Here is a 72089-nt window from a genome sequence, read left to right as displayed (position 1 = left end):
CTAAATTTATATTACATCCCCTAACGAAAATAAATCAGAATTCTTATTCACACAAATGACTAAACTCATATTTTTTTGCGGGGGTAGGATGGGTTTGCCACAAAATGTTGAATGTCTATGGAAATTCTCAGTCATCTAGGTCAGGATTTATATTCCTTGCAGATTCTTCCATTCCTCACCATCTAGTCAAAGTGAAAAAGCTTCTTGGATGAGAAGTGAAACGTCTTCAAAGAAAAACCAGAAAGTCCGGTTGCCTCTTGAAAAAGTACCGTTGGGATACAAAAAGTTGAGAATCTGGAAAGAGTTAAGAGAAGAGCAACAAAGATAATTAGGGGCCTGGAGACTAAAACATATGAAGAATGGTTGCAGAAACTGGGTATGTCTAGTTTAATGAGAAGAAGGACCAGGGGTGACATGATAGCAGTCTTCCAGTATCTACTATAAAGGGTTGTCACAAGGAAAGGGTCAACCTATTTTCTTAACCTTTCTCCTGGCTGAGCATGGGCTCTCCTTTAGAGTAGTTTCTTAACCCCAGCAACTCTTAAGATGTGTGGACTTCAACTCCCAGATTTTCCCAGCCAGCAAAATGCTGCCTGGGGAATTCTGGGAGTTGAAGTCCATACATAAAATGCTGCCCAGGGGATTCTGGGAGTTGAAGTCCACACATAAAATGTTGCCTGGGGAATTCTGGGAGTTGAAGTCCATACATAAAATGCTACCTAGGGGACTCTGGGAGTTGAAGTCCATACATAAAATGCTACCCAGGGGACTCTGGGAGTTGAAGTCCATACATAAAATGCTGCCTGGGGGATTCTGGGAGTTGAAGTCCACACATAAAATGCTGCCTGGGGGTTTCTGGGAGTTGAAGTCCATACATAAAATGCTGCCTGGGGAATTCTGGGAGTTGAGATCCATACATAAAATGTTGTCTGGGGAATTCTGGGAGTTGAAGTCCACACATAAAATGCTGCCTGGGGAATTCTGGGAGTTGAAGTCCACACATAAAATGCTACCCAGGGGACTCTGGGAGTTGAACTCCACACATAAAATGCTGCCCAGGGGATTCTGGGAGTTGAAGTCCACACATAAAATGCTGCCTGTGGAATTCTGGGAGTTGAAGTCCATACATAAAATGCTGCCTGGGGAATTCTGGGAGTTGAACTCCACACATAAAATGCTGCCCAGGGGATTCTGGGAATTGAAGTCCACACATAAAATGCTGTCTGTGGAATTCTGGGAGTTGAAGTCCACACATAAAATGCTGCCCAGGGGATTCTGGGAGTTGAAGTCCACACATATTAAAGTTGCTGGGGTGGAGAAACCCTGTCTCGAAGCCCATTACCTTCTCCTGGGTGGTACCCCTTTGCACAGCCAGACAGATGCTCCTGTATCTGGAGAACATCATTCTGCCTTCCCGGGTCTTGCTGTTTCTCAGGCCATCATGAGATTTGATACCTCCATACATAAATCACTGAGCTGGGATTAAGGGATTTTAGACAGAAGATCTGAAGCAGACAAAGTGCCTGCTGGACTTGGACAGAAGCACAAGTCTCTTCTGCCTGGCAGGGGACCAATTTATCTTGGCAAAAGTTATCATAAGTGAACAGTTGGCTGGGTTTTTTTGCCCAGTCCCAGCGTAGACTTTGTAGGCCAACAGTGCTGGGAAATAAGGAAAAGAAGAAACTCAAACTGTCTAAAACGTTAGTAAAATATTACCAGGGACTAATACTTGGGAGGAACAGGGAAGCCTCACGCCGTCCCAGTGGAAGACAAAGGCAAGCCACATCTGCATTGTCATCAAGAAAAAAACGGCCTAGATGTGTCCGTGAAATCACTAGGAGTTCAGCTCGGCTCCCAAGAGATTCTCGTTTTATTTTGAAGGGGAATAAAGATGATAATGGGGTTTTGTGACTTACTTGCACTTCTGTGCAGCTGCAGAAAAGCAGCTAAGTGTTCTCTCCAGTCTGGGGTCCCCGATCAACTCACTTTAAGCAAAACAAATTGAGATCTCTTGGTTGCATTCACCACAATATGTGAAACCTGGTTGAACCGTAACTGAACTTTCATGATCGTTGTTAAGCAGGTCAACCCAGGACGGGGCCAAATTTAACAATGATTTTTGTGCCGCCAGGAAACAAACACGATCGTCATCAACCCAACGTGGCGGTCGTAAACCAAAGACCACTGCCCTTAAGCGGACCCATCAGTGGTGGGATTCAAATTTTTTTTACTACCGGTTCTGTGGCTTGGTGGGCGTGGTGTGGTGTGGCTTGGTGGGCGTGGCAGGGGAAGGATACTGCAAAATCTCCATTCTCTCTCCACCCCACTAACCTGCTTTTCAGTTCTGTTCTCTTGTGCGGGGCAACCAAAGAAGACCCAGCTGATCAGCTGGTACTCGGGAGGCAGAGAATAGATGGGGGCAGGGCCAGTCAGAGGTGGGATTTGCCAGTTCTCCGAACTACTCAAATTTCTGCTACCAGTTCTCCAGAACCGGTCAGAACCTGCTGAAGACCACCTCTGGGACTCATGGTCTGCTTTTTGCCGGAAACTGGTAGCGAACAGCAGTTTCTGGCAAAACCATCAAAATTGCAGTGATGTAACTGCGATGGTGGAACGTTGCAAGCTTTTTTTGTGTTTGCAGGGAAAGGATAGGAGAAGAAAGCAGGGAGAGTTAGAAATCTAGGAGAGTACGCAATTTAATGGAGCCTAAGGGCGGATGAAGAGAACCCTCTCTCCATTTCTAGGGGGTGCCCCATTTCTACATGGTAGCTGGGATCATTCTGTTGGAAGAAATATCCATCTGTGTTCAGTTCCAAGTGGGGAGAAGGACACTGGAAACATGGAGGGCGATTGGAAAGATGGTTTATTGATGGACAGGACCACATGTGTTTGAGGTCCTGGGCAGCTAAACACATGGGGTTGAGAGAGAGAGAGAGAGAGCGGTATTTATACCCTCTCTTGGGCCTTGAGCTTCCTGTTCCTGTGCAAGAAATGTATTCTATTAGTTGTCAGACTCCCAGGGGTCATAGCTAACTTTTTGGTTGTCTGAATTAAGTTTGGTTGAACCTTGCTGGATGATGCAATGTGTCCCCAGGTGATTTCACAATGCAGTGAGCCCTGCTGTTGGATGGATAAAGGGCTAATCCTATTATGTCCTAAGGGTCATGTCCAATCCATAAATAATTACCCCATCAACAAGCTGAGCTTGGCTACAAATTCAAGCATCTTCTGGGACAGTGATTTTCAAACCTGACAATTTTAAGAGATGCACAGTTACCCCTTGATTTATCACCATTCATTTAGTGACTGTCCAAAAGTTACAACAGCATTGAAGAAAATAACTTATGGCCAGTTTTTACATGCTGGACTGCTGCAGCATCCCCCTGGTCACATAATCAAAATTCAGATGCTTGACAAAGGGTTTGTATTTATGACGGTTGCAGTGTCCCAGGATCCCTTTTTGTGACCGTCTGACAAGCGGAATCAACAGGGAAGTCAGAGTCATTTAACAACTGTGTTACTAACTTAACTGCTACAGTGATTCACTTAACAACTGGGGCAAGAAAGGACATAAAATGGGGGGAAATTTACACCTGTATTGCTTAGGAACAGAAATTCTGGGCTCACTTGTGATTGTAAGTCAAGGACTACCTATAGCACTTATATACCAGTTCACAGTGCTTTATAGCCCTCTCTAGGCGGTTTACAGAGTCAGCCTATTTCCCCCCAACAATCTGGGTCCTCATTTTACTGATCTCGGAAGGATGGAAGGCTGAGTCAACCTTGAGCCAGTCAGGATCGAACTGCTGGCAGTTGGCAGAATTAGCCTGCAATACTGCATTCTAACCACTGCGCTACCGTAGCTCAGTGGTTATAGTCTTGAACTCCCAGAATTCCCCAGCCAGAAATCCAGCAATTCCCAGCTCAGCCTGAAGTTGAACCCATACCACTTAAAGTTACCAAGCTTGAAAAACATTGACGTACTGTATACAATAGGGAGAACGATAAACTAACTCTGATTGGGTTTAGAAACCAAATTAAGCTACAAAAAAATACCCTGAGAAAGGTTGGTGCCAGTAAGATTTGGAAATTATTTTTTTTTTAAATAAACAAATTTTATTAAATGTACAATTAAAAACAAATCAACAACACATACACAAATAGAAAAAATAGAAAAGAGCAAAGGAACAAGAAAGAGACGCGAAAGGAAAAGCGAAAGAAAGAAAGAGAAAGAAAGAAGAAAAAGTGAACACTTAAAAACATTCTTTTGGAAATTTTTTGGAATACAACTGTAGGCTGTTACTGGGCCTAATTAAGTGTTGGCTATGGCCAGTGGATGAATTTGGAGTTCAATTTCTATTTCTCAGCTGAAGTTCAGTGCGTGGCCTCTTAGAACAAATAATCCATAAATAATTACTGCATCAATTTGGTAGCATAAGCATGACACCAGGAGTCTGATTGTGACCAAACTCAATCCCGAGCAACTGCAAACACAGTTTTCTATTAATTATTAAATGTAGAGATGGAATATGGGATATCAGTGCCTTTTCGTACTCTAACCTCACAATTGCAATTTTCAGGAGGCAACCTATTTAAGAACAACTGTGGCGCTGGTCACAACCTATACTCCATTTTTATTATTTACAATCATTACTTTGATTTTATTTTCAAAAGAGAGACCCTTTAAAGTCCCTTGCAAGCAAGTGTTCCTTCCCAGCTGGTTGTGTCAGTGGGTGATATTAGCCCAAATACTTGGCCTTTGCAAAAAATAGAAAGAAACCCTTTGCAAAATGTGCGTGAACTTTTTCAGGCCAAAGGCCTTTGAGCAGTAGGCGCACGGCAAGAAAGATGCCAGACTCAGCACAAAAACTAAATTTGTTTACATGTAATTGGCATCTAGAGAGCCAGTTTGGTGTTTTAGTTAAGGCAACAGGCTAGAAACTGAGAGAATGGTGAGCCAAAAGTGCTTTTCCAAGAGGCAACTGGACTTTCTGGTTTTTCCTTGAAGACGTTTCGCTTCACATCCAAGAAGCTTCTTCAGCTCTGACTGAATGGTGGGGAATGGAATCCTGTCAGAGCTGAAGAAGCTTCTTGGATGTGAAGCGAAACTTCTTCAAAGAATAACCAGAAAGTTCAGCGGCCTCTTGAAAAAGCACCTTTGGGGCAACCATGACCTGGATGACTGAGAATCTCCATAGACATTAGAAGATGGTGAGTTTTAGACTTGCCTTAAGCCCAAAGCCAAATGTGCATCCTTAGGCCAGTCACTGTCTTTCAATTCTAAGAAAAAGAGCAGGGCAAACCACTTATAAAAATATCTTGCCAAGAAAATGGCAGGTTCTTGTCCAGGCAGTCATCAGGAATCAACAACCCTCCCCCGGTCAATCAGCATCTAATTTAATGTCAAGATAATAAAAATTCAAAGATTTTCAACCATCTTGTTCTTGTCTTTTAAAATGACAACGAATGAAGGCAGTGGTGGGATTCAAAATATTTTACTGCAGGTTCTGTGTGCATGGGTGATGAGCTTGGCTTGGTTTGGTGGGCGTGGCTTGGTGGGCGTGGCAGGGGAAGGATACTGCAAAATCCCCATTCCCTCCCCACCCCAATAACCTGCTTTCCAGCTCTGTTCTCCTGTGCAGGGCAACCAAAGAAGACCCAGCCAATCAGCTGGGACTCAATGGGAGGCAGAGAAGAAATGGGGGCGGGGGCAATCAGAGGTGGGATTCAGCCGGTTCTCCGAACTTTACCCAAAATTTCCACTACCGGTTCTCCAGAACTGGTCAGAACTCACTGAATGCCACCTCTGAATGAAGGTGAATATAAGTGTCCCAGGATAATGTTACAGGATGCAATCCGGATCGGTCACCAGTGCCAGAGTTTTTGGTCTTCTGAGCTTTTGGATTCATACTTCAAAATTATAATTTTGCAATAGTGGCAAATTATAATTTGGAGGTGTACCTAAAGCTTCAGAGTGGTATCTACCACTCTTCCAACCTCAAGGGCCCTTGTTTATTAGGGACAGATCTCTCCAAATAGCTTTACAAACTTGAGGTTTTTAAGAAGAGACTGGACAGCCATGTGTCCGAAATAATATAGGGTCTCCCGCTGGAGCAAGGGGCTGGAAGGCCTCCAAGATCCTTTCCAACTCTCTTATTCTGTTATTCTTTTCTGTTTTCCGGCTGAATGATCTTGTTCTTCCCAGCATCAGATAACCAACTGAAAATGCAATTTAGAACTCGCAAACAATGGATTTCATGTCATTGTTCCCCACGAATGCCTTCAAGTATCTTGAGTTGGCCCAGAGGGCTCCATAAATGACTTTCCTCCCTTAGTTGTCCACAAGTTGTGTGTCACTACAGGTGGTTCTCAACTCACAATCACAACGGAGCATCAAATCTGTGTTGCTAAGCGAGACGATGATTACATGTGTGTGCTGTCCAGACAGTATATATTTAATTGGGAATTGGGATAGTTAGTTAGGAATTGGGAGCTGTCCCCTTAAGGGAATGCCTCATGGTAAATGTAGTTAAAGCATCATGGGAAATGTAGTTCATGTCATGTGGCCACATCTGTAATCCTGATTGGTCACTGAATTGACTCTTGGTTGGGTTGGGGGAGTTTCCTTTACTCTTGCTTGGACCCCAGAACCGTGCTGGTGTATCACCCTTGGCTCCACCGTTATGGGATGAAGATCACTAGAATTTTACACTATGAAGTCAGCTATGCAAAGAATTGGACATTAGATGAATCTCAACATAACTGTGAGTTACACCTTGAGAATGCCTTGGATCCAATAAAGAAACTTTGTATGGAAGCCTTTGTAGAGTTTGCCTGTCTGTCTTTATAAGTAATATAAATTATAAGTAATATAAATTATTTGCCAGTCATTAAAAGACAGAACAGTGTGTTTTGCCCCATTTTACAACCTTTCTTGACACAGAAAGGTTCAACCCTGGAAGCTTTCAAGAAGAGACTAGGCTGCCATCTTGTCAAAAAATGGTGTAGGGTCTGCTTGGGTGGGGGGTTGGACTAGATGATCGACAAGGTCCCTCCCTACGCTGTTAATCTGTATAATCTGTACTATTGTTAAGCAAATCACCTCTGTTTTTAAGTCAGGAACATGTTTGTTAAGTGAATCTGGCTTCCCCGTTGGCTTAGATCATCAGAAGGTCGCAAACCACAGGATGCCAGGACACTGTAACTGTCATAACTATGGATCAGTTGCCAAGCATCTGAATTTTGATCACGTGACCATTTTGATCACGTGACCATTTTGATCACGTGACCATGAGGATGCTGCAATGATTGTAAGTATGAAAAACGGTCATAAGTCACTTTTTTTTTTTTATTGCCGTAGTAATTTCGAACGGTCCCTAAACGAATGGTGGTAAGTCAGGGACTATCTGAATCTAGACACATTTTGCTTTCTGCAGTTGCAAAGTCCTGGCAGTGCTTTTTCCTTCTCCCATGGAGAGAGGCCTGGGCCTGTCTTGTAATTCTCCAGCTTGTTTGCAAAAGGCTTTGCTCCTTTCCAAATCAAACAGGTCTCCTGGCTGCGAGTCACCCTCCACGCAAGCCAGCTTGATTTACGGGGAGTGAGTCCTTCTGTCTTACGGCTCTGGTGTGGGGAGCTTGGCAAGTAAGAAGGAGAGAGAAAGAGGAGGGGGGGGGAGAGAGGGAGGAAGGAGAAAGAGATAAAGAGAGACAGAGAGAGACACACACGGAGAGAGAGACAGAGATAGAGAGACAGAGGGAGAGACAGAGAGAGAGACAAAGGGAGAGACAGAGGGAGAGACAGAGACAGACAGACAGACATACACACACAGAGACAGGGAGAGAGAGAGAGAAAACACACACACAGAGAGCCAGAGGCACAGAGAGAGAGACACACACACAGAGAGAATGAGAGCCAGAGAGAGAGAGACAGAGACACACACAGAGAGTGAGAGCCTGAGAGAGAGCCAGAGAGAGAGAGAGAGAGAGAGAGAGACTGAGAGACAGAGAGAGAGAGAGACAGAGAGACAGAAGGAGACAGAGAGACAAGACAGAGAGACAGAGAGAGAGACAGACAGAGGGAGACAGAGAGAGAGACAGAGACAGAGACAGAGAGACAGAGACAGAGAGACAGAAGGAGACAGAGAGACAGAGGAGACAGAGACAGAGGGAGACAGAGAGACAGAGAGAGACAGAGACAGAGAGACAGAGAGACCGAGAGAGAGACAGACAGACAGAGGGAGACAGAGAGAGACAGAGACAGAGAGACAGAGAGACAGACAGAGGGAGACGGAGAGAGAGACAGAGACAGAGAGACAGAGAGAGACAGAGACAGAGGGAGACAGAGAGACAGAGAGAGACAGAGACAGAGAGACCGAGAGACAGAGGGAGACAGAGAGAGAGAGAGAGAGAGAGAGAGAGAGAGAGAGAGAGATGGGAACTGCCTTCTCATCAGGTGAGGAAGAAAGTCATGGCTAAGCTGGGATCCCTTTTGGTCCTGAGCTAAGAAGAATCTGGAGGCTTCTTCTCCAGAACTGGTCCACATCAGTGAAGGAAAAGGAATCTGAAGGCTGAGGGCAGGCTTGCAATTGGACAAGAGGAACTCAGATGGAAGCTTATCAAGGAGAGATCCAACTTAGAACTAAGGAGAAATTTCCTGATAGTGAGAACAATTAACCAGTGGAACCACTCGCCTCTAGAAGTTGTGGGTGCCCCAACACTGGAGGCCTTTAAGAAGAGATTGGACCACCATTTGTCCGGAATAATATTGGGTCTCCTGTTGGGCAGTGGGTTGGACTAGAAGACCTCCAAGATTCCTTCCAACTCTGTTAACCTATGTTTTATGTTCTCTCTCAGGACAGGTCACTTCTACTAGTCTCTGTTAACAACATGTCACAAATTTACTTTTCCAAGATCGCACAAATTTGGGGCAGGGGGTAGGGATGAAGAGGTATCATATCCAGGCCATTTAAGGAAAAGCACATCCTATCCTGAAATGATCAGAAGGTTCTTCAAGATAATCACATTGAAGTTACATCCACAAGTCCTTTGTCTTGTTTACTATGGGGTGGTTTGTGCCAGAACCCAGAAGTAAACACCTGCAAAAACTATGTAAATTGTGATTGTGTGACCACGGGGAGCTACAAATATAGACTGGTTGTTATATGCCTAAAATGCAGTTACATGATTGCACGAGGAAACTAATATTGCAACTTCAAAACAGCTGTAAGTAGGTTTTTGAAGGTGTATTGTAACTTAGAATTGCCTCTGAGTGAATGGTTGTAAGTCAATGACAACCTGCATTTGTCTAGACTCTAGACATAGCCTACAACAGGTGTCAAATGCCAGGGAAATCAGAAGATTTGGGCAATTCAAATGAGTATGAAGATTTATTGCGAGCTTAAGCTCTCTACAAGAATCTGAACTACTAACTGTCAAGGGAAATGAGCGGGAGATAAGAAAGATATTGAAGGAGGGTTGGACTTAGATCTCTTGTGGGACACAGGAACTCATGACTTATGATATGTTTGACTCCTCCCTCAGGCTCAGCCTGGTCATCTCCTACATCAGGTAGTCCTTGACTTACGACCATTCATTTAGCAATCGTTCAAAGTTATAAAGGCACTGAAAAAAGTGACATGACCATTTTTCAACACCTATGACCATTGCAGCATATCCCCTCCCCATTGTCACGTGATCAAAATTCGTACTCTTGGCAACTGGCATGTATTTATGATGGTTGCAGCATCCTGAGGGTGTTATATGATTGTGACTGGCAAGTATAAAGCGTGTATAGAGAATGAATTACGTGTCTCAGAGTCGGCTACACCCAGGTCATGCCGACATGTTAACTTCCAATAAATCCTTTGAAGTTTTGGGAATTTGGCTCGAGAATAAAGATTTAATTGGGGTAACTGTCGGAATCCTGACAGCCACCTTCTGACAGGCAAAGTCAATGGAAGCCTGATTCACTTAACAACCGTGTTACTAACTTGATTAAGTGATTTCACTTAAAAAAACGTTGGCAGGAATGATCATAATACGAGGCCAAACTCGCTCAACAACTGTCTTGCTGAGCAACAGAATCTTGTTGTGGCTGTAAGTCGAGGACTACCTGTGTTCCTCCAGCTCTCTGTCCTCATTTTGTCTTTGTTTCCCACCCACCTCTTCCGTCGCCAGCTGCAGTTAGTTCGGCTCCCGGTTTTGCCTCATCAATATTATAGCCGTTCATGCTTTCTTCTCTCATTCACGGACACCTTCGTCATGGTGCAAAATTGTCAGGCTGCAGATTACAATCCAATTGCTTACAGTTCTCAGGCTTTGCCGCCCGTGGATTTCAGCCGCTCCAACTCTAGCGAGCCTGAACAATCAATTAACCACTCCTGGCCATGTTTATGGGCTAGATTAGAGATGTGGGGTGGGGGTGAGGGGTGAGGGGGGTGGGGGTTGTCTCGGAGTTGGCATTTTACACCCCGGTGTGTCTGTGGACAGCAGGGGGCCTCCCACAATGAAGAAGGATGAGACTTGCCCTGGCCAACCCTTTCCCTTGTGTAGCCAAGCATAATTATCCAGACACCGTAGGGGCCGCGAGGCTCCGTTTTTCTGATGCCATAAGGGGCGGGGGGGAACGAAATGCTGGAGGCAAACTGCAGCTTGTTGCAAAGATGGGAGCGCTCTTTAGGTGCCGTTTGCAGCTGGGCTGCAGGATGGTCTACTTCATCCACTTTCCTGCAAATTATTTCAAAACTAGCGGCAGGTTTTCCTGGCCCTTCTTCCCTACCTTACATATTTTGTATATTCGGACTGCAGCATCTTCTTATCAGCTGTTCTAGAGCACAGTTTTTATTGCAAAATGTTTGGTTTTAATTCACCTCATTCTGATCCAACATTTTTTTTTTAAAAAAAACCCCTTTCTTTCCAGCTTTCTTTCCCTAAACAAAGATACCGTGTTTTCCCTGAAAATAAGACCCTGTCATTCATCTATCTATCTATCTATCTATCTATCTATCTATCTATCTATCTATCTATCTATCTCTTTGGTTATTCGGGTTTTCTCCCGCGTAAGATTGGCAGTATCTAGGCAACGTTTCGATGAAGTCTCATTCATCATCTTCAGGCTTGTGTCTTTGGCTCTGTGCTTCTCAGAGCGATGTGAGCTTGCAGCTGCTTCTTCCTTTTAACTGCTAGTGGGGGGGTGACTTGATTGGGTGGGGGCTTGGCTGTGTTCTGATTGGGTGTTCTGATTGGACTTCATCGAAACGTTGCCTAGATACTTCGAATCTTACGTGGGAGAAAACCCGAACAACCAAAGATCCACATACAAATACCCATGAGAACCTCAGAAAACATTATTTATATATATATATATATATATATATATATATATATATATATATATATATATATATATATATATATATATATCTCCACCAAAAAAGGTATCAGGTATTATTTTGGGGGGAGGTCATCCACTAACTTCACTTGTGCGTGTTGCTCCTGGATTCATTTTTGCTGTCAGAGGCCTTCAGGAAAGTCTTGCTGACTGCAGAAGAATTGGGCTGGTAAGGCAGGTGTTACGGTGTGCAAGGCATGGTTACAACTGTCCAAAGGTAAGTAGTAGGGCAGCTCTACACCCCCATCCCCACCTTAGCTTAATTTTTACCTGTGTACTCAGAAGTGGGCAGGATCTTAATTAGGGCTTATTTGGGGGGTAGAGCTTATATTGGGCAGGTGTGTAAAAATCAAGCTAGGACTTACTTTCAGAGTAGGTTGTATTTTGGGGGAAACGGTACATAATGCAGGTAATCCTCGACTTATATGACCACAATTGAGCCCAAAATTTCTGTGTTTAAGCGAGACAGTTAAGTGAATTTTGCCCCATTTTACCATCTGTCTTGCCTCGGTTGTTAAGCGAATCCCTGCAGTTGTTAAGTGAATCTGGCTTCCCAATTTGCTTGTCAGAAGGTCACAAAAGGGGATCATGTGACCCCAGGACACGTCATAAATACAGGCCAGTGGCCAAGCCCCTGAATTTTGATCACGTGACCACGAGGAGGCTGTGACAGTCATCCGTGTGAAGAAGAGTCATAAGTCACATTTTTCAATGCCGTTGTAACTTCGAATGAAGTTATGAACTGTTAAATGAACTGTTGTAAATCGAGGACTACCTGTATATATGATTTTGGGTGTATTGGCTACAAATGCATGCTGCGAGGCAAGAGTTATCCTGCATTCTGTTTTTCTTTACATGCAGTCCTTAACTTATGACTTATGGTTGTGAGTCCTTGGGGTCATAAGTCAAGGCATCATGTGACCATTTTTCAATATATTTTTTTGTAGCGACCGTTAAGCAGCTTGGTTTTACCTAATGGATGGGTGTTTTTCAGAGGTGGTATTCAGCTGGTTTTGACCAGTTCTGAAGAACCGGTAGTGGAAATTTTGAGCAGTTTGGAGAACCGGCAAATGCCACCTCTGACTGGCCCCGCCCCCATCTCTTCTCTGCCTCCTGAGTCCCAGTTGATCGGCTGGGTCTTCTTTGGTTGCCCTGCACAGGAGAACAGAGCTGGAAAGCAGGTTAGTGGGGTGGGGCGGGAATGGGGATTTTGCAGTATCCTTCCCCTGCCATGCCCACTAAGCCGTGCCCATCAAGCCATGCCCACAGAACTGGTAGTAAAAAATTTTTTAATCCCACCACTGGTGTAAGGTGTCCTGCTCCAGCAGGGGGTTTGACTAGAAGACCTCTAAGGTACCTTTCCAACTCTATTACTCTATGTTCTGTGTTCGATCACCATGCAATTCCCTTCCTTGGACCATTTTTTGAGATGAGAAATTGTGCATAATCAACGAAGTGTTACCCGAAACAAACCCGCTGCTATTCACACCTTGTACCCCTCTCGGTAATCCAGTAAAGTCAAAAACATCACTGAGGGAAATTGGAATTTTTCAAGTACTTTGTGAGTCAAGTAGAAAAGCAGAAGTTTATTTTTTTAAAAAGAAAATAATAAATTATACAGAGGATTTTTCTTTTTTTTGGCATAGAAGCAATACGTTTTTCTCAAATATATACTTTGGAGCAGATTTTGACTGCAATGTAGGATTTTTTTATTTTTTTTTGAGCCAAAGATGATGTATTTTAGAAGACTCGGTATGTTAGCCTCATTTACGCTGCCACAAAATTTAGATTAATAGCTATGCCATTCTGGATTAAAAGAACTCTATGACTGATTTCTCCTGTGTTCTTCATTTATAGTCGCTATTATAACTTTCGGGATCAAAAGCTGCTTCACATCCATCCATTTCTCCCATTGTGTGTTCCTGAGGTCATCTTGTTAGGATACTAAAAGCTTCTGCAGCAAGCAAAAACAATAAGGTTTTTGTTTGTTTGTTGTCTAATTGGCTTAAGATGGGAGATCACTAAGAAATTCAGAGCTGCAGACTAGACTGGAACGTCAAAAAAAGAAAAAACGGAAAAAGGGAACAATCAAGGCAAAACACCTTTGTAAAAAACAAGTTGGATGCGTCCATCTTATTAACAGGGACAAACTTAATTTGAGGGGAACTTTATTAGATTAAGGTATTTTAGGAAAGGAGGTTACAATGCATTGTAGGGTAGAATTTGACTTATCCCTTAGTCAATTTTGGTGGAAGGGGACAAAGAAGGTGAAAAGGGGAAGCAATTAGTGTTGATGCTTCTAATATTGTTACTAAGACGAGAGCCAGTAATGGTTAAGGTGCTGGCCTAGAAACCAGGAGACTGAGAATTGTAGTCCTGCCTTAGGCATAAAAGCCAGCTGGATGACTTTGGGCCAGCCACCAAGGAGATGGTGAGTTCTAGTTCTAGAAATACTGGGCATGATCCATTGGCATGATCCATTAAAAGATTTTATGTATAGAATAAGAAACACGTTCAAAGAAAAAAAAATATAGTACATGTGTAAAACGGGGGGTGGGGGGGGAAGGAAAGAAAGGAAGAGGCATGAAATTAAAATGGAGGCTGGAAAAATAGAAACAAAGTAAAAGACAAGAAAATATGAATGAATGAATGAATGAATGAATGAATGAGAATGGATGGATGGATGAATAATGAATGAGTGAAAATATGAATGAATGAATGATGGATAAATAATAAATGAGTGAATGAGTGAAAATATGAATGAATGAATGAATGAGTGAATGAATGAGAATGGATGGATGGATGGATGGATGGATGGAAGGATGGTTGAATAATGAATGAGTGAAAATATGAACGAATTAATGAATGAATGAGAATGGATGGATGGATGGATGGATGGATGGATGGATGGATGAATAATGAATAAGTGAGTGAATGAATGTCTCCCAATATTTCTCTCAGTAGTTATACATACAATTCTTATCAAACCTCTTTCTCTAAGGTTACATCATACAGTAATTCTCTTCTTTTTATAGCCTATTCTTTCTGGTAAGACACAAAAACATGTTTTCTTTTTTACACAAAATGTCTGCAAAGAGTTTCTAATCAATGTCAATAATAACCTTTCTCTAATCAAAGAAGACAGATCAATCACATCAGGAAGTTCTGACAATTTCACCATCCGTTCCTCCATGGTGAGCAATGCAGAATATTTCCACCTTTCTGCATATAATCATCTCACTGCAGTAACCATATATTGAAATAATCTTCTAGGGCGATTGTCCAGCTGTGTATCAGAGGTGGCATTCAGCAGGTTTTGACAGGTTCTGGAGAACTGCTAGTGGAAATTTTGAGTAGTTCAGAGAACTGGCCAATCCCACCTCTGACTGGCCCCGCCCCCATCTCTTCTCTGTCTCCCATTGAGTCCCAGCTGATTGGCTGGGTCTTCTTTGGTTGCCTTGCACAGGAGAATGGAGCTGGAAAGCAGGTTAGTGGGGTGGGGAGGGAAGGGAGACTTTGTAGTAACCTTCTCCCTGGAGTGGGGAGGGAATGGGGATTTTGCAGTATCCTTTCCGTGCCATGCCCACCAAGCCACACCCACAGAACCAGCAGTAAAAAAAATTGAATCCCACCACTGCTGTGTATCTGTCAGTCCTGAAAAGAGATTTTCCGCTTCAACTGAATGTTAATCTTCAAAGTCTTCTGTATCAACAATATTCACTGTTGACCATTGTTCATCAATGTACAGAACAGTTGTCTGAGCTGTTCTCCAAAGCACCTGAGTTCAGGATAAGAAGTAACAGGTGGAACTTTATCAAGGTGAGATCCAAACTAGAACTAAGGCCTCTGACAGTGAAAAGAAGTCCGATGTGTGGGACAAGTGAGGTTAGTCAGTGGATGACTTCCCCTAAAAATAAGACCTGATGCCCTTTTTGGTGGCAAAAAAAATAAATAAGACAGGGTCTTATTTTTGGGAACACATAGGTAGTACTTATGATGTTACCTTATTCAGGTAACATCTGCAAGAAAACCAAGCTCAGAGACTACCAAGGACCCTTCTCTGGTCTTCCTCACAGCACCAGTCAAAATAGGCAGGGCATGAAACGCTGACTAGATCCTGTCTCTGATTGTGTCAACAACTGAATTGTCAGTGAAGTGTGCCTGAGAGCATCCATGCCAAAAATTGTGTCTGGAGAAAATGAAAAGACTTAGAAGAAGTTAAGATGGCTTTAAGTTGCCTGAGCTATCCGATGGGAATGAGATGAAGGCAATTTCATGAGGACTTTGCAGACAGAAACAGTTACTGGGGTCCCTTCAGGGTGCTAGAAAGTAAGGACATCGGATAGCGTCCACTTCAGCAGAAGGGGCACGTGTCCTGTCAGTCAGGCAGAAAAGATCAGGTCCATAAGTGAAGGTCCAATTAAATTGATTTATTGCTAAAAGCCTATGCATAGGAATCTTCTCAACTAATAGTCAACTCCTGCTTAGAGTTAGATAAGGGTCAATGGCACTCAAGGGAGTTTGGACATAGTTCACTTGTGGCTATGTAGAGATTCTAGGCTGATTCCCTGTTTTATTCCACCCCCAGATTCTGCCATTCCTTCTGCTACTCCAGCCACCGTTACACCAGAGGTCAGATTGGCCCTGAGTCTATTGACCCTCCAGAAAGGCTTTAATATCTGGTGCTGACATTGGGTTAGGGGCTCCATGGAAATATATGGCTTGCTAAATGGCTGTATTGTTTGTATGTTTGGAATGCACTCTTCTATGTTTTTTGTGTAATCATTGTTTTAATTGCTTTGTTGGGGTGTAATGTTTTTGTTTCTCATGACTTTGATTGTGTGGTTTTGTTAATTAATTGTGAGATGAGTGGCTTCATAAATTCAGTAGAAGGAAGGAAGGGGGAGAGAGGGAGGGAGGGAGGGAGGAAGGAGATAGGGAGGGAGGGAGAAAGAGAGAAAGAAAGAAAGAAAGAGAGAGAGAGAGAAGAAAGAAAGAAAGAAAGAAAGAAAGAAAGAAAGAAAGAAAGAAAGAAAGAAAGAAAGAAAGAAAGAAAGAAAGAAAAAAGAAAGAAAGAAAGAAAGAAAGAAAGAAAAAGTAAAGAGGAAGGGACAGAGAAAGGAGGGAGTGAAGAAAGGAAGGATGGAAGTAGGGAGGGACGGAGGGAGGGAGAGGGGAAGGAAGGAAGAAGATAGGTAGGTGGGTAGGTAGGTAGGTAGGAAGGGAGGGAGGAAGGACTTGTATAGAAATGAAGAATATAATGTAAAATTTTAGTTCAGTTGGGAAATACAGGTAGATCTCGACTTAACCACAATTCTGTCATTAAGCAATTCAGTTGTTAAATGAGTTGCGCTTGAATTTATGACCTTTTATACTGTGGTTGTTATGTGAATTTGGATTCACTCATTGAGTTTCCTTGTCAGAAGTGCCCCATGAGCCTGAGGTGGAACAATCTTTTAAAGTACACGCTGGTTACCAAATGCCTGAGTTTTGATCACAGGCCCACGGGGGGGATGCTGCAACGGTTGTTGGTGCAAGGACTTTTCTCAGCGGTGTTGTATCTTTGAAACAGAATAACAGAGTTGGAAGGGACCTTGGAGATCATCTAGTCTAACCCCCTGCTCAAGAAGGAGATCCTATACCATTTCAGACAGGTAGCTGTCCAATCTCTTTGTAAAAAAAACGTCCATTGTTGGAACACCCACAATTTCTGAAGGCCAGACATTCCACGGATGAATTGTTCCAATTGTCAGGAAATTTCTCCTTAGTTCTAGGTTGCTTCTCTCCTTGATTGCTTTCCATCCATTCCTTCTTGTTCTGCCTTCAGATGCTTTGGACTCCTTCTTCTTTGTGGAGGCCCCTCAAATATTGGAAGACTGCTATCATGTCTCCCCTGGTCCTTTCTTCCTATGTTTTGGTCTCCAGTCCCCTAATCATCTTTGTTGTTCTTCTCTGAGCTCTTTCTAGAGTCTCAACCTCTTCGTTATATCGTGGCGACCAAGACTGGATGCCGTGTTCTAAGTGTGGCCTTACCAATGGTCATTAACCACGGTTTGTAAGCTGAGGACTACCTGCACCACAGGTTGTAAACCTGCTTTTGTTTCTAGGTATCCTGGATAAAGAGGAGCAGCAACCCAAAAATCTGGAAGGAAACCTCTTCCTGACCTTCTGGATGATTCATTTTCAGGAGAAGGGTGTGGAAAGGGTTTTGGAAAACTCAGCTCGACTGATCTAATCCTGGAAGATGCTGAGCTAAGCAGAATGTTTCCTAAGCGCACTCACCTAGCATCCATCGCTCAGCTGAGCTGTTCCTCTGTCAGTGAGAAGAAGAGTTCCAGGATCAACGCAGAAGAAGTTGCTACAGTGGGAAACTGGCTAGGTTTTCTGTCCAAATCCAGATGCCAAATTCCTGGAATGCTTGGGTTGGCAGGCCACGATAAAGAGTCAGCTTGCTATTGGGACTTCTTTAAATAAACCGAGAGGTTTCTCCTTCTTTTTGTCTGCCTTTCTCCCACTTTAACATTCCTTGGAAACTCAGGGTCAAATTGAAATGTGCAAACATTCATGGTGAATTAACAGAAATACGGACAGCCAGTGCCAGGAGAACTGCTTTGTCTTTAGTAAAGATCTTAAATGTGATCACGTGACTGTGTGGAGGCATGGCTTGTGGAACTCCGGAACCGTGTTGTAAGTAGCTCTGGGGAAGTCTGTTCTTGGTCTAGTGCTTAAGAAATGAGGTTAGAAAACCGGAGGCATGAGTTCTAGTCCCACCTTAGGCATGTAAGCTGGCTGGATGACTTTGGGCCAATCACCAGGGGACTGTGAGTTCTAGTCATGCTTTAGGTCAGGGGTGGGATTCTACCAGTTTGCACCTATTCGGTAGAACCGGTTGTTAACATTCTAAGCAGTTCGGAGAACCGGTTGTTTGAAGAAATTACTGGGCTAATCCTGTAAGGAAGGCAGGAAGGAAACATTCTGGTGTTGCTTACAGAAACTGCCTCTCCGTTAACCCTTATTACATTCTTGGCAGGACTAGATTTCCTGCCTCTGGAACTTCTCTGGAGTTTTTTTCCCTCCTTTGCTGGTACTTTGCTTGTGTGGAGTGACCATTCAAAGTTACGATGGCACTGAAAAAAGTGACTTATGACCGTTTTTCACACTTATGACTGTTGCAGCAACCCCACAGTCATGAGAGGCCAGGCGAGGAGATGCGTGCCTAGATGTGAGTGATATTGAGTTGGCCATACCCAGCCAATAACATGACCACCAAGCCATGTCCACCCAGTCACATGACCACCAAGCCATGCCCACCAACTAAGCCACGCCGATAGAACTGGTTGTTAAAAAATTTGAATCCTACCCCTGCTTTAGGTATGTAAACTGGTTGAGTGATGTTGGGCCAATCACCAGGAGTCTGTGAGCTCTAGTCCTTAGGCATGAAAGCCAGCTGGGTGACTTTGGACCAATCACCAAGAGATGGTGAGTTTTAGTCCTGCCTTAAGCATAAAACTGGCTGAGTGACTTTGGGCCAATTACCAAGAAACTGTGAGTTCTAGTCCTGCTTTAGGCCTAAAAGCTGGCTGGGTGACTTTGGACCAAGATGCACTGAACTCTTTTACCTTCCCACCAAAGTGGTACCTATTTATCTACTTGCATCTGCATGCTTTCTAACTGCTAGGTGGGCAGGAGCTTGAGCAAGGAACGGGAGCTCACCCCATTATTTAGTGCTCAGGTCTCAAACCGTGATTGTCAGTTTGCCAGCTGACAAGCTTATCATCTTAACCACTGAGCCACTATGCCCCCATATGGGATATATATTTACCCTATATATTCAAATATAAACCCATCTGAAGATAAGCCAAGCTCAGTTTGGGTAGGGAGGTAAGTGGCAGCTAAAATTCTCAGCTTATCCATGAATATATACGGTAAATTGAAGTGCAACATATTTTTGCCCGCTCTTGCCTATTTTTTTAGAGTGCTACCTGACCTATAATTGTGCTTATTGTCATGTTTTGTATCCCCTGAATCAGATTACTGCCAGTCACCAAGTGTAGCACACTCTACAAACTAATCTCCCTGTATGTATTTTTGCATTCATTTGTGCTAGCTTTTTCTTTGTTTAGGGTACAATGATATCTCTCATCCAAATATCAGGCTTGTGATGCAGCTTTCACAAAAACATGAAAGGTTCGTGCAGTGACACTCCCCCCCTCATAAACAAACCATGTCCACATGTTGACAATACTCTGGTTAAACATTCAAGGCCTGCAGTGTAGTCATTTTTAACTTTTCAACCACATTTATGAGGGTCTTTTCAACATTTTTTTCTTTCCACTCCAACCTTTTTAGGAGGCATTTCAATTCAATTTTTCAGCACATCACAACAAACACTAATTAAAATACTGCTTTTCAGTTTCCACCCAAATAATTTCATCCCTTTCATTTAAAAATACTTTGCTCTATTGGAGTTGTTCAAACTTTCTTATTCACTTCCAGAGCAATTTTGATTTTCCATGAAAATCTCTCCAATTTTCTCATTTTCATGGCTTAAACATTCCTTGTTCTTGTATGTATTCAAATGTATTTGAAGAGAACAAAGGAATTATCTATCTATCTATCTATCTATCTATCTATCTATCTATCTATCTATCTATCTATCTATCTATCTCTATCATCTATCTATCTATCCATCCATCCATCCATCCATCCATCCATCCATCTTCTATTATCTTTCATTATCTATTTATTATCTATCTATCATCCATCTATCATATCATCCATCTATCTATCTATCTATCTATCTATCATCCATCAATTATCTATCTATCTATCTATCTATCTATCTATCTATCTATCTATCTATCTATCTATCTATCTATCTATCTATCTATCTATCTATCTATCTATCTATCTCTATCATCTATCTATCCATCTATCTATCTATCTATCTATCTATCTATCTATCTATCTATCTATCTATCTATCTATCTATCCATCCATCCATCCATCTATCTATCTATTCATCCATCCATCCATCCATCCATCCATCCATCATCTATCTATTATCTTTCTATTATCTATTTATTATCTATCTATCTATCTATCTATCTATCTATCTATCTATCTATCTATCTATCATCTATCTATCTATCTATCTATCTATCTATCTATCTATCTATCTATTTATATCTATCTATCTATCTATCTATCTATCTATCTATCTATCTATCTATCTATCTATCTATCATTTCCCAATGCGCATTACATTGTATTACATATCTTTCCTTTTTTCTAGTAATGATTGACTTTTATGCATATTTCTGTGGAACAAAAATAATTCTTGTCACCTTATTCCAGACATTTTCTATTTCATTGTGTCTATTTTCTATTCATTCCCTTGGGAGATTTATCTACCTTCTAAAACTTTTTCATACCTAATTTCTATTTTCTGTTCCTGCAGCTGTTTTTTTTTATAATTTTTATAATTTTTTAAAAATTAATTTAATTTAAATTTTTAAAAATGTAATTTGATTTTTTACAAATTCCTTGTGTGTCCAATTGCACTTGGCCAGCAAAGAATATTCTATTCTATTCTATTCTATTCTATTCTACTCTACTCTACTCTACTCTACTCTACTCTACTCTACTCTACTCTACATTCCATTCCATTCCATTCCATTCCATTCCATTCCATTCCATTCCATTCCATTCCATTCTATTCTATTCCCTTTTCTCTTTCCCTTTCCCTCCTCTGTCCCAACAAATCTTCCTCAGTTTTTTAAACTCTCATTATCTTTGTATTCTACACTAGTTTCCTCAATTGTTCATCAAAACTACCAGCTCAGTTAAGGGTTTTTATTCATTCCTCTTCAAGTGTATGCAAGGAACACTTGTGTTTAATCTATGCATTTGAAGCCAACGTATGCTCACCATACAGTTTCCAAATGGCTGAATTACCTTTTTGCTATCTCTTTCCCACCTTTCAGTTAGATTATCTCATAAAATAGTTCCATCTTGCTTTCCCCAGATTTTATTGATTCAAAATTTTGCACACTTCCACCCCTCAAACCAGTACCATTTACTGTTCCATAACCAGCATTTACTGGAGCATGATGTACAATTCACCCCAATCTACTGATTTTGATTTTCACAGATGGTCTCAGTAGCTTGCATGCTGCATTCACTTCTTTGCATTTGACTTATGACCACAATTGAGCCCAAGATGGTTGTTAAGTGAATTTTGTCCATTTTTATGACCTTTTTATGATAGTTGTTAAGTGAATCACTTCAGTAGTTACATTAGTAACACGGTTGTTAAGTGAATTGGCTTTGCTTGTCAGAAGATCACAGCAAATATTCACATGAATAAATTCATGCCAGTTGCCTAGTGTCCGAATTCTGTCCACGTGATTGTGGGAATGCTATAACTGTTGTTAAGTATGAAAAAGGTCCATGTCAATTTTTTCAGTGCTGTTGTAAATTTGAATGGTCATTTCAAAAATGGTTGTAATAGAACAATAGAGTTGTAAGGGACCTGGGAGGTCTTCTAGTCCAACCCTTGCTCAGGCAGGAAACCCTATGCCATTTCAAACCAATCGTTGACCTATTTCTTCTTTAAAACCTCCAGTGTTTGAGCACTCACAATTTCTGGAGGCAAGTTGTTCCACTGACTACCTGTATCCATCAACACTTTTCCACAAGAGTGAACAAAATCATATCACCTCCATTCCAAAATTTTTAAATAGCCTTGCTTTCTCCAAATTTCTAAGATGCAATTGGTATATATCACTAACTTCCACTGCATTTCTTAATTCGTGGTTATCATGTCGGAGTCTGAATCCGAGGAGGAAGATGAACAGCTGACAGGGAGTGGGAGCGTGGCTCCGTTGGCTGTGGAGGAAACTGGGGAAGGGCAAAATCCAGTTGGGCAGAGCAGGGAAGAGGTAGAACAAGGGAGAGGTAGAACAAGGGAGAGGGAGTTCAGAGGAAGACCCAGGCCCACCATCCTAGGGCATGCAGGGAGAAACAGAGAAGAGAGCAACATGGGTTGCGTGGATTACAGGGGAGGAAAGGGCCCCGATTCCCTTCATTAACCACACCTGGAATGAGAATTTAAAAGAAATGCATCAGCGGTGGGATTCAAACATTTTTACTACCGGTTCTGTGGGCGTGGCTTGTGGGTATGGCACGGCTGGGTGGGCGTGGTGTGGTGGGTTTGGCAGGGGAAGGATACTGCAAAATCTCCATTCCCACCCCATCCCACAAACCTGCTTTCCAGCTCTGTTCTCCTGTGCAGGGCAACAAAAGAAGATCTAATCGGTCAGCTGGGACTTGGGAGGCAGAGAATAGATGGGGGTGGGGCCAGTCAGAAGTGGTATTCCAAATTAATCAAAACTTCCACTACCAGTTCTCCAAACTACTCAAAATTTCCGCTTCCGGTTCTCCAGAACAGGTCAGAACTTGCTGAATACCACCTCTGAAATGCATGCTGAGTGCGGCAACTTCTGGGAGCAAACATGTGTTTATCTTGTGTTGATTTTGCCTATCTGTGTTCCTGGCATCTTCCCAATCATGTTGAGTTATTGCCATGCCTTCTCATCTGGAATTCTTGCTCCTGCCTTGCCAAAATAATTACCTCAGTTTGGCTTGTTTGGACTTTAAGCTGCAGTTTTTGTTGACCATGTTTTGGACTTGATTCTCTGCAGCCAAAGGCTGTTCCTGGGAGAGTTTTTCTCCAGCCCAGAAGGTAACCAGGACATTTGGGGCAAAGTTGGAGCTAATAAAGGGACTCCTACTGATTATCTGACTGTGTGCCTTTGTGCCACGCCCTGGGTCATCACAAGTGGTTCTTATTCTTCTCCTACTTCATATCATAATCAGATCATAGTTATAATCAGGGGTGGGCTGCTGGGGGCTCGCAGGGGTTTGGGAGAGCCCCTAGCTGAGATTCTGTGCAGTTCAGAGAACCCCCAAATCCCACTCCTGGCTGGCCCCGCCCACCCCTCCCCTCCCCTCCCAGGACTCCCAAAACGGCCTGTCTTGGATGCGAGGTAAGTGCAGGGCGCATGTGGGGACTCAGGGAGGGCGAAAAACGGGCCTTCCGGAAGTTTGGAAGACCGGAAGCAGGCCCTTTTCCAGCCTCCAGAGAGCCTTCAGAGCCCGGGGAAGCTATTTTCACCCTCCCAGGGGCTTGAGAAAACCCTCTGGAGCATGGGGAGGGCAAAAACGCCCTCCCCCGCCCCGCCGCCATGGGGCAGGAGGCCGACTAGGCCACGCCCATCATAGCCACACCCACCCAGCAACCAGGCAGAAAACGCTTTGCTAAATTTTTTGAAGCCCACCCCTGGTTATAATCAAGGCATAGCCAGTCTGATCTAGCGGCCAAGGCACCAGGCTAAAGAGCGGGAGAGGTCAGTTCAAATCCTGCCTCTTCCTTCCTGATCTGTCATTATGTTGGCTTGTTTCCCCTCTGCTATTTCCCTTCTACTTCACTTGCAGAGTTAAGGGTGCAGAGAAGAGCAACAAAGACGATGAGGGGGCCGGAGGCCAAAACATTACGTACGATGAACAGTTGCAGGAATTGGGCGTTTGTTTATTTATTTTATTTGTCAAGCGATTATAAAATAACAGGTAAAAGTATAAACATAGTTATAAATATATGAAATGGATATATATAAGAAAAATAAAAAGAAACAATAGGACAGGGACGGTAGGGCCGTTGGTGCTCTTATACACGTCCCCTACAGACCTCTTAGGAAAGGGGTGAGGTCAATAGTAGGCAGTCTAAGGTTAAAGTTTTTGGGGTTTGGGGAAAAAAATCCACAGAGTCAGGTAGAATATTCCAGACATTGACCACTCTGTTGCTGAAGTCGTATTTCCTGAAATCAAGTTTGGTGCGGTTTACCTTGAGTTTGTATCTATTGTGTGCTCTTGTATTGTTATGGTTGAAGCTGAAGTATTCATTGACAGGTAGGACATTGCAATGTATGATTTTATGTACTATACTTAGATTGGACCGAAGGCGGCATAGTTCTAGGTTTTCTAGGTCTAGAATTTCAAGTCTGGTGGCATAAGGTATTCTGGGTATGTTTAATCTAACAAAGAGAAGGACTAGGGGGTGACAGGATAGCAGTCTTCCAATATTTGAGGGGATGCCACAAAGAAGAGGGGGGTCAATCTATTCTTCAAAGCAAATCTGAAGGCTGGCAAGAAGCTATGGATGGAAACTAATCAAGGAGAGAAGCAACCTAGAACTAAGGAGAAATTTCCTGACAGTGAGAACAATCAACCAGTGGAACAGAAGTTGCCTCCAGAAGTTGTGGATGCACCATCTCTGGAGGTTTTAAAGAACAGATTGGACAACTCTTTGTCTGAAATGGTGTAGGGTCTCCTGCTTGAGCAGGGGGTTGGACTAGAAGACCTTTAAGGTCCCTTCTGTCATTCTGTCATTGTTCTTCTGCTGTTGCAAGTTCGTTGTGGGCAGGTTCTGCCTTTCCTGGCTCCTTTCTCCCCCCCCCCCACCATGTCTCTCTGTTCAGGGAAGGTAAAACATAAATTTTAATCACCTGCTGCTTGCCTTTATCTCTTTTCTCTGGCGAGCTGAGCATTGACGGTTTTGATCTCAGATGTGCTTTATGACCATCATTTTACTCGCAACTCCACTCTGGGTTATATCAGTGATTAGCCATGGGGTGCCTTGTGAATTCTCATTAGTATGTTTTTTTTTTAAAGGAAGTAAGGGGTTCACATAAGCAGGGGGCTCTTCTCCCCTGCTTTCTGAAATCTTGACCCTTTCCATAAATCAATTGCTTTTTCTCTTCTTTCTTTCTTTCTTTCTTTCTTTCTTTCTTTCTTTCTTTCTTTCTTTCTTTCTTTCTTTCTTTCTTTCTTTCTTTCTTTCTTTCTTTCCTTTCCTCCTCTCTCCCTCCTTCCTTTCTCTCTCTCTTTCTTTCTTTCTTTCTTTCTTTCTTTCTTTCTTTCTTTCTTTCTTTCTTTCTTTCTTTCTTTCTTTCTTTCTTTCTTTCTTTCTTTTCCCTCCCTCCCTTTCTTTCTTTCTTTCTTTTGTCCCCTCCCACTCCTTCTCCTTTCCTCCCCATCTCTCTCTCTTTCTTTCTTTCCTCCCCCCTCCCCCCTCCTGCCCCTCCCTCCCAATCTCTCTCTTACTTTCTTTCATCCCTCCCCCTCCTTCTCTTTCCCCTCCCTCCCCCCTCTCTCTTTCTTTTCTCTCCCTTCTCCTACTCCACTCTCTCCCTCCCTCCCCATCCCTCTCTCTCTTTCTTTCATCCCTCCCCTCCTTCTCCTTCCCTCCCTCCTGTCTCTCTCTCTCTTCCTTTTCTCTCCCTCCTCTCTCTCTTCCCCTCCCTCCCCCTCCCTCCCCATCTCTCTTCTCTTTCATCTTCCTCCTGCCTCCCCTACTCCTCCTCCATCCCCAATCTCTCTCTCTCTTTCTTTCTTTCCTCCTCCCTCCCTCCTCCCCCTCCCTCCCTTCCTTCCCTCCTTCCTTCCTTCCTTCCTTCCTTCCTTCCTTCCTTCCTTCCTTCCTCCCTCCTCTCTCTCTCTCTCTCTTTACTGCTCCTGGAAGAGGGGAAACATCACTCACTCACACGCCCGCCCGCCTCCTTTCCCACCAATCCCCATTTCCCCCTCAGTCCTGGGAGGGGTGGGTCGGCAGGGACAAATCGGAGGTACTTCAGAGCTGAGCAGCGAGCGAAGGATCTAAGGCCTGTGGGAACAAGTTAATAAGAAAGATTAAAGGGGCTGAATTATTCATTGTCTGGCTGGATGAACCCTCTAAGCCAGAGCACAAGACTGAGCGGCCGTGCTGGGCAAGAGGAGGTTTTACTAAGAGGAGGAACAGGCCGGTGGCTTTTTTCAGTCATGGGGCAACAAGCTGCAAACTTTATTGTGGCAATCAGCTGCTGATCAGAGGATCTTGGGAAGGGAGATAGATAGATAGACAGACAGAGATAGATGGAGAGAGTGATAGATAGATAGATATACAGACAGATAGATAGATAGATAGATAGATAGATAGATAGATAGATAGATAGATAGATAGATAGATAGATAGATAGATAGATAGATAGATACAGAGATAGATAGATAGATAGATAGATAGATAGATAGATAGACAGACAGACAGACAGACAGATAGATAGATAGATAGATAGATAGAATAGATACAGAGATAGATACAGAGATAGATGATAGATAGATAGATAGATAGATAGATAGATAGATAGATAGATAGATAGATAGATAGAGATAGATAGATGATAGAATAGATAGACAGAGATAGATAGATAGATAGATAGATAGATAGATAGATAGAGACAGAGATACAGAGATAGATAGATAGAGAGAGAGAGAGAGAGAGAGAGAGAGAGAGAGAGAGATAGATAGATAGATAGATAGATGATAGAATAGATAGATAGAGATAGATAGATAGATAGATAGAGATGAAGAGAGAGAGAGAGAGACAAAGACAAGAGAGGCAGAGAGATAGAAACACACAGAGAGAGGGTGGGGAAGAAGAGAGAGACAAAGATGAGAGAGACAGAGAGAGGGATGAAGAGAGAGAGACAAAGACAAGAGAGAGAAGAAAAGAGAAAAGATGAGAGAGAGAGAAAATGAGAGAAAGAGGGAGAAGAGAGAGAGACAAAGATGAGAGAGGGGAGAAAGAGAGACAGAAACAGAGAGAGAGAGAGAGAGAAGAGAGACAAAGACGAGAGAGAGAGAGAGAGAGAGAGAGAGAGAGAGAGAGAGAGAGAAATTATACACACACACACACACAGAGGTGTATAAATACCCTATGGTCCTTTTCCTATTATTGTGTAAAATACTTTTCACACTAACCCCCGAGATGGAAGGAAACAATATCAACTCACACTTGACTTTCCCCATAACTGAATTTTCTCCTGCATCTGTTCCTTCAATTTGGTCTTGTCCACAAATAGTGGCATCTGCATTTTCCATCTCTAGTGCATGTTAAGCCAAGGGGTGGGTAGAATTTCCTAGTATCCTGCCTTTCTGGTTTCAGGTGCTTACCGTTTAGTGGGAAGGCTTCTCTACCACTCAAAATAAGGGTGAAGAGATGGGACAGGAGATGGTTTAGTGAGGATGTGGTTTTTTTCCTTGGTATTTCCTTGATTGTGGTATTATTTTCTGCCCAATTGTTTGTCTGGTATTAAACCCCGTTTATCTGGGTGTTGGCTGATGCAGAAGTTGACTCTACCAAGGAGAAAACCACACCCACCCATCAACAGTGCCAGGGCAAGCTACAGTCTATAAACAGAGAGAAAACCCACATTCACTTGCATTGATGGTGTTACCTAGTTGGGTAATGAAATGTCTGCAAGGAAACAACCAAGCTCAGGGAGGACCAAGCATTCCACAGTTCAGCCTCAAGCTATGTAGCTTCACTTTTCCTATCCTCATGTTTATTGAGGGAGGGGAATCTTCAGATAGGTTTCAACTGAGACTGGAAAATTTGGGTGACAAACATGGAAAACATGGCATGACTCTCCTCCCCTTTCTCCTCCTCTCCCTCCCTCTGTCCTCATCCTCTCCTCCCCTCTCCTCCCCTCCCCTCTGTCTTCTCTCCTCTCCTCTCCTCTGTCCTCATCCTCTCCTCCCCTCTCTCCTCCTCCTCCCTCTGTCTTCTCCCTCTCCTCTGTCCTCATCCTCTCCTCCCCGCCTCCTCTCCTTTCTCCCCTCTCCTCTCCTCTCCTCTGTCCTCTCTCCCCCCCTCCTCTGCCCTCCCCTCCTTTCTCCTCCCCTCCTTTCTCCTCTCCTCCTCTCCTCTCCTCCTCTCCTCTCCAATGTCCTCATCCTCTCCTCCCCCCTCCTCCCCTCTCCCCTCCTTTCTCCTCCTCTCTCCTCTCTCTCCTCTCCTCTCCTCTTTCCTCATTCTCTCCTCCCCCCTCTCCCTCCCCTTCCTCTCCTCTCTTTCTCCCTCCTTCTCTCCTCCCCCTCCTCTCCCCTCCCCCCTCCCCTCTGTCTTCTTTCCTCTCCTCTGTCCTCATCCTCTCCTCCACCTCTCCTCCCCTCTCCCTTCCCCTCCCCTCTATCCTCTCCTCCCCCTTTTCTTCCCCTCTCTCTCCTCTCCACCCCTCCCCTCTCCATCCCCTCCCCCCTCTCCTGTCAGTGTTGGCAGGCTGTGGGTTTTTTCCCCCTTTCACCTCTCCAGCCGCCATCCTTCAGATAAGCGGGCATTAATACCAGACAAACAACCAGACAGAAAGCAATACCGTAATCAAGGGCACAGACAATACTACCTACTTTGGTAAGGAAACAACGGTCTGAAAGAAACCAACCAAGCTCAGAGAGCACGAAGGATTTTGTCCTTGCTTAAGAAGGCAAAGGAAAGAGGCGGGAGAAGTTTTGGTAGGAGAGCTGGGCTGGTTTTCTCCGGCTCTGGAGAAGACACACCTTGGGCCAAGATGTAGGTGGAGGCAACGAAGGCAGCGGGAAGGGATAGCAAAGAGGGTAAGGCAGGCCGGGAGCAACTGGCATGCTGAGATCTTCACACTGCCACCCGAGGCCTAGCTCCATTTCTCCCCGGGTGCCCAGAGGCCAAAGATGAAAGCAACTCTGCCAGATGTTATGGGCTTGTTTTGATCTCGTTAGCGGTTTCTTTGGCTGTTTTTTTTCTCTTTCCCCTCCCTCTTCCTCCTTTGCTCATAATGAAATAAATTATTAATTGTTCAGCACAGAAAACGGCAGAGAATCACAGAGGCCACGCTGGTTTCAGCCGCAGGTTAGCACGTCTGCCGGAGAAGGGGAGATGTGGGTAGTGGAGGGAGAAGCGAAGTCGGCTCTTCTGAAAACGGGGAATCGGGAGGAGAGAGGAATCGAAAGGGCATTTGGGGAACTGGGCACGGAGCTGAGCTTGGAAAGTTTCCATGCAGGGGGAAGAACGGCTGAGCAACCTCGGACCCTTTGTGAAAGCCCTTTCAATCGCTGCTAATAAAAAGAAGGGGGCGGGGTTAATACATCTCATTAACTATGTTTTGCTTCACCCATGGCTTGAACGAGAGGCAAGGTTGGCTTCAGGCGTGAACCCGAGCCATAAATTATGGTTTGCAAGCCATTTGTGGCTGAGTTCGCATAAAAAGGCCGAGCCAAAAAGGAATTTCCCCTATTGTGGCTTGTGAATTCCCTTGCCACCTTTATACAGGAGGAAAATGAGGCGCTATCTATCCATTTGCAAATGTCTGTGGAGTTTCTCCGTTCTCCAGGTCAAGGTGCTTTTTTGAAAGAGGCAACTGGACTTTTCTGGTTTTCCTTGGAAGACGTTTCGCTTCTCATCCAAGAAGCTTCTTCAGCTCTGAGCTGAACTTCTGTGACTTACGAACTGTCACATACAAATCCACACAGTCACATGTTGTTCTGACCCTACGCCCTTTTCTGACAAAATCAAACATAATCCAAAAGGAACAGAAACCTTGTAATGCTTTTACAAAATAATTAGCTGTGATAAGCACAAGCCTTGCCCAACTGTGTGAGACTTGCCAAAAGATAACAGACAAGAAATAATTTGTAATACAAAAATGTTCAAACACAAACTCAGGATACTGGAATGTCCACAAGGATGGAGTTTCAAAACGTCTTTGCCTTCTGCAAAGTATGTTCCTTTCACAGCTGGCTTTTATCTTCTTGAAGGAGGGGCCTTTACCTCGAAGCCTTACTCCTAAGTTGCCTGTGCTGTTGTAGCTGCTCTTTCCTACAAGCAACCCTGCGTGCACACGCACTTGGCACAGGCTCCTCGGGAACCTCCTCATCACTGCTACCAGCCCCCACAATTTCTGAAGGAAGCAATTCACTCCCTAATGGTCCTGGCTCCTCATCTGAGTCCTCGCTCTCCTCAGCTGTCCACACCTGCTGCCGGCTAACCACAACACATGTTCAGAATTTGGGTGGCTTGGCAACTGGCATGTATTCACAACAGGTGCAGCGTCCTGAGGTCGTATGATCATCACCATCTTCTCAGACCTGCAACCTCAATGGATGAAGCCGTGGTTTTCTTAATGACTGCATGATTCACTTAACAACTGCAGTGATTCGCTTAGTGCGCAAAAAAGATGATAACATCGAGCAGGCCTCACTTCACAAGGATCCTTTTGTGGTGCGGTGTGTTAAACTGCAGTATCGCAGGCAGACTCTGCCCACAGCCGGGAGTTCGATCCTGACGGGACTCAAGGTTGACTCCACCTTCCATCCTTCTGAGGTGGGTAAAAATGAAGACCCAGATCGTTGGGGGGGAGGGGCAAACAGGCGGACATTGTAAACTGCTTAGAAAGGGCTGTAAAGCACTATGAGGTAATATATAAGTCTATGTGCTATTTGCTAACAATGGCCTTGCTTAGCAATTGTGGAAAAAGTTGTGAATTCTTCAACTCTGGAGGTTTTAAAGAACAGATTGGAAAACCATTTGTCTGAAAAGGTATCGGCCTCAGGAGTGTCAAACTTGATTTCATTGAGGGCTGCATCAGGGTTGTGTTTGACCACAATGGGTGGGTGGGGCATGGTGGGAATGGACAGCTTGACGTCACTCATGTCAGGGGCACCTGTGGTGACCCAAGTGCTAAAGCAGGACTTCCTTCAGACCCTCCCTCACTCTCCTTATAATCTCCTTCCTTCCTTCCTTCCTTCCTTCCTTCCTTCCTTCCTTCCTTCCTTCCTTCCTTCCTTCCTTCCTTCCTTCCTTCCTTCCTTCCTTCCTTTTCTTCTTTTTCCTTCCCTCTTCATTCTCCTTTCATTTTCCTTCCCCTCTTTCCTTAGTTTTCCTTCCTTGCTCTCACCCTACCCTCCCAAGCTCCGTTTTCGCTGGCAGAGGGCTGCAGGAGGCCATCGCGGCTGAAAACGGAGCCCGGGAGGATTGCACATGGCACTTCCAGGCTCCATTTTCACTGGCAGAGGCACTACGGGCCGGTCCTTTACTGTCTCCAGGACGGCCACACGAGCCAGATCTAAGCACCCCATGGGCCAGATCAACCCCGTGGGCTTTGAGTTTAACGCTCCTGGTAGAGGGTTTCCTACTTGAGCAGGGGGTTGGACTAGAAGACCTCCAAGGTCCCTTCCAATTCTGCTATTCTATTCTATTCTATTCTATTCTTTGTCCTACTCTACTCTACTCTACTCTACTCTACTCTACTCTATTCTATTCTACTCTACTCTGCTCTACTTCATTCTACTCTACTCTACTCTACTCTACTCTACTCTACTCTACTCTATCCATTCCATTCCATTCCATTCCATTCCATTCCATTCCATTCCATTCCATTTCTATTCTATTCTATTCTACTCTACTCTACTTTATTCTATTCTACTCTACTCTACTATACTCTACTCTATTCTATTCTACTCTACTCTACTATACTTTATTCTACTCTACTCTACTTTATTCTATTCTACTCTACTCTACTCTACTCTACTCTATTCCATCCCATCCCATCCCATCCCATCCCATCCCATCCCATCCTATCCTATCCTATCCTTTTCTACTCAATGGAAATTCTGGCCCCAGTTCTGGTCATAAGTTGAGGATTACCTGTAACGGAGGTTAAAATATACTACTAACCTCGCACAACTGGAAGAAGCTATGATGAAACTTTGAAGAAAGCATGTTCTCTCCTCGGTGCTACTTGTAGAAATAAACCTAGCGTCGAAAGAACTGTTCTCCGAAGCAGATATTAAAACAAATCCTGACCGATTTCCGTTTGAGATTCCGAACCAGCAGTTATCTCCCAGGCTTTAATCTAGCCAACGCATCCTCCACACCTGTCCAAATAGGTGCAGGCAATCCCGCACTGGAGTTTCTGACCTCGGGAAAATGAGCTGCATGTAGGATTCGCTCCACCGATCGTGCACCCTCTTCCGCTGCCTTGGAAGCGAAATCGTGGCCACTTAGGGAATTCCTGCGCCTCTCTCTCTCTCTCTGGTGAAATATTCATGGCTCCCAATGAAGAGTTAATTTAATTGCACTGGCAAGTGGCTGAATAATTTAGACGCCTTCTTTGCAGACCCTTTTTTTGTGAGGCATCATTAGCTTCCTGCTGTGTGGGTAGGCCAGGAACATAATGCTGGGGACCTCACTGGCTCAGCAAACGGCAGGCGATGAAGGGAGGCGCAACGCGAATGCATTCTGGCCTGGATGTTTAATGAACAGTGTGGCCCTAGGAAGCTAGGTTGGGGCCTGCTCGTCCAGTGGAGATGTGGTTGTGGCCATAGCTGCCACGCAGAGACCAGATCATTGATTTGATACGTCCTTAGTTTTCAATCAATGGAATAAATTGATATGGGCTGGCTGCCCTTCCTACTGGATTTGGGACGAGACAATGAAAAATGAGCTTCCAAGATTTAAAGCACTGTTTCCTCAGCTTTAGCAACTTTAAGATGGGTGGACTTCAACTCCCAGAATTCCCCAGCCAGCATGGAATTCTGGCGGATGAAGTCCGCCCAAAAGTTCCTAAGGTTGAGATACACTCATCTAGAGTATTGTTTTGCGCATTTTTCTACATTCTCTTTCCTTCTCTTCCTTCCCTCCCCTTTCTTTGCCTTCGGGAAATAACAAGCACAGCCACCGTGTATGCCTTCTTCCATCTGTCTTACATTTTGCCCGCAGCAGCACCTCAGAAATTTAAACTCACGTGCAGAATTGCAACTTCAAATTCAAGGATACCACGAGTTTAACTCCTGTAAGGTTTTCCACTCAATAGAAGAGCCAGGGGCGGTGTTCGTGTAGCATATGTCGCCTGATTAATTCATTAACTTTTTCTCTCTTTTTGAATAGAAGGCATCGAACCATCAGCTCACTGAATCGGTTGGGTTTTCACAACATGTAAGATCCCCCAAACAAATAAATAAATTCTAAACCGAGGTTTAGCGGAATGACTTATCTTGAAGGGTAGGAAAGTGAGGAATTCAAAAAATTGCCCTTCCAGAAGCTCCCAAAGCCTTCACATCATGGACCAGTCTCCTTCTTTGGAGGGAGTGAGTTTGTAATGTCCGCTGCCACCACTATTTTCCAGGGTGGAATGGGACAACTCACTGCGGCCAACTTGCCCCGGCCAACTTGCCCGGCTATCTCACCATGGCTGACTTGCTGTGCCAACTTGACATGAACCAACTCGCTGCAGGACAATTTAATGCGGGATAGCTCAAGAGTGGGACAAGGAGAATGGCAGTTCACCCTAACCCGAGAAGGTTCAAACCTAAAGCAAGACAAGGCCCAATGCAATTCACTTGTCCTTCTCTTGAGTTATCGCTTGTTGAACTGTCTCACAGCACATTGTCCCTCAGTGAGTTGGCTGCGGTGAGCTGTCCTGCACCGAGTTTACCAGGGTGAATTGGCCAGGGTGAGTTGGATGGGGTGAGATAAACCCCTTTTATTTAGTTTATAGTGAATTCCTCTCCAGCAAAGTCCCGGCCAACAGTCTTTCAAGATATTTCATTTTATCAGGCTTGGAGAGTTGTCTGGCCAATATCTTTCAGATGCCACACTGGAGCAGACAATATTTGGCAAGAATGCAGGAACAGATCTTCATCTAAATGAACTAATTGTCTCCTGCAAACTCCACTTCCCTTTCACTCCTCTTTTATTCCCTATGGGAGGGGCCATTCACCATCCACCTGTGCCTTTACTCCTGAGTCAACCCTTGTTCTTTAACTTCCCTTCTCCTGGCAGCTCTGTGCATGCACACACTGGAAACAGGCTCCAGCTGTTCTTCTGCCTCACTGATGTCCGACTCCAAAGGCAGCTACTAACTGCCAGATGCCCCTGGCCCCATCTCTGCCTCTGATGCAGAGCACTCATCAGGGCCTTCCCCAGACACCTGGACTGGCCCACGTTCCTCCCCAACCTCCTCACTGTCTGAATCTGCTGCCAAGCTCTGCTGGCTGTTGGCAGACCACAACACACTGCATCCTAACTCTGGTATGTTTTGTGTGAGAGAGTCATTTTTTTACCAATTAAAAGGGGAAAAAAAAATAAGACGGGAAAGTAATTCAGTGCTGCCACTTAGAAATGAAAGCTTTGTCTTCCATTCCACTTGGAAGACAGACCAGTCTCACAAGGAATAAATGAAATCAAACCTTGTTAAAAATGGAGAAAAGCAATCGTGTAATATCTTTGTTAAAGGGTCTGTATTTAAGGTTAAGCATTTAATAGTGAAGGAGATGAGTTACGGAGCAGTTTAAAATGACAGGAAAACAGCAACTTGGGTAAAAAGAACAATCAGGGGACAAATTCAGTGCTGGAGGCTGACCACTAGATGGCAGTGGGCTGCTACAAGTAAAGGGAATTCTAATGTCTTCATAAAGAAGAGATGGGAGGAGAATCCCAAATTAATGTGACAGATTAACAGAGAAAAATATTTTTCCTGGCACATTGTAGGAATTTAGTCTTGAAATTGAAGTATCTACTGGTAATTCTGTAATTTACAAGGAGAAATAGACAATGGAGCTTACTTAGTAGCACAGAGGAAATAGACATCAAAATTATAGCATTATTTATTTTTTCAGAAGCAACACTATCGGAGGCATTGGTTTCTTTACATTAGTTTCTCTTGACTTTCCAGATTCTTAAAATTTAAATCTTATTCCAAAATTAAACAGATCAATTTCTCTGGACATTCTCTAGACATTTTATCTGAATTTTCCAGTTCCTTAAAATCTAAATCGGAATCATAAACTGTTGAGAAATTGTGATTTTTCTTTGCTTTTAAGTAATATTCCTGGTCCACAGCTTCTCCGTGAATTCTGCTGTAATATTTTAAACAACCAATGGTTTTCCCCCTTGTCCAGGAGAGGAAGGGTGTGAATTTATCTGCCCCTGTGTATGTGACAGTGAGCAACCCTATGGCAAGGATGTGTGGATTGGAAATGTCTGATAGCTTTGCAAGGGAACTATTTTCACAACACAGGATTAATACGACCCAAACTTAACCTATTCTATGAACGTAGTTGCAGATCAGGGAAGGAGGGTGGGGAGAAAGGTGTCTATGCAGAAGAAAAAGGTCTTCCATTTGGTATGAGCATCAAGACATGGCTTGGGTGAAAAGGATGGAGCTTGCTTTGCAAGTTGCCGGGCCTTTGAGTTAGTTTCAGATGGGAAACACATCCTAAAGGATTAGCTCCAATTTATGGAAAGTTGCATTCACTGTGAGAAAGGATGCCCGAGGAAGAAGAACTGGTGTGAAGGATTAGGGTGACGTGGCAATTTCCCAGGAAGGAGGTAACACATTCTAGAAAGGTGGAGTAGGGGAGAGAGAGAGACAGACAACATAGCCCACCAATTGATTATTATTATTATTTTTACCTGTGGCACTTCCAGGTAGAAAGGGTTAGCTGTGACATCGCTGTTGCCCTGGGAACGCCCAGTTGGGGACAGCTTTCATGTCCCTGGCAGGAGCTGGAGTGAAGGACAAGAGCTCAACCCTGCCCGATATCAGGTCTCGGGTCTCGAACACAGGCTTGCTAACCTCCTGCCTGGTGTCCCAACCGCTCGAGTCACCACGCTCCTCGGAAAGAGAAGTAGAGAGTACAGATAGTCACTCCCTACAATCTCCCAGGGTATATCTATTAGGCTAAAGGTAGCAAGGGTTTAGTCTGGCAAGATTCTGTCTCTTATGTGCAAGGCAATAAAGAACTCAATTGTTCTTTGGCTGAATTCTCTGGCTGAATTGTTCCACATCATTTGTGGGCTTAGCCTGACATCAATAGAATATTATAAGTCTGAAAGTGCATATCTTCCCCACCCCTCACCCCCCACTATAATGCAAGAAACTAAGGAAGGTCCTTTCTGAGAAATTTGCCATTTCCCTATTTCTTCTGCAAATTCTCCTGCATCAAATCTGACTGTTGCCTTGTCTGTTTCCCATGCTCATTTCCCAAAAAACATTACACAGCTTTGCAATTTTTTTGTGTGTGAAGATGTTGAAGAGCTGAAGAAGCTTCTTGGATGAGAAGCGAAACGTCTTCAAAGAAAAACCAGAAAGTCCAGTTGCCTCTTGAAAGAAGCACCTTTGAGACAACCATCACCTGGATGAGTGAGGAACTCTGTAGACAGAGCTTTGTAAAGTAGCTCTTGTCATTTGTGATGAAAACTTCCAATCCTGCAGACACCTCAGGAAGGAATGGACCAATTATGGTTAATTAGTTCATGTTTTTGTGCTGAGAAAGGAAGAGATCGGATTGCTTTGACGCACACCTGTAACCATGCCAGATAGTAACCTAACTGCTGCGTGCACTTTTAACCAGGGTTAGACTCTTTGTGGCTCTGCATATTGCACAAACCTAACCCACCCCGCTTGCTATGTTTATGGCTTAATGCATTTCTGCAACCACAGAAAATGTGCTAATTCAGCAACCAGTTTAAGTGTGTTATATGAATGAGGACTGGTGTTTCCGAAAAATCTATGAGAACCTAAAAGATTGGTGCAATTATTGTTACTTTTTTATTTAGTAGCTAATGTTCTACCAAGTTGAAAGTTGAGACTGCACAGGCAGAATAACAGCACCAAGTCTATTACATTATTGAAATTTGGGTAGAAATGGTGAAACTGCAGAGCTGTAAATATATTCTCCAAAATAAACTAACCAAGGGCAATACTAACCGAACTTAGCATGCTGATCAAACGCAGGTGGGAAAACCTGTCCGACGAAAGGCAGGTCTCTGCTTGTACTTAACTACAGCACAACTATGTGTTGTCAACATTTTTCTACTCTGTCCTTTTTCATATCTCTTCATCCCTTCCTCAGGTTGCACTTGTTCCTGGTTCCTGCACTTGTTCAACACGAAGGTGGTTTTCCACCCACAAAACATTGAGTTGAAGTCCCTTCAGCCCATCCTGAAGTGAGCAGAAAAAAAATTACCACTGTAAACATTTGTAAACTGTGACATGTTGGTAACAGAGTCTAATAAAAGCTACCTATCTTGAGGCAGTACACCCAACATAGGTTAACAGAGTTGGAAGGCACCTTAGAGGTCTTCTAGTCCAACCCCTTGCTCAAGCAGGAGACCCTATACCAGGGGAGTCAAACTCAAGGTCCAGGGTCTGGATCTGGCCTGTGAGGTGCTTAGATCTGGCCCATGGGGCCACCTTGGAAACAGCGAAGGACTGGCCCATGGTGCCTCTGCCAACAAAAATGGAGCTCAATGGAGCTCAAAAATGGAGCTCTCCGTTTTTGCTGGCAGAGGGTTGCAGAATAGAATAGAATAGAAATCTTTATTGGCCAAGTGTGATTGGACACACAAGGAATTTGTCTTGGTGTAAATACTCTCAGTATACATAAAGAAAAGATACATTCGTTAAGAATCAACAATCATAATATACAACACTTAATGATAGTCATAGGGTACAATCAACAATCAAATCATACTAGGAAACAGTCAATATAAATCGTAAGGATACAAGCAACAAAGTTACAGTCCCACAATCACAAGTGGGAGGGGATGGGTGATAAGGAGTGATGAGAAGATTAACAGAATAGTAGTGTACCCTTTCTAAATAGTTGAACAATGTTGATGGAATTATTTGTTTAGCAGAGTGATGGCTTTCGGGAAAAAAACTGATCTTGTGTCTAGTTGTTCTAGTGTGCAGTGCTCTATAGCGTCGTTTTGAGGGAAGGAGTTGAAACAGTTTATGTCCGGGATTTGAGGGGTCTGTAAATATTTTCACAGCCCTCTTTTTGACTCGTGCAGTATACAGGTCCTCGACTGAAGGCAGGTGGGTAGTAATCGTTTTTTCTGTAGGAGGCCATCGCAGCCGAAAACAGAGTTTCGAAGCCCATTTTTGCTGGCAGAGCACTTGGACTTGTGCAGGCATCCCCAGCACGAATGAGGTCACGCTGGCCACATCTACCCTGGCGAAGCCCACCCCTGCCCTCCAAGGTCAAACACAACCCTGATAAGGCCCTCAAGGAAATCAAGTTTGACACCCCTCCCTTGTACCATTTCAGACAATTGATTGTCCAAGCTCTTCTTGAAAACCAGATAACAGATAATCAGAGTTGGAAGGGACCTATTATGTCATCTAGTCCAACCCCCACATCCAAGACACTACGCCATTTCTGACAGATGGCAGTCCAATCTCTGCTTGAAAGCTTTCAGTGATGAAGCTCCCACAACTTCCGAGGGCAACTTCTGTTCCATGGGTTGATTGTTCTCCCTGTCAGAAAAATTTCTCCTTATTTCCAGGTTGAATTTCTCCTTGTTCAATTTCTGTCCATTGTCCCTTGTCTGGCCTTCAGGTGCTTTGGAAAATAGCTTGACCCCCTTCCTCCTCTCTGTGGCAGCCCCTCAAAAAACCTCCGGTGATGAAGCACCCAAAACTTCTAGAGGCAAGGGTCTACAGAGATTCTCAATCGTTGAGGTCATGGTTGTCCCAAAGATGTTTTCTTCCAAAAGGCAAGTGAAATTTCTTGGTTCTTTTTTCATTGAGAATATTTCATCTCTTGGATGAGAAGCCAAATGAGAAAAAACACCTTTGGGCATTCTGGAGGCAAGATGTTCCACAGATTTAATTGTTCTTGCTGGCAGGAAATTTCCCTTTAATGCTAGGTTGGAGCCGTCTTTAATGATCTTCTACTTGTTACCTCTTGTCCTGTCCTCAGGTGCTTTGGAAAAGAGATTGACCCCTTCATCTCTGTGACAGACCCCCACGTCCTGGAAGAGTGCTATCAAATCAGCATTGGGGTTAAGTGGAGATAAAATCCAGACAATCATGTATATTGGGGGATGTATCAGGAAATATATTTTTCTGTGGCTTCTTTGGGTGCAAGTGGGCGGCGAGACGAAGGCACGGTGATTATAATCCTGTTTTGATACCGGCGAGACAAACACAAGCCTCTCTATCTCCTGTCCAGACTGAGGCAGTGTTTCCACTGGCGTCGACCCAAACCTGATTTCATTGGGATATTTATTTTTCACACTAATGAGAAATTTCCCATCAGAAAAGCTGTTTCCCACCCATCCCGTTCTGACCTCTCCGTATCCCAATCTCCTCTTTTGACGAGCAGCAAAGGAATGAGGCAGGAATGGGGAAAGGACATAGATCGGGCTAAAGTGCAGCGGCTCAGTTTTTGCAAGCCCCCTCCCTCCAAAAGGAAAATTAATGACTCCCATCCATCTACATGAAAAGAGGGGGAGCTTTTCAAGAGAACTCAAGGAGCAGATTGGAGAATCACAAGAGCGGAAGGGACCAAGGAGGTCTTCTAGTCTAACCCCTTGCTCAAGCAGGAGATACTTTACCATTCCAGGAAAATAATCTCTTCTTAAAGAAAAAAAACACCTCTTCTTAAAAACCTCCAGCGATGGAGCACCCCCTATTTCTGAAGGCAAACAGTTCCACTGGCTAATCGTTCTGTCAGGAAATTTCTCCTTAATTTTAGGTTGATTCTCTCCTTGATTAGTTTCCATTCATTGCTTCTTGGCCTGCCTTCGGGAGCTTTGGAGAATGGGTTGACCTTCTCTTTTTTGTGGCAGCCCCTTAAATATTGGAAGAGTTCTATTATATCATCCGGAGTCCTTCTTTTCACTAAACTAGACACACCCAATTCCTGCAACTGTTCCTCATATGTTTTAGCCCTCAGTTGCCTCTGTTGTTCTTCTCTGCATTCATTCTAGAGTCTCAGCATCAGGGCTGGGATTCAGCCGGTTCGGGCTGGTTTGGGTGAACCAGTTGTTAAATTTACATTGGGTTCACCGAACCGGTAATTGAACCAACTGGCTGGCCCTGCCCACCCTGCCCTGTCCCTCCCTGGAATCTCCACGCGGCCTGTTTTGGATGCAGGAAAGTGCAGAGTCCGTGTGGAGGCTCTGAGAGGGCAAAAAACGGCCCTCCCAGAAGTTCCGGTAGTCCAGAAAAGGGCCTGTTTCTGGCTTCTGGAGGGCCTCAGGAGCCCGGGGGAGGCTGGTTTTGCCCTTCCAGAGGCCCGAGGGAAACCTCCGGACTCTGGGGAAGGTAAAAAATGGCCCTCTCAGAAGTCCGTAAACATGTATGTTTCCAGCTTTCAAAGAGCCTCTGGAGTCCAGGGGAGGCCGTTTTCGCCCTCACAGAGGCCTGAGGGAAGCCTCCGGACTCTGGGGAAAGTGAAGAACTGCCCTCCTGGAAGTTCCCTTAGGCCACGCCCACTGTGGCTATGCCTACCCAGCAACCAGGCAGAGAACCAGTTGTTGGGATTGTTTAATCCCACCCCTGATCAGCATCTTATTTATATTGTGTCACCAAAACTGGATGCAGTATCCCAAGTGTGGTCTTACCAAGGCATTATAAAGTGGTATTAACACTTCACATGATCTTGATTCTATTCTAGTAATGCAGTCTAGGACTGCCTTGGCTAAGGCACACTGCTGGCTCATATTCAAGTGATTGTCTCCTAGGACCCCAAGATCCCTCTTGTTGTTATTACTGTTGAGCCAGGTACTGCCTATTCCATACCCGAACATTTGGGTTTTTCTTGCCTAAATGTAAAACCTTACTATTCTCTAAATTTAATTTCATTTTGTCAGATAGGGCCTAATGTTCAAGTCTGCTAAGATCCTTCTGTATCTTGAGTCTATTTCAACTGATCAATGGAAAATTTTGCCTCCAGAAGTTGTGAATGCTCTGGAAGTTTTTAAAAAGATGTTGGATAGCCATTTGTCTGAAGTGGTGTAGGGTTTCCTGCCTAAGCAGGGGGTTGGACTAGAAGACCTCCAAGGTCCCTTCCAACTCTATTATTCTATTCTATCTTCTGGAGTATCGGCTATTCCTGCCAGCTTGATGTTATCCAGGGGCTTGTGCTTATGTCACTTTCCCAACAGCTTTCTGGTTTTTTTGCTTCTTTTGTACAACACAGCCTTGAGTGGGAAGATCAGGCCTACAGTTTTGTGCTGAGATTTTCTTTTCATATTTTTTGGTAAAAAAAGAACTGCGAGAGTTCAAAGCAGCTATGAACTTTTTATAAATAGACCCTGTTCACTTGAAAGCATTTTTTTCCCCTGGCTGTTTTCCCTGAAAAATCATGAACTTTCTCACCAAAGTGAATTTGCCTTGCAAGTACATATTTCATTGATAGTATAGCTCTGTTTTTTTCTTTTTTTAAGTGTTTCATTTTCGAGGGACTGCAAGTTTTGAAAAGTGTGAACTTTGCTGGAATGTCTTTCGGCTTCTGAGACAATTCCTAGAAAGTGCAAAAACCACACACACACATATATAAATCTACCACACTTTTCATTCTTCCTTTAAAGTTTATTGTTTTTTTTAAATCTATTTCTCCCATCATGCTGTGCATCTCCAGGTGGTGTGCAACATTAAAATACCTTTAATAAAATATAAAATACTCTGAAATGTACACAATAAAATAAAAGACAGGCAGAGAAATACAGGCAGTGTTCACAAGTGGTGAAGCAGAATCCCACAAGGTATCAAATGCTAAGGAAATAAAAAAAAATTTTTTTTTGGTATTCAGCAAATGAATTGCAGTTGTTTTTAAATCATATTTTGCAAGGTAACTGGGGAAAGCCGTTAAGTTTCCCAAAAACATAGATTTAAAGACTATGCCGTGTTTCTTGAATGCTATCTTTTGAAGATCTGCAGGATATTTGCAAATAGACAATATCTCCCATAGATATTAAGCCTTAATATCTACGAGATTAATATTAATGAGTATTAAATCGTCACTGATCAATTTATTCAGGTGCTTTGCCCCTCCCACCGGAAGCTCCTCCCACCGGATGCTGCTTCCATTAGATGCTCCTCCCACCTGATGCTCCTCCCACCTGATCTGTCCGTTCCTTTTAATCCTCCTGCCTGCTGCCGCATCCCTCTTTGCAAAACAGTTCACAGCCCACTTCTCTTTTTTTTCTGGCAAAAGATGGCCGCCCTGATATTTTACAGAAGTGACTTTTTCAGCATTCCGTCCACCAGGCAAGCTGCCCTCCGTGGCCTTGAAGCTACCCATCCTTTAGATCAGGAATGCCTGCAAAGGGTGGTCAAAAAGTCAAGGTGGCAGCCACAATGTCTGATTTTATTTCACATGGCAAGATGGCATCCATCATCTTGACTTTTTGGAATGGACCACAATCTGTGGACACTTCTGCTTTGGATTGCTTTTTAAAATTTTCACCTCGTGACCTTCCTTCCTTCCTTCCTTCCTTCCTTCCTTCCTTCCTTCCTTCCTTCCTTCCTTCCTTCCTTCCTTCCTTCTTTCCTTCCTTCCTCCTTCCTTTCTTCCCTCCCTCCCTGCCTTTTCTTTCTTTCTTTCTTTCTTTCTTTCTTTCTTTCTTTCTTTCTTTCTTTCTTTCTTTCTTTCTTTCTTTCTTTCTTTCTTTCTTTCTTTCTTTCTTCCTTCCTTCCTTCCTTCCTTCCTTCCTTCCTTCCTTCCTTCCTTCCTTCCTTTCTTTCTCCCTCCCCTTGGGGGCTTGATTCTGTCACCCTCCCATTGACCAATTCAGCATACAGGCTAGTTGCTCTGGAATGGCACTTGAGTCACAATAAGGACTAGAAACATGGAGAGGCTTTTAATATCCCTGAGCACTCATTGATTTCCCTGAGCTGGCCTGCAGACTGAGGGTTGAGTTTCCTGCCTTCCCTGAAATTTGAACAGTCAGTGATATTCATGATGCCGAGAGGTCAAAGAGCAGGAAGCAAATGTTTGGGCCACATCTGAAGTGATGTGTTTCGATGGAGAGTTGTGTCATCTGTGTTTGTTGGCATGGGAGGTGTGCACAAGGTGTGATTTGCAGATGAGTCATGCCAAGGGAGGAATAGCAGGAGCTTGAATAATAAGAGAGAAAAGGGTTTCATCTATCCAGCCTAGACAGCAGCGCAACATCCATGGTTTCAAATGACACAGAGAAATCAAAGATGGCTTCTTTCTGGAATCTAAAATCCCAATTTGTGATTCTTGTCCCTTTTAGCCAATCCACATTCCTCCAATGCCTTTTTTCAAAAGGGAGTAGAGACAGGAACCTCACTGGAAATTCACAAAAGAGAAAGAGCTCATTGGCCTTGGATGTTGCCCAGAGTTTGATGCTGACTGTCAATTTTGAGGGAGAGAGAATTAAAAACAAAAGAATCAAGTTTCTAGCTCTTAAGACAGGCATTCCCAACCTTTGATCATTCTCACCAAAAAACCTGGATGTAGAAAGGACGTGCTATCTCAAAGTGATCAACTTGCAGTTCTCAAAGTGATCAACTTGCAGTTCTAAACTTTCTCTTTCTAAGAAAACTTTTGGGGGGCACTGAGGGCCAGAGACATACTTGGAAACAAAAAGGATTCCTTGGGTCCAGTACTTTTCATTGTTTGCCATTTTTAAAATGCTGGAAAATATCAGCTGCCTATGCCAAGGACACCTTGGGGCCTCAGCAGGGGTGGGATTCTACTGGTTTGGATCGGTTCAGTGAACTGGATGCTAAAGTTACATCTGGTTTGCCGAACCGGTATTTCAACTGACCGGTTGGCCCCACCCACCCATCTCCTCCCCGGAGTCTCCATGTGGCCCATTTTGGATGCAGGTTAAGTGCAGGGTCCATCCGGAGACTTTGGGAAGGGGGAAAACGAGCCTTCTGGAAGACACGAAATGGGCCTGTTTCCAGCTTCCGAAGGGTCTCCAGAGCCCGGCAGATGTTGCTTTCGCTCTCCCACAGACACCTGGGGGAAGCCTCCGGATCCTTGGGAGGGCGAAAACGGTCTCCCCCAGGCTCTGGAGGCCCATCGGAAGCCGGAAACAGGAAGTTCCAGTAGGCCACACCCGGCATGGCCATGTCAACCCAGCAACCAGGCAGCGAACCAGTTGCTGGGATTTTTTGAATCCCACCCCTGGGCCAAATGGATGCCATGTTGGGGATCTTGCCAGCAGAACATTTCCAAGAAAATGGAAAATAACAGAGTTGGAAGGAAGAGAGTAGTCCAACCCCCTTGTTCAAGCAGGACAGCCTATAACATTTCAAGCAAATGGCTGTCCAGTCTCTTCTTAAAAACCTCCAGTGATGGAGCACCCACAATTTCTGAAGGCAAAGCTGTTCCACTGGTTAATTGTTCTCTAGAGTCGTGGTGGCCCAGTGGTTGGAAAGCAGTAATTTTAGGCAAACTCTGCCCACAACCAGGAGTTTGATCCTGACCAGTTCAAGGTTGTCTCAGACTTCCATCCTTCCAAAGTTGGTAAAAGGAGGACCCAGTTTCTTGGCGGGCAATATGCTGACATTGTAAACGGCTCAGAGAGTCCTAAGGAGCAGTATGTATAGTATCTTAGCAGTGTCTAAGTGCCGTTGCTATTGCTTGCTATACTTGCTGATAGGAAATTTATCCTTAGTTCTAAAGTTGCTTCTCTCCTTGATTAGTTTCCCTCCATTGCTTCTTGTCCTGCCTTCAGGTGCTTTGGAGAATAGCTTGACTCCCTCTTCTTTGTGGCAGCCGCTGAGATACTGGAAGACTGCTATCAGGTCACCCCTAGTCCTTCTTTTCATTAAACCAGACATACCCAATTCCAGCAACTGTTCTTTGTATGTTTTAGTATCCAGTCCCCTAATCATCTTTGTTGCTCTTCTTCAGGATAGTGCCTGGGAAAATGGAAATCCTAACAGCAGGCATTTAGCATAACAGAAGCATCAAAGGTGGGGTTGGTTTGAACAGTTCTTTGCTCCTCCCTGCTTTAACAGAGAGGAATAAATTATATGAAAGAAACCAATATATATGCAAATAAATGAGCTGGGCATTGTTTTTGCATGTTGTGCTATTCAGCTGTGCTCACTTGCAAAATCTAAGCAACTTCGGTCCAAGATTTATTATAATTAATAGGGTTGTTGTTAAAAAGAAGAATATATATATTTATTCATCTCTCCAGCAAGATCTTTCACGGAGACTTACAGGCTTTGATTTTTATGAATTCTGAAACTAACCAGGTTGCTCTGCAAAGTACATGGTTTAATCTCTGAAGTCCCCATTTCTGAAGAGTTATGTTGCAATTTTAGTTCTTCAAAAAGGTGTACAAATATATAAAAAGCAGGCAGGTTGGGAGAAAATGCATTTGGTATGAGAAAAAGGCCTTAAAATACAGTATATGCCATTGACTACAAGTTCAAATCAGAGGTGGTATTCAGCCAGTTCTGACCAGTTCTGGAGAACCGGTAGTCGAAATTTTGAGTAGTTCAGAGAACCGGCAAATACCGCCTCTGACTGGCCCTGCCCCCATCTATTCTCCAGAGTCCCAGCTGATTGGCTGGGTCTTCTTTGGTTGCCCTGCATGGGAGAATGGAACTGGAAAGCAGGTTAGTGGGGTGGGGAGGGAATGGGGATTTTGCAGTATCCTTACCCCGCCATGCCCACCAAGCCACATCACGCCCACCAAGCCACACCCACATAACCGATAGTAAAAATTTGTGAATCCCACCACTGGTTCAAATGTAAACATAACAGATAATCAGAGCTGGAAGGGACCTTGTAGGCCATCTAATCTAACTCTCCACCCAAGCGGGAGACCCTACACCATTTCTGACAAATGGCAATCCAATCTCTTCTTGAAAGTCTCAAGTGATGGCGCTCCCACAACTTCCGAAGGCAACTTCTGTTCCATTGGGTTGATTAGTTCTCACTGTCAGAAAGTTTCTCCTTATTTCCAAGTTGAATCTCTCCTTGTTCAGTTTCCATCCATTATTCCTTGTCTGGCCTACAGGCTCTTTAGAAAATAGATTGACCCTCTCTGTGGCAGCCCCTCAAATATTGGAAGACTGCTATCATGTCTCCCCTGGTCCTTCTCTTCCCTAGACTAGCCAAGCCCAGTTGCTATAACCGTTCTTCGTATGTTTTAGTCTCCAGTCCCCTAATCATCCTGGTTGTTCTTCTCTGCACTATTTCTAGAATCTCAACATCTTTTTTATAGTGTGGTGAACAAAACTGGATGCAGTACTCTAGGTGTGGTCTTACTAAGGCTTTATAGAGTAGTATTAGTACCTCCCTTGATCTAGATTGTATCCCTCTATTAATGCAATTTAGGATTGCATTAGCTTTTTTGGCGGCTGCTGCACACTGCTGGCCCATATTTAGCTGGTTGTCCACTAAGACTGCAAGATCCCTCTCACAGTTATTGCTATTGAGCCTGGTTTCACCCAGTCTATATGTGCACTTTTGGGTTTTCTTGCCTAAGTGCAGGACTTTACTTTTCTCTACAACTGAATTTCATTTTGTTAGATATGGCCCAGTGTTCTAGTCTGTCAAGATCCATCTGGATCTGGAGCCTATCTATCTTTTTGGGTGTTAGATATTCCTGCCAGCTTAGTATCATCTGCAAATTTGGTAAGTTCCCCTTCTATTCCCTCATCTAAGTCACTAATGAGAAACGACCTACAGAAACGCCACCACCCCAAAGTTGTAGAGAAAACCAGGTAGTATGAGTTTGGGTGTGAATAGGTTACAAAGGAACCTGGGCCACAAGTTGATCTGCGGTGCCCTGCCAATTGTTTTATTTCTGCTCTGCATGCGGCTTGATTGAAAAGGTTTTTCTGCAGCACCTGGCATCATCACAAAGAATTTCCAGGGGATGTTGAAAACCAATATTTTAAACAGCTCTTTCCCAATCATGCTGCTAGGGAGGATGGAAAGCGAAGGGCAGCGTTCTAAAAATGGCCAGTTTCGCGATGAGCGTTTTTGAAGTTACACTAGTGATTTTACGGTCCCTTTCGCCTCTTAGAGAAGGGTGTTCCTTTTACAGTACAGTTCATTTAGTGACCATTTGAAGTTACAATGGCACTGAAAAAAGTGACTTATGACTGTTTTTCACACTCATGAGCATCGCACCATCGCCATGGTCACGGGTTCAAAATTTGGACGCTTGGCAATTGACTCCTATTCATGACGGTTGCAGTGTCCTAGGGTCATGTTTTCTCCTTTTTACAACCCTCATAACAAGCAAAGTCAATGGGGAAGCCAGATTCACTTAACAACTGGGCTACTAACTTAACAACTGCGGTGATTCACTTAACAACAGTGTCAAGAAAGGAGTCATACAACTCACTTTAACAAATGTTTCACTTAGCTACATAATTTTGGGGCTCAATTATGGCATTAAGTCGAGGGCTACCGGTGCTAAGATCCTTTGGGAAATGCTGTCAGATCTTGGCTGCAATGCTCCAGGAAACCACTAGGTGGCAAGAATGAGGTGTTTTTTAAAAAAACAACACCTCTTTGCTGCCATCTAATTGTCTGAGATTCTGCAGCCTATATTTGATAGCCTGACCTTTTGGTTCGGCGAGAAAAGCAAAAATTAAAAATGAAACAGACTAACCTTTGTGTCAACAAGAAATTGAGTTACTGGCTGAATTTCTGCATCTCTCAAAGAGGTGATGGTAGGAAAGAGTGATCAAAAATCTGTTTTTTGTAAACAACGAGAAACAATGGGATGGGAACTGCTGGGGGGGGTGTCTTTCAGGCAGGAAGAGATCAAACAGGACACACACACACACACACACACACACACACACATCCCTGCTGTAAATCGCAGACCCAGCTGAACTTCTGGGAACGGAAGAAGAGAATGAGGAAATTTCAATGTCGTCAGGAAGAGGTGTTAAGTCCTCCCCGCCCCCCCCCCGCCCCCATATGCCAATAGCACTCCTGTGTCAGTAAGCCATGGGGGGCGGGGGGACCTGTGTCCTTGAGACACACCTGTCCCCAGGGGTCCTCCCTGGGACAGAAACCGAGAAAGAATAGCTGGCTAGCCAGAAGTCAAATCCTGGATGTTGCAAAGAGGTTGGGCAGGGCATGACAGTGGCAGTTGCTCCCTGCTCTGCGGACTCTCACTTCGATGCCTTTGATCAAAGAGGCTTCAGTGGGTGTTTTGACGCATTGTGCCATTGAAGTCTGGATCTTTTCAAGTTGCATTACTCTGGAGGGAAGGGGGCGGTTTTGGGGGGCGGGGGCGGGGGGCGAGAGGTGTCAAAGCTGCAGAAGGAAAAGCTAAGTTGTTGGGTTGTTTTTTTTTTTTTAATGCCTCCAGCATTATGAGAGTGCAGTTGCACTGAAATTCACACCTCTTGTTTTCTGCAATTAGATTCCAAAGTTCCTTGTTGTGTTGCCAGCATTCTGTTCAAGTGCCAGGTTACCAATGAGAGAGAGAAAGAGGGATATATGTGTGTGTGTGTGTGTGTGTGTGTGTGTGTATGTGAGAGAGAGAGAGAGAGAGAGAGGCAAAGGGAGAAAGGTGAGAGAAAGAAAAAAGAATGGGGGAGAGAGAAGAGAGAAAGAAAAAACAGAGGGAGGAAGAGAGGAGTGTGTGTGTGTGTGTGTGTGCATATATGTGTATGAAAGTGGGGGAAGAGAGGGAGAGAAAGAGTGGGGGAGAGGCAGAGAGAGAGAGAGAACACCTCTGCATACATATATGGAAAAAAAGTGTGACCTGTTTGTGCTTAGGATCCCTACTCACGATTTCTGCATTCTCACAACACACTTAACCTCATTTTAATTAAATTGTATAATACATAAGCTCATCTGCTAACCCAACAGAACCGAGTGACTTTGGGCAATAAACAAAATTACAAGGAAAATAAAAACAATTATGAGAATGCAAAAATTATAATGCATAGCAGCTGAAAATAAACCAGACATCATAGTCACTAAAATAACCGTGAAACAGGTCCTTGTAGAGCCTTGGGGATCCGGGCAGAGCTAGTTCTTTATGAAAAGCCAGCTGAGTCAGGGCCATCCTAATCTCTGGAAGGAGGCTGCTCCATAGGGCAGGCCCTATGTCAGAAAAGGGCACATCTTCCAGGTCCTGCTAGATGACATTCTGGGCTCATGAGACCCGTAGCAAGGCTATCCTGTCTGATTGGATCAGATGGGTAAGAAACAACTGGGAAGGGACGTCCCCTCAAGTAAATGATCCCAAGCCATGGAGCCCTTTAAAAGTGACAATCAGCCTCTTGAATTTCACCCAGAAGCACAACAACAACCAGTGCAACTCACAGAGAGGTAACCTGTGCCATTTGCTACCTGTCCTGCCATGACCTTTGGCACCGGTTGAACCTGATGAGTGCTCTTCATTCAGGAGGAGGAGGAGGGAGGGAGAGAGAGTGTGAGAGAGAGAGAGGAAGGAAGGAAGGAAGGAAGGAAGGAAGGAAGGAAGGAAGGAAGGAAGGAAGGAAGGAAGGAAGGAAGGAAGGAAGGGAACTGTTTGTCCAAGTCAGCGTGGCTTGCAGACTAAAACTGTTCCTTCAGCAGCATTTTCACTCCTGATTCCTTGAGCCTGGAGGTCAATCTGGATGGAAATCCACTTTTCCCTCAAAAAAGGTGTGAATGAGCCCAGTGTCCTGACCAAGGCTTCCTGAAACTGTAATTAAGCACACACTTAGTCAAAATAACTCTCTTTTTATTTCAATGGTTGGGAATTCTGTTCATTCCCAGCCTGTAATGAGTTTCAAATAGTTTCTCAAGATAAGTACCCACCTTTATCTCCTTTGAATTGCTGCCAACAATTAAAGTGCCAAATTAACTGAAAAATACCAACCAAAGTACCAAGTCCACACAGAGCTTCAAAGTTGAATCTGAACAGAGAAAACAACTTTGCTTCCTGCAAAGGTTTCATCATCTTTGCCTGTCCTTTATACCTTATGGGAGGGGCAATCACCTCCCGAGTCTCCCCTTTTGTCTCAGCTGTTCTTGCCTTCTAGCAGCTCTGTGCACAAGAGCACTGGGAACAGGCTCCCCTTGTTCCTCTGCCTCTCTGCTGCCAGACTCCGGAGGCTCCGGAGTTAGCCCACCACTACCAGATGATCCTAGCCCCATATCTGCATCGGACGCAGGACCCTCGTCCAAGTCCTCTCCAGATTCCCAGACTGGTCCCTGTTCTTCCTCACTGTCTGATTCCACTGCCATCTCCAAAAGCTGCCGGCGAACCACAACACCCAGCAACCCTGCAGCAGCCTACATAACATGTCAGCCCAACACCAAGCCAGTTGGTTGAGCATGCACATTAAACCTGGGCTGGGGTTATCTTTGGCTAGTATTTCTGTAGCTTAATGGATCAGTGGATGCCAAGTTCCCTTGCTTAATTTATGGCTTGTTATTGTGCAAACTCAGCATCCTGCCAACGAAGTGGGAAAACAGAAATCGCTTTACTGGGGAAGAAAGGTGCAAATTAGATTTTGGCAGAGTGGTGTCCGTTGCAGCAATTCTCCTGTCCTTCAAACAACTTTGAGGATCAGGGAAATCCCTTTAATTGGTGCAACGCTGTCAGCATTCCTCTGTATGGGGGAAAAGAACTCTTTGTTTGCAGAATTCTGTTCCTCTAGTTACAGGGAGATCTGCAGAGTTCAAAAAAGAAAAGAAAAGAAGATGGCAGCCAGAAGGATAAGATCAAAGTTCTATTTGCTTGTAATCAGTGTTGCACCACCATTTCATCATCGTGGCTGCCATTTTGAAGTTTTGACCATAGCCTGCAGACCTCCCCCCTCCCCCCCCCCGTGGGTGGCTTCTGATTGGCTCCTATCTTTGCAGATCAAATGAAAGAGACACCGGCGGGATTCACACATCACTCCAAGTGATGGAGATATAAGGAGTCGCTCAGTTTTGACTTAATCTGTTGTGTGAAACCTGCTTTTCTTGTCAGAAACTTCAGTATAGGCACAGATTATTTATGAGTTAGACTTTCCATGTCGCTTTTTTTCTTACGAAGAAGTTGAATGTGATTGACGAATGATTGACAGTGCAGAATTGGATAGCAAAGGAAGGATGAAGTAGTGCTTTAAATCTGCCCACTCCCCATTTGTCTACCTATTTCTCCTATTTCTTTCTTTCTTTTTTAAGCTGTCGTTGACAATCACTGAGCTCTTGAGCTGACTGACTTGATCCAGTCAGTTTCTCTGCCAGATATACTTCATAGGAGCATTGGAGAAATTGCACCAAGATAGTTCCAAAAGCAATAACGTGTTTTACTCCCAGGAAACAGAAAGAAAGAAAAACTTTAGGAAGAAGCTCAGATGGGTTTCCCGCTAACAAGGCGGCTTACAAGGAAGAACCATGACAGGCTGGGTTTAAGGTTCTGTGACTGTAGCTATGTTTTTCAACCTTGACAAAGTTGACCATGTGCGGACTTCAACACCCAGAATTCCCTTGTCAGCATGCTGAATAACCAAGCATGGATTATGAGAGAGAGAGAGAGAGAGAGAGAGAGTTTTTCTTTGTTTTTCCCTTCTTCCCTTTTCTCTCTCTGTGCTTCTCCATTTCCTTTTCTATTGTCTTGTTTGTTTTTTCTTTATAATTTTTATTTATTTTTAATAACTGTTTTTTATTTATGTTACTATTTCTATTTTATTTTATGATTTATTTATTTAAATGTTTGTCAGATGATAGACATGTGTTTATCCCAAGCATGTTTAAACTCAGTTACTGAGAATTGACCTCCGACCTCCGCTGTAAGTTGGTTCCAAACTCCCACTCCTCTTTCCGTGAAGTCATACTTTCTAACATTTTCCACTTCCCCCGTCAATTTGTTTGCCCTTACGCCCCTGTGTTTCTTGATTCCCACCCCGCATTAATATTGAAAATATTAGGATTTTTTTTTTTATCTTTGTATTTTTAAACTTCAGTAAAAAAGTATTATTTAAAAAGAAAGAGTCGTGTATACTGACTCTGGGCCTCTTGGAGTATCTTGGCTGACCTTGGTAATGATGTTTAAGTCAGAATTGAAGTCACAATTCCAGGAAGAATGTTGGGAAGAAAAATATGAACAAATCAGAACAGAACAGTATTGGAAGGGACCTTGGAGGTCTTCTAGCCAACCCCTTGCTTAGGCAGGAAACCCTATACAATTCAGACAAATGGTTGTCCAAACTCTTCTTAAAAAACCTCCAGTGTTGGAGCACTCACAACTTCTGAAGGGAAGCTATTCCGCTGATTAATTGTTCGAACTGCCAGGAAATTCCTCCTTAGTTCTAGCGTCCTTAGATAAGTTTCCATCCATTGCTTCATCGGTCTCGACCAGAGAGCTGAGCGGGGAGAAAGACCGAAACAAAAACTTTTCTACAGTGCAAAGATGACAAATCAGAGTTGCTGAAAGTTTGTTTATGATGATATACACATGACTGTGTGTTTGTGTATGTGTGTGTCATGGGGGATCAATCGCAAAACATCTTTTTCCTCCAAGAATGGTGCAATTTCAAAGTTTTCCTGTCTCCTCTCCTGACTTTCACACCTCCTGTTAGCCCAAGCTTTCACAGAAGTGGCCTGGTGTTTTCAGACACACTTCACTAAGTGGGTGTGAGTAGGAGACTGGATGTTGTTGGAGGGCAGAAGTGCACAGCTGTCAGAGGGTGTAAGACATAACTGTGTTAATTGGGGAGGAGGGGTGAGAACCAACCACCCATCAACCCATCGTCCCCTTAGGCTGTTTGAGCAAATATTTTCTCCCATCAACTTTCTGCTTTAAAATTTCCTGTTTTCTGGCATGCACAGCCTCCGGGCTATCAGAAGGAAGGGAGATATTCAAAATTAGGACCAGTATAAATTTTGGTATAGATCCCAAATTAAGATCATTTATATTTCTGGACTAGTAACGGACCAATTTAGAAGACCTGCATCTGGGGATTTTCACAACAATGATGACTAGAAGCCACTAATTATGTATCCGGACTAATGTTGGTCAGTTTTCCTCATGGTGATTTGAGCTGAGGCTTGGAAATAATTATTAGCATCTAATTATATCTTGGGTGCCCCACAGTGCTGTTGTTTTGAGCTATCATAAGTTGTTGCTAATTTAGGCCATTCGGGTTCTTTCAAAATCTGCCTGTTATTGCACCTCGGGCTCCAACACCAGCCCTTTGAGGTAGGCCAAGTCAGATTCCACAAGCTTGACTGCAGCTCTACCGATAATAAACTGTGCTGCGTTTTTCAACTTTGACAACTTTTAAGATATGTGGACCTCAGTTGGGGATGCAGCAACGGTTGTAAGTGCAAGGACCGGTTGTTAGTCTTTCCTCAATGCTGCTGTAATTTTGAACAATTGCTAAAAAAAAGTGGTTATAAGTTGAGGACTGCCTGTACTGACTTGGCTCGATGTATTGTATGAATGCAGTCAAGGAGTTCGAAGTAATGGATCTGGGAGAGCTGCTATTTTTATTTATTTTTACAGCATCCCTGAAGGATAGTACCACAGGAGGATTCTGGGAAATAAAATGGCAGCCACATATCACACTAGAACTTGACCAATATATGAAGGGATGCAGGTTGCTCTTGATTCTGTGGAGGGTCCTGGCTTGAAGATTAGCATTGCACGCACTGATTTCATGAACTCGTAATTGATCTACAGTTTCGAAGAGGTATAGCTAGCTGGGGCCCATCGAACTGCATTGACCCTGAGTTATAAGAGCCATGGTGGCACAGTGGTTAGAATGCAGTATTGCAAGCTGCTTCTGCTGCCTGCCAGTTGCCTGCAGTTTTGCAGTTCGATTCTCACCAGGCTCAAGGCTGACACATCCTTCCATCCTTCCGAGGTCGGTCAAATGAGGACCCAGATTGTTGGGGGCAAATAGGCTGACTCTGTAAACCGCTTAGAGAGGGCTGTAAAGCACTGTGAAGCAGTATATAAGTCTAAGTGCTGTTGCTATAAACTCAACCAGTTTCTGCCTGAGATATGGCTGAGGAGCTACCTTTAAGTTGGGACAGGGAGATGAGTGTTTCTCCTATAGCATGGGTGTCAAACTTACCGCATCACGTTGCCATCGCGTGACGTTTCACGAACTGGGGTGAGTGTGGCCTCAACATGACACATCCAGCCCACGGACCGCCAGTTTGACACCCCTGTGCTATCAGGGGGTCAGAATGACAGTTCCAGGACTGCAAATGAGGCTCCATTTCTATTGGTCAGGGGAAAAAATAATACAGGGCATCCTTGACTTACAGCCATTCAGTTAGTGACTGTTCAAAGTTGCAATAGCACTGAGAAAAGTGACTTATGACCATTTTTCACACTTACAACCTTTGCTGGATCCCTGTGGTCACGTGATCAAAATTCCGACGATTGGCAACTGGTTCATATTTGTGACGATTGCAGTGTCTCGGGGTTGATGACAAGTAAAATTGGTGGGGGAGCCAGCTTCGCTTAACAAACGTGTTACTACCTTAACGGCAATAATTCACTTACAACCTGTGGCAAGAAAGGTAATAAAATGGGAAAAATTAAACCAATATTTTTCAAACTTGGCAATTTTAAGACATGTCAGCTGGGGAGTTATGGGAACTGAAGGTCACACATTTTAAAATTGCCTCGTTTGAAAAAACCCTGATCTACACAGTTACTTGATTATAAGAAGAATGGTTTGGCTTGGACCATGCATTAGGTTTTGAAAAAAATTGAAAAATGAGAGAATTGTGATGTATATAACACGTTCACTATGTGATCCTCAATTGGCCTGGACAATTATTTATTTACATATTTATTTACATAGATTTTAAAACACCCAGTTCTAAATAGCTGTGGATGCTTCACATAATTTAAAAAAAAAAGAACAATAAAAATGCATGTACGATAAACAAACAAATAACCACTTACAAGAATGAGAGAGAAGGTGAGATACTTTAAACCAGTGTTTTTCAAACATTGGCAACTTTAAGATGTGTGGATGTCACGTTGGCTGGGGAATTCTGGGAATTGAGGTCCACATTTCATAAAGTTGCTAAGTGTTTCTGCTTTAAAGCTTGGAGGAATAACTGTTTCCAAAAACTGAGATGAAAATATGAGAGTTTGTAGTCCATCATTTTTGTGATAACACAGCACTAATTTGGCACTTCTTTAGTACTCTGTGTCTTAGAACATATTTTTTTAAAAAAGATAATAGAGGAGATAAATATAAGATAGGGAAGCTAGGAGAGCCAAGAGTGTTAAAAAAGAAAGAAAATTAAATGGAAATAAAGAGAGACAGATGTGTGTGCTTCTCCTTATTTTGAATTAAGAATACAGTAAAGACTTAGATTTAAGCATAGGAAATACAGAAGGGTTATTGGCCACCAAAAAGGGGTGCTATGTGGATCTGGAGGAAAAATATCTCTACAGTCCTTTAGGCATCCAGCAAAATAATTATATAAATCTTTTTATTATCCACCTGCCCATCCAAGACATATTAATGTTTAACACCTAACATTTATGCAACTATAACGTTCCTTTTTATTTGTACATATTAATGGTGAGCCAAGAGTTGGCCAAGAAGCCACACTGCAGTGCAGGAATAAACAGGAAATTGCACAAGATTTTACATGCCTTCCTTACAAATTATAAAATAAACCCATTGTTACACCTATTGTGATGGGAGCCCTCAAAGCAATTCTTAAAGGACTCCCTCGATATCTGAAAATATTGAATTTATCAGACCTGAACACCCTAATTTTACAACAGAAGACCCCTCTTGGAACTGCCTCTATTCTTAGATGCTCCCTTAATCATTCTTAGGTCTTTAGTTAGGACTTGAATTATTAAGTTCCCACTAATCTTGGGCTATGAATCTAACTGTAGATGACCCACACATAATAAGATAGAGATACACATAGAGATTATAGAGAAGACAGAAATAGAGAGGTAGAAGCAGAGCAAAATTAGAAAAGTAAGTTGTGTTAATAGGGGTTCATCTCTTTGATGCCATTCCAAAATATATGGGAAAATACTAGTACCAGGTAGGAATGGACAGAACCTCAACATAACAATTATAAATCGCATCATTAGGAAAAGTATCTAGATTACAACCACATCTTTGGTTAACCGAGATCAGAGATCTGCAAACTTGGCAAGTTTAAGATTTTTGGAGTTCGACTCCCAGAATTCCCCAGCCAGATATAGGGAATTCTGGGAGTAGAAGTCCACAAGTCTTAAAGTTGCCAATTTTGGAGACTCCTGCCCTTGGGGAAAATGAACCTTGACTGAATTCAAGTCTATATCCCTTTGTGAAGTTCAATGGATGGCTTTGGACCACACGCATGTGTATATTTTGCACAAGCCTGGCCTTTTCTAGGATAAAATGAAATTGGGCAATCTGAGTTTACTCCTTATTTTATATTTTTTTCATCCTGCCTTTATTAATTTCATGAATAACTCATTGTGGCGAACATACTTAATACTCCTTGCTTCTCTTGTTTTCTCCACTACAGCAAACCTTTGAGGTCAATTGAGCTGTGAGAGGAACTGACCCAAAGTACTTCAGCTGACTTTCGTGTCTAAGGCAAGATTAGAACTCACAGTCTCCTGGTGCTTGGCCCAAGATCACTCGACCAGCTTTTGTGACTAAGGCAGGACTAGAATTCACAACTCTCCCAATTTCTAGTGTGGTGCAAAATCTAATTGGGGAATAGGAGATTTCTTCACTGTATTTTATAGCCCGGGTTTAATACATTGGATGAAATGTCTCCCTAGCCAACCTACCTCATTAGATTGTTGTAATGGCAACCCAGGAGGGAATTACTATGTAATGAGAACTGGCCACATCCAGTTTTCCTGCATCATGAGCCTCGGTGGCGTAGTGCTGAGAGTTCAGTACTGCAGGCTACTTCTGCTGCCTGCCGGCTGCCTGCAATTTGGCAGTTCAAATCTCCACAAGCTCAAGACTGACTCATCCTTCCATCCTTCTGAGGTGGGTAAAATGAGGACCCAGATTGTTGGGGGCAATAATGTTGACTCTGTAAACCGCTTAGAGAGGGCTGTAAAACACTGTAAAGCAGTATATAAGTCTAAGTGCTATTGCTATTATCTCCTGATTTTACGCTTCCTGTTAGCATCTGGAGCTACTCAAGGAAACATATTTCGGTTTGATCCAACAGGCCTCATCTTTTCTTCCGATGTGTATCGCCTTCAGCTAATTGGAGGGATTTCAAGATTAAAGAAAAAAGGGCAAAGGAAAGGAATTAATAATCTCTGTTTCAGGTGTGGCAAAGACAACAAAGGAAGGAAAGTAAAAAGAGAAGCCGGCTGATTATTGCTTATCTTTATGCATTTATTCATAACTTTTTGGCTAACTCTTCCAAGCGATCTATGTGCAGGAAAGGTCGGTTTCGAGAAGCGAAAAAGCCTCATTAGAACAGGAAAGCATTCAGAAGTGCTGAACGGCAAATTAAAGTGGCTGCCGTTTGCACAAAACTCAAAGGAAAAGGGAAAAAAGCAGCAAAAAAAAAAAATCCACATTAGCTTTCTGGCCCAGGGTGTGAAAAAATAATAAATATCAGATAGATCTCTGAAGGTGCCTGGTGCTGAAATCTCAGAAAAAAAGACTCTAGGAAGGCAGGTGAAATTGTTATATATTTACCTGGATAGTCCTTGACTTATGACCACAGTGGAGCCCAAACTTTCTGTTGCTGAGTGAGACAGTTGAATGAATTTTGCCCCATTTGATGACCGTTCTTGCCCCAGTTGTTAAGTGAATCACTACAGTCAGTGGTAGAATTCAGCCAGTTCGCATCAGTTTGGCCAAACCCGTTGTTATTTTTTTCGTGTATTTCGGCGAACCAACTGACTATAGTTGTTAAGTTAGTAATACGGTTATTAAAGGTATCTGGCTTCCCCATTGATTTTACTTCTCAGAAGTCTGCAAAAGGTACAGAATAACAGAATAAGGTGATCACACAGCCCAGGGACACTGCAACCATCATAAATACGTGTCGGTTGCCAAGTGCCTGAATTTGGATCGTGTGACCATGGGGAAGCTGCAACAGACAAAAGTGTTTAAAACAGTCGTAAGTCCCTTTTTTTCAATGCAGTTGTAACTTCGAACAGTTATTAAACAAACTGTTTTAAAATGAGGACTACCTGTGCCTTGTATAACAGTCTTTTTCAAGCATGGAAACCAGTGGGTAATATTCGACCGGTTTGGCCTGGTTTGGGCGAACTGGTAGCAAAAAAAAAAAAAAATGCTAATGGTTCGATCCAACTGGTATTTCTGACAATCAGCTGTGCCGCGCGATTTAGATTAGCTACAAAGCAGGAAATCTTCAGATGTCTTGCTTTCTAGCTGATCTAAATCGTGCGGCACAGCTGATTCCCTCCTCGCTGTTGTATTTACCTCTCTAGGCGGCTTTCCTGAGGCCCAGGAGGCAACAAATGGGGCGCAGGGGGGAGATACTGCAAAAAGGGGGGCGGAATCACATAGCCATGCCCATCCAGTCACATGACCATCTGGCCACGCCCACCTGGCCACACCTACCTGGTCACACAGAACTGGTAGTAAAAACAAAATTTGAATCCCACCCACCACTGGTGGCAACTTTAAAATGGGATGGACCTCAATCCAATCTGAGTCGGTTACCGGAACCAGATATTTATTCTTCCAAGCTTTTGGGGTTGTGTTGGAGCCCATCCTCGGGAATTTTCTCTTTCCCCAGAATATGTGCACTGAGCTGTTCTACAGCATTGTATTTATATGGTTCCTGGTTGCATGTAGCCAAATAAAACGTGACGGTCAGCATTACCTGGGCAAAATGTCCCCATTGCTAGCCATCTTATCTTGAGAACAGGAGACTGGCATGGAGCAAAAATTAATTGACCCCGATCAACCTCCTATCATTTATCAACCACTTATTGCCTCCCAGACATTTTACTGACCTCCTTTTGACCCCTCCCTCCAGACATTTATTGAGCACTTGGAAGAGTCCCATTGACCTTGGGGGTCAATATTGACCACTCTGGTGACCCCAGGAGTAAGAGAACATGGACCAAGAAAAAAACAACTATGTTTGTTTGACCATAATAAGAGTCCATATCTGGATAGGAGACTGAACAACCGATAGAGGAGAATATTTGAAGCTCAGGGTTGAAATGGGCAGTCGTTGCTGCTCATTTGGTGATTTTCCTGCAGACATTTCATGACCTGACTAGGTAACATAATCAGTGCTAGTAGAATATAAAAGTGTACAACTCCCTCCTAGCACTGTGGGTGTTACCTAGTTTGGATAATGAAATGTCTGCCAGAAAACCAAACTCAAAGGACCCCTCAAAATTAAGTTTTTCAGGCAAAGTTTCAGGTCCAGCACTACTGTTAGGAAGGTTTAGATTAGATTAGATTAGATTACAAAGTTGGAAGGGACCTTGTAGGTCATCTAGTGCAACCCCCACCCCCTCCAGCCCAAGCAGGAGACCGTACAATATTTCTGACAGATGGCAATCCAATCTCATCTTGAAAGCTTTCAGTGATGAAGCCCCCACAACTTCCAAAGGCAACTTCTGTTCCATTGGTTTGATGGTTCTCACTGTCAGAAAATTTCTCCTTATTTCTAGGTTAAATCTCTCCTTGTTCAGTTTCCATCCATTATTCCTTGTCTGGCCTTCAGGTGCTTTGGAAAACAGCTTGACCCCTTCCTCCTCTCTGTGGCAGCCCCTCAAATATTGGAAGACTGCTATCATGTCTCCCCTGGTCCTTCTCTTCCCTAGACTAGCTATCCCCAGCTCCTGTAACCGTTCTTCATATGTTTTAGGTAAATAAGACTAGTCCAGATAGCATCCATTTTTATAGCGCTGGGCAATAAATCACAGCTCTTCAGATACTTATCCCTTATTTGGGTCTTTGCTTGTGTTGGCAGAAGATTCTTGGACACAACAAGCTAAACTGGAACTTTTGTTCCAGACAATAACAAAGCCTTCACACCAGAGATGATTTAAACTTTTTGTTTTTCTTCTTCCTATCTTTCAGAATTAATGGGTATTTAATGTCTAGCTTAAAGGCTTTGCTTGGTATGTTGCTTTTCCCACCTAGCGGTTACAACCCTTACAAAGCAGCACTGGTTGAAGACCCACAAAATGTGAGTATTTTGTCATTTGTACGCTTTCTTCTCTAGTATCTTCAATTTCTGAATTTGGGCAGCTGGCAGGGAATGGAGATTGGATGAATGGATATCTCACTTAACAAGGGGAATCTAGGCTCTGAAATGCCTTTAAAAAAAAATAATCTTCAGCTTTCATTTTTTTAATGGAAGTTCTGTTCTAAAATTGCACACCCTTGGATTTTAGGTTGAGCCAAACGTTAATTGCAAAACACTATTTCCTTTTTTTCTATTACTAATATGGATTGTCCTTGTTTAACTGCAGAATAGAGAATAACAGAGCTGGAAGGGACCTTGAAGGTCTTCTAGTCCAACCCCCTGCCCAAGCAGGAGACCCTATACCATTTCAGACAAATAGTTGTCCAATCACTTCTTAAGAACCTCTAGTGATGGAGCACCCACAAGCCATTCCATTGATTAATTGTTCTCACAGTCAGGAAAATTTATCCTTAGTTCTAGGTTGGATCACTCCTTGATAAGTTTCCATCCATTACTTCTTATCTTGCCTCCAGGGGCTTTCGAGAATGGCTTGACTCCCTCTCCTTTGTGGAAGTCCCTCAAATATTGGAACATTGATATCACGTCATCCCTAGTCCTTCTCTTCATTAGACTAGACATACCCAATTGCCTAAAAAATCCCTAGCAACCAGTTCGCTGCCCAGTTGCTGGCTGGGTGGGGCCATGGTAGGTGGGGCCCACTGAAACTTTCTGTTTCTGACTTCCGGTGTGCTTCCAGAGCCCGGGGGAGGCCATTTTCACCCTCCCAAGGGTCCAGAGGCTTCCCTCGGGCCTCTGGGGGGGTGGGTGGGGGGCAAAAACAGCCTCCCCTGGGCTCTGGAGGCTCTCCAGAAGCCAGAAACAGGCCCGTTTCTGGACTTCCAGAAAGCCCATTTTCCCTCATCCCAGAGCCTCTGCACAGACCCTACGCTTACCTCCATAGAAAATGGACCATGTGGAGACTCCTGGGAGGGGAGGGGCGGGAAGGGCAGGACCAGATGGTCTGTTGAAATACTGGTTCAGTGAACCAGCTGTAATTTTAACATCCAGTTCATCCAAACCGGTCCAAACCGGTAAAATCCCACCCCTGCCAATTGCTATAAACGTTTATCCTGTCCTTTTGAAAAGCGGCTTAGCCCCGGGCTACATCTTTTTTTACAGACCTAAATCAAATTCATGCTCACCTTATATACCATTCATATCTTATTAACCATTTTATATTTTCTATATAACTTCTCCCTTCTTGGGAGGGAGGGAAGGAGGGAGCCACTTTTCAAAAGAAGTCTTATGTTTTATGTTTTGTGTTTTGGTTAGCTATGTTTGATTGTGAATTAATAAAACCTTGGAGGAATAAAACTAAAGGGAGAGAAATTTGGAAAAGACATGTATAACTGACAATTAAGGAGGTTTTATCTTTTTATGTTTTATTTTATGTTTTGTATTTTGAATTTTGTGTGCTTATGACTGATTGAGAGTTAATAAAACCTTGATAGAAAGAAATACAATTGAATAAAAATGAAGGGAGAAACAATGAGAAATTTGGAAAAGATATATATGTGTTTAAATGGAAATGTGATAATGTGGAACTATGTCTTAAAAAATAAAGCTTTATTTGCCTTGTTAAAATTTATAAGTAATTTTTAGAAAGGAGGTTTTATGCTTTTATGTTTTATGTTTTGTTTGTCTTCAAAAATCAATAAAACTTGTTCTTAAAAAATAAATTTTAAAAAAATGTTTATCCTGTCCTAATCATTTTTGTTTCTCTTCTCTGCACTCTTTCTAGAGTCTCAACATCTTTTTTGCATCGTGGTGACCTGAACTGTATAAATATTTCAAGTGTGATCTTATCAAGGCAGTATATATAGTGGTACTAATATATCGCATGATCTTGATACTATAACTACCACAATTTGGGACTGTTGATGATTGACACCATCGCTAAGTGAGACATCCTGTGACCATTCCAGAAATGCAATCCCATTTCTCTTAACGTCGTTCCCTGAATTAGCCGTGGTCATTAAGGGAGAGAACGTGTGACCGCAATTAACAACTTTATAGCCAGTTTCTCCACTAATTCTGCTTGTCGGAAGCCAGCTTGGAACCAGGTAAATGGCAATCACATGACCACAGAATGCTGTGATCACGTGACTGTGGGGATGCTGCCATGATTGCAAGGGCCGAGACTGGTTGAAAAGTTGCTTTTTCAATACCTTTGTAACTATCACTAAACAGTTAAGTCTTTGTTAAGTGAATAAAAACTAAATATATCCAAGTGTGGAGTTGTGAGCACATCACAAACCAGCCTCCCAAATGTGGGTTCTCCAAATATATTAGATATAGCTGGGATTTCAACTAGCATAGCACTTGGGGGAGGGAAGAGGTTTAAGCTTTGGGTAGGCGTAATCTACAAGAAATATTTCCCTTTCCTGTGTGAAAAATAAATATGGGGAGGGGAAAATCTAACATTAATTACCCTTTGTCTGCCTGGGTTTCATTGATATAATGGTGGAGATGAGAATGGTTTTACGGCAAACCTTGCTGCACTCCGGAAGGATGGTTGCCAATCCCACAGTGCAAGCGATATCTAATTTGGATTTTAATGCTTCATTCTGTCAAACCTGCAATCATTCCTTCTGAAAGATATATACACACAATAAATGGAGGGATGAAATTTTCCATCACTGTGTGCCAGGCCTTTGCTTTGATTATTTTTTAACATGTCAGAAACCATAGTACCTTTAGCGGAATGAAGTGCATTTGACAAAGAGGGATCAGAAAGACAGATACTAGAACCGGGGTGTCAAACTCGGTTTCATTGAGGGCCGCATCAGGGTTGTGATTGGCCTTGGGGGGGCTGGGTGTGTGTGTGTCTGGAGTGAGCATGGTCACTTGTGTCAGGAGCACCTGTGGTGGGAATCCTCTTGCAGCCCTCTGTCAGCGAAAACGGAGCTCAGGACGGCCGCACACAGCCCTCCTGGGCTCCATTTTCAGCCACAACGGCCTCCTCCAGCAGTCTGTCAGTGAAAACGGAGCTCAGGAGGGCCATGCACAGCCCTTCCAGGCTCCATTTTCAGCCACAATGGCCTTCTCCAGCAGTCTGTCAGCGAAAACGGAGCTCAGGAGGGCCACGCACAGCCCTTCCTGGCTCCATTTTCAGCCACAACGGCCTTCTCCAGCAGTCTGTCAGCAAAAAGGGAGCTCAGGAGGGCCACAGACAGCCCTTCCAGGCTCCATTTTTAGCACAACGGCCTCCTCCAACACTCTGTCAGTGAAAACGGAGCTCAGGAGGGCCACGCACCGCCCTCCTGGGCTCCATTTTCAGCCACAATGGCCTCCTCCAGCAGTCTGTCAGCGAAAACGGAGCTCAGGAGGGCTGCACACAGCCCTTCCAGGCTCCATTTTTAGCACAACGGCCTTCTCCAGCAGTCTTTCAGTGAAAACGGAGCTTGGGAGGGCCGTGGGCTAGTCCTTTGCTGTTTCTAGGGCTGCTCCCAAGTTAGCAACATGGTTGTTAAGTGAATCTGGCTTCCCCATTGACTTCGCTTATCAGAAGGTTGCAAAGGTGAATCATATGACCCTGGGACACTGCAACCATCCTAAAATGAGTCAGTTGCTAAATGTCTGAATGTTGAACACATGACCATGGGGATGCTGCAAAGGTCATAAATGTGAAAAATGGCCATAAGTCACTTTTTTCAGTGCTGTTGTAACTTTGAATAGTCATTAAAGGAATGATTATTGATCGAAATCTACCTGTAAAAGATTATGGATGATGCATTAAATCATCCTTTCCATTGGCATCTGGGATGATAAATGCAGGAGGAACTCTGGGAGTTGTAGTTCCCACATCTAGGATGTGGTGGCACAGTGGTTAGAGTGCAGTACTGCAGGCTACTTCTGCTGACCGCCGACTGTTAGCAATTCGGCAGTTTGATTCTTACCCGCTGAAGGCTGACTCAGCCTTCCATTCTTCTGAGGTCGGTAAAATGAGGACCCAGATTGTTGGAGGGCAAATATGCTGGTTTTGTAAACTGTTTAGAAAGGGCTGTAAAAAGAACTGTGAAGTGGTATATAAGTTTAAGTGCTATTGCTATTATTATCTGGAAGACACCAGGTTGGAAATTGCAGAGTTTGCATTAGATTCAAAAATTGTGAAATTGTCCATATTTGGAAATATCTAAATGCATCTGGAAGAAGAGTCAAAAAAATAGTAGATAGGAATTACTGGAGCCAAGGCAGGGTGTATTTATGTGAATTCCAGTTCAGTTCTGCCCACCTCTGTCACCATGTCCATCTTTTTCATTATAGATCTATTCTCACCTCTCCAACCGCTGCTCAAATGTCTTTTAAAAACACCAACTAGCTAATAAAACCCCCTTCCTCGTGTTCTCAGCAGCAGAAATGAAAGCAGAGTTGTGAAAATATCTACAGAACCCTCACATCCCAAACATAAACTGTTTCAACTCCTACTCTCAAAATGACGTTATAGAGCACTGCACACCAGAACAACTAGACACAAGGACAGTTTTTTCCCAAACGCCATCATTCTGCTAAACAAATAATTCCCTCAACACTTTATTAAGTCTGCATTACTATTACTATTAATCTGCTCATCATTCCTAACACCCATCCCCTCCCACTTGCGACTGTATGACTGTAATTTGTCACTTATATCCTAACAATTTTTATTGACTGTTTCCTGGTATGATTTGATTGCCTATTATACCCTATGACTATTATTAAGAGTTGTACCTGATGATTCTTGACTCTTGATGAATGTATCTTTTCTTTTATGTATACTGAGAGCATTTGCACCAAAACAAATCCCTTTGTGTGTCCAATCACACTTGGCCAATAAAGAATTCTCTTCTCTTCTCTTCTCTTCTCTTCTCTTCTCTTCTCTTCTCTTCTCTTCTATTCTATGCTATGCTATGCTATGCTATGCTATGCTATGCTATTCTTTCCAGCACAAAAAGGACTAACCAAACAACAGCAAAGAACATATTTTTTATCCCAACTTTATACCTCTTGCAATAACTGGTGTAGCCAGCATTTAATACATATCCAAATGTATATCCAATTACAATAAAACACACCCATGTAAGTGGTACAAAAACATTTGCTAATTGCATTGATTAGTTAAGTGATTTATTGATTTGTCTTGGATGGACAAAGTGAGAGAGGTAGAATAAAAGTTCAGGTGAAGTGTCAGCACCACGTTGTAATGCCTTGGTAAAACCACACTTGGAATACGGCATCTAATTTTGGTTGCCATGTACAAAAAGGAAATTGAGACTCTAGAACAGGGGTGTCAAACTCAAGGCCCACGGGCCAGATCCACCCAGTGGAGTACTTAAATTTGGCATGCAGGCCTGGAAATAGCAAAGGACTGGCCTGCGATGTCTCTGGAAACCAAAACAGGGCACGGGGGGTGTTCATGCCCTCCCCCAAAACCCAGTTTTGGCTGGCACGGTGTTTCAGGAGACTGTCCAGGCCAAAATTGGGGCAAGGTTAGAGGGTTTGTTGATCCAGTCCTCCAGGGGTGGGATTCTACCAGTTTTCACCTATCCACTAGAACCGGTTGTTACCTTTCTAAGCAGTTTGGAGAACCGGTTGTTAGAATAAATTACTGGGCTAATCCTGTAAGGAAGGCAGGAAGGAAACATTCTGGTGTTGCTTACAGAAACTGCCTCTCCTTTAACCCTTATTACATTCTTGGCAGGACTAGACTTCCTGTCTCAGGTATTTTCCCCTCCTTTGCTGGTACTTTGCTTGTGTGGAGTGACCATACAAAGTTCCAATGGCAGTGAAAAAAGTGACTTATGACCATTTTTCACACTTACAACTGTTGCAGCATCCCCACAGCCATGAGAGGCCAGGCAAGGAGATGTGTGCCTCGATGTGAGTGATATTGAGTTGGCCACACCCAGCCAATAACATGTCCACCAAGTCACATGACCACCAAGGCACGCCCACCACTTAAGCCACGCCCACAGAACCGGTGGTTAAAAAATTTGAATCCCACCCCTGCAGTCCTCGAAGAAATCCAGTTTGCCACCCTGCTCTAGAAATTTAGTGTAAAGAAGAGCAACTAGAATAGTTAGGGGTCTGGAGGCTAAAACATATGAAAAATTGTTGCAGGAATCGGGTATGTCTTTTTTCATAATGAAAAAAAAAAAGGATTAGGGGTGACATGATAGCAGTCTTTCAATATCTCAGGGGCCGCCACAAAGAAGAGGGAGTCAAGCTATTCTTCAAAGCACCTGAGGGTAGGACAAGAAGCAACGGGTGGAAACTAATCAAGGAGAGAAGCAACCTAGAACTAAGAAGAAATTTCCTGACCGTGAGAACAACCAATCAGTGCAATGAGCTGCTTCCAGAAAATGTGTCTGCTCCAACACTGGAGGTTTCTAAGAAGAGACTGGACAGCCATTGGACTGAAAGGATGTAGGACTTCCTACTTAAGCAGAGAGTTGGACTAAAAGGCCTCCAAGGTCCCAGCCAACTGTTATTTTGTCAAGCTCTGTTAAGCTCTTTATTAAACCAAGGGACAACCTTATCCACCTCTCAATTATAGTACTCTGCTTTTGCACCCAATTGAAAAGAATCCAACATTCCTCCCCCTTTGTACTCAGGTGCTCAGCATTTTCCCCCTCCGCCTCACCCCCGTCCATCCTTGCTGGGTAATTTCCCTTCTCCTGCGGACTCTCAAGATGGCATTTCTCTCTTCTCCTGGCTTGCAGGCCTTCTCCGCTCGAAAGCACGGCGGGCCTGAAAGCTACTGCTAGCTCAGCAAGCTGCCTTAGCGTCAGTCTTAGAGACCTAGTTAGTACAGAGATCCAGAGATGGGAGTGTGTCAAAATAAATTCGGAGGTATTTGAGTGTGTATTTGAGGTTTCTCCCTCTTTCCCCCTCCCTCCCCTCCTTCTAGGGTTTGGCAGCAAATGCAGTCAGCGGTGGGCTTCAAAAATTTTAGCAAGGGGTTCTCTGCTCGGTTGCTGGGTGGATGTGGCCTAGTTGGCCTCCTGCACCACGGCGTGGGAGGAGAGAGTTTTCGCCCTCCCTGGGCTCCAAAGGCTTTCCTCGAGCTTCCGGGAGGGTGAAAATGGTCTCCTCGGGCTCTGGAGGGTCTCTGGAAGCTGGAAACGGGCCCATTTCCGGCCTTCCTGAACTTCCGGGAGGCCCGTTTTTCACCTTCCTCGAACCTCCTTGCACTTACCTGCATCCAAAATGGGTCATTTGGGGACTCCTGGGAGGGGAGGAGTGGGGTGGGCGGGGCCATCCAGGAATGGGATTTGGGTGTTCTCTGAACTGCACAGTATCTTAGCTAGGGTGTTGTATATAGACATTTGCATACTTGTAATATCATATTCTGATTGGACGACCACTGCCGCCTAGCGATTGGCGGTTTAACAACTGTTGCGATTGGTCCGCCAATGGTGCAAAGTTTAAAACGATGCCATTGGACGCGAGCCGTGAGCAGCCACTATAAAAGAGGCTGCCGTGGCTCGAGTTTAGTTGAAGTTACTGACGCTTAATAAAGAGCTGAATTTAACTCCAGTCTCGAGTCCGTCTTTGTTCCACAACAGAACACAGGGACTCTCCCGCACCCCTGAGAACCCCCAGCAGCCCACCCCTGGATGCAGCTGTTTCTGTGCAACCTGCTATAGGAGGATGCAGTCAAGATTTTGGACCATCTCCCAAGATCATCCACCAGGTAGATCTCGATTTCCAGATGTTTCCACCTCCATGCACCACATTGCAAAGATTGCCAAGAGCAGGAAAGGCTTCAAACAAGCTTTTTCCAATGGAGAGACGCCATCCTAAATGTCTTGGGCTGTTAATAGTGCATCGTTTCAACATCCAGCTTGCAGAACTGAGCCGTTCCGAAGACACCCTCTTGATTGAGGTTCAGATGACTGGGAAACTCAGCTCATTGTAAAGGTGATACCTGTCTTTTGAGTCTCCCTTAACTCCAAGAGAGAGAGAGAGAGAGAGAGAGGAGGGAGGGAGGGAGGGAGGGAGAGAGAGAGAGAGAGAGAGAGAGAGAAGATATACATCATCATACTGGAAAGAAGAATGACTCAAAAAAGCTACAATATGCATTGGAGCAGGAGCTGCAGGGAGGAGGGGGAGGAGGAGGAGGAAGAGAAGAAGAAGGAGAAGGAGAGGAAGAGGAAGAGGAAGAAGGAGGAGGAGGAGGAGGAGGAAGAGAGAAGGAAGGAGTTGTAGTAGAGGACAAGGAAGTGCATCATCTTTAGAGACAAAGTTGCATAGCTATTGGGTACACTATATATACTTTATAGTATATAGAAGAAGAGCAGCTGTGATCTACTGTATACCTCATGTGCAAATAGAAATATATTCTCTCTCTCAGCAAAAGACGGCATTGCTCTGATTGTTGTCTGGGGGGCTGACTTGGGATGGGCATCTTTGAAAGATTGAGATCCCTCCTCCACATTATAATTCTTGTTATCCTTATTAAATCAAATGGACTGATGTTTTGAAGATTGGGAACGCCTCTAAATAAATAATTGACCCCATCAGGTAAAAGGCTAACCAATTATTTTTCAATGTTGCTCTCGAACTAGTCTGGGAACTGTCTTGAAACACTTAGTTTTGAATCTTTCTCAAGGCCTTCCTTCCTTCCTTCCTTCCTTCCTTCCTTCCTTCCTTCCTTCCTTCCTTCCTTCCTTCCTTCCTTCCTTCCTTCCTTCCGCCTACCTATTTATGCACCTACCTACCTACCAACCTACCTACCTACAAGCCTTGGAGCCCTTGTGTTTCTTCTTTAGGTATTCCACCATCAAATGTAGAACTCTGATGGACCTCATTTCCTGATGATTTCATGGGCAAATCAAGTCAGTTTCACTTCTGCAAGCAAGCAATCAAGTTCAGTGCTCACCCAGGAACCAGGACAAGGTGTTTCCTTAGATGTTATCTTCTGGATTTTTTCTTTTCCAGTTCTCATTCTAGTTTAACAGCCTTAGAATTTGCAGCTGTTGCTCATCGAGGTATCAATCAGGTACAACCTTGTTTAACTGAAGCCGAAGTCCATCAGGTCAAGTTCTACCTTAAAACCCGCCATTAATGACTGCACTGTTTAGATTACTATCCAGTTGTGTGGTTGTAGCTTCCTTATGCTTCCATCTCAAGCAGCATCCAGAGTCTGCATTAGGGATTCACAAGAGCTGGAAAATTATATAAAAAACCCCATGGTTGGCTTGCAGCAGGCAGCAAAAAAGAGAAGATAACAGTCCTTATGTTCCATTTGTTTGCCACCTGCCTTTCATTTGAAGATCGAGCGGCCATTTTTGCATCACCCAAGTGGACGAATACATTTATATATTCATACAGACATGCACACCTTACCTTTGTGGGAGATAATTTACATGTGAAGATGCAACATCGGAAATTTGCAGAAACCTAGTGGATTTCCTGTAGCAAAGTTAGAAACCTTTATTTCATTCCCACCTGTGGTTTGGGGCCCCCAGGAGAAAAGGTAGATTCCAAATCCTACAGGGTTTTTTTTGTCCTTGATGGCTCTGATTTTTAAACTGGATTTGAACATTCTTGAAACCCAGAATGGCTCCAAATAGTGAATTTCTTCTGGAAAATATGATACATAACCCTATTGTGGTACCTAGTTGGAAAACTCATTTGGGACTTACAAAATCAAAGTTCCCCGTTTTCTCTTTCCAATCTTGGATATTACTCCAAGAACTCTCCAAACTCTGGATTTTTCTGGATTTTTCTCATAAGACTAGAACAGAGGATCTAGCAGTGTTTTTTCAAGCCTGGCCACTTTAAGGCTGCAGTTCCCAGAATTCTCCAGCCAGCATGGAGAATTCACTGCTTACCAGCATTAAGTTAATAGATTTATGGAGATTTTCAGTTATCCAGGTCATGGTTGCCCCAAAGGTGCTTTTTCAAGAGGCAACTAGACCTCCTGGTTTTTCTTTGAAGACATTTTGCTTCTCATCCAAGAAGCTTCTCCAGCTGTGACTTCCATTCCCCACCATCCAATCAGAACTGGAAAAAAGCAGTTGGGATATTAAGTTTGGGACATTAATAGTTTGCCTCTTTAATTCATTTTCTAACATTTTCTAATGCAGTCAAGGTAGATTTCTTTTCACTCTGCTTTACTTAAAAAGGTTTTTTTTTTTCCATGCTGGCTAGGGAGCTCTGGGAGTTGATGTCCATAAAGTCACCAAGATGAGACACTCCTCATGTAGATAGAGTAAACACGGGGTAGGATCCTACCGGTTTGGACCAGTTCAAGCGAACCAGATGTTAAATTCACATCTGGTTCACCAAACTGGTAGTTGAACTGACCAGCTGGCCCTGCCCACCCCACCCCGCCCTTCCAGAGAGCCTCTGGACCCTGGGGGAGGCCATATTCAACCTCCCAGGGGCCTGAGGGAAGCCTCTGCACCCTGGAGAAGGTGAAAAATGGCCCACCTGGGATTTCCGGAAGTCAGGAAATGGGCCTGTTTCTGGCTTCCGGAGGGCCTCCAGATCCCAGGGGAGGCCATTTTCGCCTTCCGAGAGGCTCAAGGGAAGCCTCCGGAGCCTGGGGAGGGCAAAAAAATGGCCTTCCTGAAAGTTCCAGTAGGCCACGCCCACCATGGCCATGGCCACCCAGCAACTAGGCAGTGAACTGGTTGCTGGGATATTTGAATCCCACCTCTGTGTCAACATGGTCCAGACACCCAAAGTTCTTTCAACAGCACCATCACTTGAGCCATTGGTTGACCTCTAGAATCCTCCATCCCCTCACTGGTTGTTGATTTTCTGTTGTATACGTAAAACAAAATACGTTTCTTCCAAGCTTTGGTGACCATGTGTGAGGCTATCCTAAGAATAACAGAACAGAATAACAGATGTGGAAGGGAACTTGAAGATCTTCTAGTCCAACCTTTGCTCAGGCAGGAAACCTTGTATCATTTCGGACAAATGGTTGTCCAACCTCTTCCTAAAAACTTATATTTCTTTATTTTATTTGTCAGTCGCTTACAAGATAATAGATATAAGTATAAACATGAGTAAGAATACAGGAAATAAGTACGAATTAATGGGGACAATAGGACAGGAAAGGCAGGCACAAATGTGCATGTATGCACGCCCCTTACAGACCTCTTAGGAATGGGGTGAGGTCAATAGGGGATAGTTTGTGGTTAAAGGAGTGGGGGTTAGAGGAAGTAACTACAGAGTCAGGTAGGGCATTCCAGGCATGGACCACTCTGTTGCTGAAGTCGTACTTTCTGCAATCAACTTTGTAGCGGTTTACGTTGAGTTTGTATCTGTTGTGTGCTCTTGTATTGTTGCAGTTGAAGCTGAAGTAGTCATTGACAGCTAGGACATTGTAGCAGATAATTTTGTGTGCTACGCTTAAGTATAACTGTAGTTCTAGGTTGTCCAAGCCCAAAATCTCAAGCCTGGTGAAGTAGGGTATTCTCTTGAGAGTAGAGGGTCCAGTGATCCCTAACTTCTGCAGTCAAATTGTTCCACCGATTAATTATCCTCACTGTTAGGAAGTTTCTCCTTGGTTCTAGCTTGCTTCTCTCCTTGATTAGTTTCCTTCCATCCTAGTTCGGAGAATTATCAATGCTGGTTTAGCTATTTCTCTCCCCCCCCAACCAGTCTTTTCTTCAGTGCATTCAGAGTCAACCCCCATCGTTCCTTTCTCCCCTATTTTCTGCTAGCAGCAGCTTTAAAAAAAATATGTTACTCCTACAGCAGAAATTCTTACAGGTCACTCTTGGCAACCTGTCTGCCTAAGAAAGTAATGAGTGAAGACAGTCCAATCCTTTGGCTAGAGGATAAGTTTGCAGATCTGGAGCAGAGGCGTAATGGCCTTTCTCCCTTTCTTTGTCTTCCTCCTTCCTTCCTTCCCTCCCTTCGTTTTTTTCTTTTTCTTTTTTTCAGAAATATAAGGCCA

Source organism: Pseudonaja textilis, chromosome 4 (genome assembly GCF_049901715.1).
Source record: "Pseudonaja textilis isolate UNSWEBS1 chromosome 4, rPseTex1.2, whole genome shotgun sequence".
NCBI lineage: Eukaryota > Metazoa > Chordata > Lepidosauria > Squamata > Elapidae > Pseudonaja > Pseudonaja textilis.
The sequence above is the reverse complement of the archived record's forward strand: the minus strand, read 5'-3'. Positions refer to the sequence as shown.